Consider the following 72,089-nt stretch of genomic DNA (forward strand, 5'->3'; position numbering starts at 1 on the left):
TCAGTTATAGGTTTATGGTATGTTATAAATCGTTACTTGCTTTTAATAAATTATATCTTATCAGTATACATAGCGCTATAGTGGCCAACCAATCTCAAGAACCACCTCAAACCATTGGCTTGTATATCACAAATGTAAATAATATTGTAGCAAGATGTTCTATATGTAAGCTTTGAATGTCAATAACTCAGCAGCCATCTGCACCAAACAACATAAATATATTTTTTTCCCACATCTGAAGTCTAGTAGAAATTGTTGTAGATGTAAATTTGTGAAGAAAACTGCTGATTCCCTTTTCTACTCCACAAAACTGACAATGCAAAAATACATGTGATCAGTATGCACGCTTACATCAGAACAATATGCAAGAAACTGTCAGCTGTCTCAGTCTCTTGCACTCTTCTTGTCTCTTTTTACAGATACGCTCTTTTGGTAGGCACTGCCCTTCAGCTGTATCAGTTCATCAGTTTCCTGGTTGGCTCTTCTAGGCACTCTGTCTGCTCAACTCGGCCAGCTTAGTTGATTTGCCTACGACTGAGTTGATTTGCCTTCCACTTGGTTGATCCCTTTCTGGCCGCGGATCAACCTTCGATCAAGTCTCCTGATGTACTGAGACGCGGCCCGGCTATAGTGTCGGTCCTAAGATTGGCTAGGCAGCCAGCCCTGGTCTTTGCACTCTGCCATCACACAATTTAGCAAGTTACAAAAATACGATGGTCAACTTGACTTGAAATTTGGTGCTTGTACACAAAACTCAGCTGAAAAACATGGTGTTGAAAAAGTTGATTCCTCTGAAAATGCCCTAAGAAAACCTGTAAGCAATTTGGTGAATAGTTTAGAAAACAACTACCACAGAATTATAAAGTAACTTCCCATATTGCGCATAAGAGCAAGAAAGTGGTACAATACATATGCTATTTCAATCATTAGGATTCCTATTTGAATACCTAAATACTCTAAAATAAACAATAACAAAATTAATTTATTATTTGGAATAAAACTGCAGAGAGAACCACTCAGCGCAAGCTGAATTCTAATTAGGCAAGGCTTAGACAAATTTGGTAAAATAATTTGAGAAGCAAAGACAGCTTTCCTGACAAAGCAATATTGATTGAGTGCATGCTCTGATTTTACCAGTAAAACTAGCAAACAGTTTAGTTGGATTTGGGTGAGATTTAACAATTTTTTGGTATAGCCTATCATTGTATATTCAGAAATTTAAATGTCAAACGACGAACATAAATGTCGTAAGTAGCTTTAATGGAATATGCTTAATGAATGTGGCATAAAACATCTCTAGAGAACTATTATATTACTTATCTATCATAGAACACGTTCAAGCAGCACCATCACCTATTCATATCAATTATTACAATATAAATTTACAAACAAAAGCTTTTTATAATTTTGAGAAAAACGAAAAGAAACTTTAAGAAAGTGTGTTATTAGCTTTATTAATTGTAGTAATAAAATGTACCAAAGTTAATATGTCCAACACTAATAAAAGTTAAGCTGAAGAGAACTGGTGAAAGTGTAGTTATACATACTTTAAGAAATTGGCAGTTTCCATTTACTGTACCATGTGTGCCATATTTTACATTACTGTCAGAAAATTGATTACGAAATGATTAGCGGAAGCTTATTAAAAACAAGCCATTGAAAATTTACAAAAGCTATGCACTCAAACCGAGAGATACGGTGGGGGTAGAATACGGTTTTTTTCAAGTTATGATTGAAATAAAATGTTTTTCTAGACCCTGATTATGGTTTTTTTCCACCTCAGGGTAAGGCAAAAATGGCTAAGTTTATACATTATTAGGCAAAAATCCTCCCCTGGACTTGAGGGTGGTATGAGACACTATCTGTGATTTACAAAAAGCTAACTGAAGAATTGACAGATTGTGGCATAGTTTTTATCTTGGGTGAGTATTTATGCTATTGCGCACATGTTGTGCTTTTTGGTGCTGATACAAAACTTTGGATTCTTAGTTATGGGTCCCAGAGTTTCTAGTGATGGTAAAGGGAGAAGCAAAAATGTTTACAATAGAAACTGATCAGGAAGTTATATAGAAACTCAAAGTATAGTTATTAGTTATTAGAAACAAAAAGTATAGGTATTAAACTTTTTGCAAACGATGTTTTGCGAAGATTTATCATCTGAAACTGTTAGTTTTTATATGAGGACTTACGCTTTTGTATGTTTTTTATGTTTAACGTTGTTGCAATGCCTTTTAGTTTAAATTTGAAACATTGGTGGGTAGCACTCATTGTCTTTAATTTTAGGAAGTTTCTGCTATCGATAACCAAATTTCGAATGATAAAAATTTATTTGTTGGTTGATCTCACATTTTGTCAAGGACCAGTTTCGGTTTGTATTATATTCAAATACATTATGAAATTCTGCATAAGGTTATTTCAGCTTGTCCAAATTGCTTTCATTTCATCCTCACACTTCTAGAAGCATAATAAAATAACTAGCATTCATGAAGTAGAGCCCAGGTGGTTGTTTTTTATTCCGAAAAAAGCTGTTTTGCATTTGGCATCATCTGGTTGCTATAATGCCACCATATACAGGTGCTATTGATCATATCTTGTTGTTTACTAGGTTCCGATAACATATATTGTTAATTTGGGCCATATAGACCAAGTAATACCAGAACATGAGCCAAAACAAAATGTGGTGTTTTCAAATTAAAAAATGCTGCAACGTAGCATTTGGAGCAATGAAAACAGCGGCGGTCAAAGGATTAAGAGGCCCCGGCACATCTCCATTTATACTGTATATGTAAATTTTACAGCTTAAAAAATGTTCCATCTATTGAAATTTATCTGTTTTAAATAATTGCACAACAAAACTTTTATAAAAATTACGATGAAAAGAAATTGCTTGGTGATGTACTAGCCAGCTCAGCAAGTAACATAAAAAAACACTAAACACTTTCATAAACCAAATTACTATCTGTCATTGATCTTTTTTATTATTGGAAAGTGAAAGACGAAAAAAATTGATGTCAAAAAGTTATCAGCACGCAGTAGTAATAATGACATTCAATTTGCCTACAGTAAACTACTTATGAAATTTCGATATAGTAGACGCTCCTATAACGTTACCTATAACTATATAAGTTATATTGCATCCTAACCTTGACCTCTGGATACAAATTGACAATGAATAGGTATAACTGCATTTTATAGTGGAAGGATTTTGTTGTTTTGCATTATTGTAAACGTACAAAACATTTGCTATTAGTTTTACTTTGAAGAATAGATTTTGCTGTTTGGTAAAAATAAGCAAATCGTTAAAAATGAACATCGAAACTATGTAGTCCCAATCAGCTTGTTGCAAAAGTACCACAATCACGGTCTATAAAACTAGTGGAATTGATTATACAAAGGAGAAAAGTCATCGATGCAAACCATTAACACTGCAGTTACAATACAGCCCACCAATTAAAAGAGTTGAATCAAGTTTTTTTTAATACGAAAGGGGTGAGTTTGGATAGATACTGAAATGGACTAGGCAATTTAAATGTATTTTACTGTTCCCTATAACATAAACCTTACTGGAGTGGATTATTTACATTGTAGGAGCGCCCACTGTATATGTTGTTGTGTTAGCAGTGCACTAGTAAGCATGTCACAGTCATGTGGTATTGCAGTGTAAGTATATTGCACACTTTTACTGCTACGAAGTATGCGGTATATTATATGCAATGTGACTATTTTCCGACTCGCATCAAGCAGTATTAGTGTCATGGCGATATTGGCTACTACAAAGTGTACAGTGCTGGATACAGTTTCAGTGTTGCTAGTGGGAATTTCCCAGAGCTAGATACATTAAAACCTTTTGTGTCAAAATGTACACACATGCGGAGCGCATCTTGTGACAATTCATCACCAAATAAGTTTTGGGTTGATTTTGATGCAACCACAAAACAGTTACAAGATGCTAATGCTGCTCAAACTTGAGTATAAATGGACAAACCTGTAGATAATTGAAATGAAGATATAATAGTTTAAATATACAATGCTAATGACAACACAGTACAAATACAGTAGAAATTCCTACAATGTAAATAATTCGCTCTAAGAACGTTTACGTTATAGGTAGAACAGTAAAATACATGTTAATTGCCTAAGCTGTTACAAGATCTTTCCAAATTCACTCTTTTGGCCATAGAAAAAGGACAAACTAGACTTAACTTTTTAATGTGTGGGCGTATCATAACTGTAGTATTATTGGTTTGTATTGCTAAATTTTTTTACTTTTTCTAATCGATTTCACTGGTTTTGTAGACCATGATTGTGGTAACTTTACAATAGGTTAATGGGCAGGGCGCATCACATCTTCAATCATTTACATGTACAATGATTTGCTTATTTTTCCTAAACAGAAAAGTCTATTCGGCAAAGTACAAATAATAAGAAATATTTTATACGCCTACATCACAGCAGAAAAAAATAGTATTACTATAACAATGTGGTGCTACCTGCTGGTTTTTCATCTGTGTCCACGGGTCTAAGTTGACATAAAATATAACCTTCGACGATATTCCAACTCGTGAAATTATGATTGGTGGACCGACGCTGTAATACCTGCACCAAATCGATTGCCTTTGTGTATGTATTATGAACAAATGCACAGCCAATTGTTCTCTGTTTTGTCAACACATCTCATGATCTAGAAGTTGCCGAGCTGACAAACGTAATGTAATGCTACACATGCTTGATTTTTGTCTCGCAAGTGTGGCAAAATGAATTACCATTCAAATCAAATTTGGGAACTCGTCTTACTTGACACTTAATGCTTTATAGATCTTTTTTATGTTGTATAAATATAAAACTTAACAATATTTTTGTAGTTTTTCTGGAATTTATGTTTATTGGAGGTATCTGTAATAGGAGGCTATACTGTACCTAAATTTTATCAATCAAAAAATATATAATAATGGACTCTCCATTCCGAAATGAGCATATTAGAGCGCAAGTTCATGATTAGCTGGACATAGGCTCTGACAATTCAGAATAAATCAGTACAGAAACTTGAAAATCCGGCAGTGCCAGTTAATTGACATTATAACCTTTATACATGTAACTACTCCATACTAACCTTCATACTCTCACAATGGCAGTAGGCCTACACATGCAGTTTCAATTCTTGAAAAAATGGGTTATATTACCAGTATGCATGAATTGCTGGGTTTAGCTAATGTGGCACAGAAGTGAACGTACAGGATAATGGAAAGAGCAATTTGCAGTAGCAATGCAGTTGCCGTAGCAGTAAATGTGTTGGATAGAAGTGTTAGCAAAAGCAGATAGCATAATGGAGAACAGCCTAAACACCAAAGATGTACGCAATATTACAATGAACATGACACCTAATACATTAGAGAACCAGCAATAAAGACAGTCATCAAATACTCATCTGCAAGCAATTTTAAAACTTTCTATAGAAGTAGCCCATGAGAAAAGGGTCATCAATTGATGTTTCAGAAAGCCATGAAAAAAAGAACTCTATCAGGCATGACCATAGAGTTATCTCCCCCTAGAGTGATAACTGTGCATTCAACAACACGAGCGTTTCCGGTGCCATCAAGGAGCGTTTAGGCCACGCCCCTTTTTTGTGCTAGTCACTCGTAGTGATTGACAGAACAATAACATCAGCCGTGAGAATGATCATTAATTTGCACAGTAATTATTGCTCATATTAAAGAGATGATGATTATAGTTTATTACTCTAATATATGCTTATTATTTAAAGCAATTCAATACTTACATGACTTGCAAAGACACTGAATAGACAGTGTTAAGTAGGTGAGTTAATGCAATCAGTTACTCCAATGATATACAGCCCCCCCACATGAGGGGCTGTATATCATTGGTTATTCATAGATAAGATAGATAGTCATACTGGGGTTGTATTACATTGGTGTGATGGGAAGCTAATCGACTGCCATCAACTGAAAGTGTTGACATTGTATGGTGATAGAGTGATTCATTGTCACCTCAGTTCACAAACAGCCCTTGCATGTAATATTAGATTTCAATACATATCGATCAAATACATAGACTAGCTTGAAGCAAAGATGTCCACTAGTTAGTGGACATCTTTGCTTGATGTAAGCAAGCAAAAAGTTTGAAAGTTAGAGTGACAAATGTTGTTATATGTTAGATAAAAATAAATTATACTTAATTATACTAAATTATAATTATTTAAAAATAAAATAGACTTTTTATTACTTTATTTATTAAATAAAGTAATAAAAAAGTAGTTGTGAATTACTTTATTTATTAAATAAAGTAATAAAAATTAGCTATGATTACAATAATTTTTTATTGTAATCATAGCTAAACATTATATTTAGCATTACTTGCTAATTATTTTACATTTAAACACATTTACAGTTTTATTTTTTTCCTAATTTATTTCAACAAAACACTTCTTTCATGATATGAAATTTAAAAGTTGTAGTTGTTTGAAAAAGCTTGAAAACATTTACAGTTGTTTTTATTTTCTCTCTTCTCTTCATTTATTTCAATTACACAAAACACTTTTCATAATATGTAGTTTGAAAGTTAAAGTGGTAAATGTTGTTATATGTTAAATAAAAATAAATTATACTTAATTCTACTAACTATAATTATATAAAAATAAAATAGACTTTTTATTACCTTATTTATTAAATAATTTTCCATTGTAATCATAGCTAAACAGATTATATTTAGCCATTACTTGCTAATTATTTTACATTTAAACACATTTACAGTTTTATTTTTTTCCTAATTTATTTCAACAAAACACTTCTTTCATGATATGAAATTTAAAAGTTGTAGTTGTTTGAAAAAGCTTGCAAACCTTTAGAGTTGTTTTCTTTTTCATCTTAATTCATTTAAACTGCTTAAAAATATTTTCTCATGATATGAAGTTTAAAAGTTAGAATAGTAAATGTTATATAAAAATAAGTTTTCTGTCCAAATACTTTTTTATTACTCGGGCAACACCGGGTAGTACAGCTCATAGTTGATGGCAGTTGATTAGCTTCCCATCACACCAATGTAATACAACCCCAGTATAACTATGTATGTTATCTATGAGTAACTGCTTGCATTACCTTCACTTTCACTCACTATCTATTCAGTGCCTTGACAAGTCATGTAGGTATCAGGGATTATGTGCATGTCACAATTTCCATTTCCATAATTCATTTCCATATTATTTCCATTTCCATAAAAGTTCCATTTCCATAATTCATTTCCATATTAATTCCATTTCCATAATTCATTTCCATATTATTTCCATTTCCATATTATTTCCATTTCCATAATTCATTTCCATATTAATTCCATTTCCATAATTCATTTCCATATTATTTCCATTTCCATATTATTTCCATTTCCATAATTCATTTCCATATTAATTCCATTTCCATAATTCATTTCCATATTATTTCCATTTCCATATTATTTCCATTTCCATAATTCATTTCCATATTAATTCCATTTCCCTACTTCATTCCCATAGTATTTCCAAATCCATATTATTTCCATTTCCATATTATTTCCATTTCCATAAAAGTTCATAATTCATTTCCATATTAATTCCATTTCCATAATTAATTTCCATATTATTTCCATTTCCATAGGATTTCCATAATTCATTTCCATATTATTTCCATTTTCATACTATTTCCATACTTGTAAAATAAAATTTCCATATCCATTTCCCTAAAATTATGGAAATATTTATGTTTATGGAAATGAAAAAGTAAACATTTCCATAATATGTTTAGCAATCCCTGGTAGGTATTGAATTGCTTTAAATAATAAGCATGTATTAAAGTGATAAACTATAATCATCATTTCTTTAATATGAGCATTAATTACTATCTCAGCTGGAATTCATGATCCTTGTTTAACCCTTCTCATGGCTGATGTTATTGATCTAGTCAATCACTACGACTGACTAGCACAAAAAAGAGGCGTGGCCTAAACGCTCCTTGTTGGCACCGGAAACGCTCGTGTAGTTATCACTCTCATAGAGTTATCTCCCCCTAGAGTGATAACTGTGCATTCAACAACACGAGCGTTTCCGGTGCCAACACGGAGCGTTTAGGCCACGCCCCTTTTTTGTGCTAGTCAATCTTAGTGATCGACAGAACAATAGCGTTAGCCATGAGAATGATCATGAATTTCCAATTAAGACAGTAATTATTGCTCATATTAAAGAAATGATGATTATAGTTTATTGCTCTAATATATGCTTATTATTTAAAGCAATTCAATACCTACATGCAATGCAAAGGCACTGAATAGATGGTGTTAAGTAAGTGAGTTAATGCAATCAGTTACTCCAATGATATACAGCCCCCCCACATGAGGGGCTGTATATCATTGGTTATTCATAGATAAGATAGATAGTCATACTGGGGTTGTATTACATTGGTGTGATGGGAAGCTAATCGACTGCCATCAACTGAAAATATTGACATTGTATGGTGATAGAGTGATTCATTGACACCTCAGTTCACAAACAGCCCTTGCATGTAATATTAGATTTCAATACATATCAATCAAATACATAGACTAGCTTGAAGCAAAGATGTCCACTAGTTAGTGGACATCTTTGCTTAATGTAAGCAAGCAAAAAGTTTGAAAGTTAGAGTGGCAAATGTTGTTATATGTTAGATAAAAATAAATTATACTTAATTATACTAAATTATAATTATTTAAAAATAAAATAGACTTTTTATTACTTTATTTATTAAATAAAGCAAGAAAAAAGTAGTTGTGAATTACTTTATTTATTAAATAAAGTAATAAAAATTAGCTATGATTACAATAATTTTTTATTGTAATCATAGCTAAACAGATTATATTTAGCACTACTTGCTAATTATTTTACATTTAAACACATTTGCAGTTTCATTTTTCTTCTTAATTCATTTTAACAAAAAACTTCTTTCATTATATTAAGTTTAAAAGTAGTAGTTGTTTGAAAAAGCTTGAAAACATTTACAGATGTTTTTATTTTCTCTCTTCTCTTCATTTATTTCAATTACACAAAACACTTTTCATAATATGTAGTTTGAAAGTTAAAGTGGTAAATTTTGTTATATGTTAAATAAAAATAAATTATACTTAATTCTACTAACTATAATTTTATAAAAATAAAATTGACTTTTTTATTACCTTATTTATTAAATAATTTTTCATTGTAATCATAGCTAAACAGATTATATTTACCCATTACTTGCTAATTATTTTACATTTCAACTCATTTACAGTTTTATTTTTTTTCCTAATTTATTTCAACAAAACACTTCTTTCATGATCTGAAATTTAAAAGTTGTAGTTGTTTGAAAAAGCTTGCAAACCTTTAGAGTTGTTTTCTTTTTCCTCTTAATTTATTTAAACTGCTTAAAAATATTTTCTCATGATATGAAGTTTAAAAGTTAGAATAGTAAATGTTATACAAAAATAAATTTTCTGTCTAAATACTTTTTTATTACTCGGGCAACACTGGGTAGTACAGCTCATAGTTGATGGCAGTTGATTAGCTTCCCATCACACTAATGTAATACAACCCCAGTATGACTATCTATCTTATCTATGAGTAACTGCTTGCATTACCTTCACTTTCACTCACTATCTATTCAGTGCCTTGGCAAGTCATGTAGGTATCAGGGATTACGTGTATGTCACAATTTCCATTTTCATAATTCATTTCCATATTAATTCTATTTCCCTACTTCATTTCCATAGTATTTCCATTTCCATATTATTTCCATTTCCATAATTCATTTCCATATTATTTCCATTTCCATAAAAGTTCCGTAATTCATTTCCATATTAATTCCATTTCTATAATTCATTTCCATACTATTTCCATTTCCATATTATTTCCATTTCCATAATTCATTTCCATATTAATTCCATTTCCATAATTCATTTCCATATTATTTCCATAACATTACCCTCCTTCATTTCCATATTATTTCCATTTCCATAGCATTTCCATAATTCATTTCCATATTATTTCCATTTTCATACCATTTCCATACTTGTAAAATAAAATTTCCATATCTATTTCCCCTAAAATTATGGAAATATTTATGTTTATGGAAATGAAAAAGTAAACATTTCCATAATATGTTTAGCAATCCCTGGTAGGTATTGAATTGCTTTAAATAATAAGCACATATTAGAGTAATAAACTATAATCATCATTTCTTTAATATGAGCATTAATTACTATCTCAACTGGAAATTCATGATCCTTGTTTAACCCTTCTCATGGCTGATGTTATTGATCTAGTCAATCACTACGACTGACTAGCACAAAAAAGAGGCGTGGCCTAAACGCTCCTTGTTGGCACCGGAAACGCTCGTGTAGTTATCACTCTAGGGGGAGATAACTCTATGATCACTCTAGGGGGAGATAACTCTATGGGCATGACCAAAACAATTGAAGGTAGTTTCATTTCTAATCATTACACTCTCATGATGTACTCAAGACACATCCACTTATCGCTAACCCTCCGCTATGTAAACAACAGAGCCTGAACACCTAAACACCTTCTCACATGCTAACAGAGACATCTATGAAAGAAAACCACTTTAACGACTCAGCATATCTTTTTTCTCAACGGCCTGCTGAGGCTTCCTGTTCCCATGCCTACTGAGGCCCGTTCTTCTGCCTCTGGAGCCTTTTTCTCTCTTCCCTCTGCCTGTGAAGCCTCTATCTTTCCTCTACCTATGGAGTATCATTCTGCATCCTTAGCTAAGCCTTTGCTTCTTCACTACCTGAACAGCCGAGCTATATTTAAGGACTGTCATGGCTTTCACATAAGTGTCATGGCTCGCAGCCTTATGAGACTGAGCAATGAACATGGACAACCGTTCAAAAAAGGGTGTAACTTTTGCTGGCTATTTAAACCTTTTCACATTAATATTATTGTTTAGAATTGTGTTAGTCATGTACTTGAATGGTTTGATTTATGGAATAAAGAGCTAACGTTTACTGGTTAATGTCAGTAATGTTTAAAATAGCTCAAAACCTTCACTAGTGCCTGAACCAGTAATAATCAACTTATTTCACACAAGCTAAGCAAAATTACACAAACTAAATATAGCCAAAATCGAATAAGATGACAAAGAAAATTTAACACCTACATGTTTGTTGTGTGTGCCTGTGGATTAGTTATGCATAACTTGAAATCCCCAAACTACTCATGACAAATGTATACTGCGTATTAAAAAATTGTAACACAATGCAATATTATGGCGTATTGCTTTACATTGATATAATGCAATTCTTAAGGGAGACAACCTTGTTTATCTCATGAAAAACACATAGAAAACTAGATTTGTAACTGTGAATTGTAAATTATTTTATTATTGCCTAATAAAAACGTTTGTATTGCTATTTTATTTTAGAGACGCGTGAATGTAAGCACAAACCTGATAAGTTTGGTGGTGTAGAAAGGGATAAAAAATTTTGATTTGAATTGCCCTCTCCTGAACTCAGTTTATCAAAGTGTTAGAACCTTTTATTCGTGGTAGATTAAATAAAAGTTAGCGTTACCTGTTTAAAGTCAGTTTATCAGCTATATTAAACCATGTATCTGCAAATGTTTACCTAACATCCTCATACCTACTCAAGTTTTCACTACCTATGGCCACCTATCTATCCTCAGAGCTTTTAATTTGTGATCCACGCAACGCCTGCAGACGTTGGACTGATCACGTGAAGCAATACCTAGTTGGGGAAAAACAAAAGCGTTGCCGTTGTTCTTAAACTAGTTTGGGGTGTAACACCAGAATAAAAACCTCTCAACGTTAGGCAATTTGTGGTCTATATAACTAGTGACCATGACCCTGCCGGGCTGACTACCGCGGTCCTTCTGAAGTTCAATTGATAAGACACTCTTGTGTTAGGACATAGATGTTCATTGCTGCTCCGTTAGAAGTATTCGAATGGCGTATTAGCTTGTTTCAGATTACTGCACCGCACCATGACGTTATTCAATGAAATTTTGAATCGTGTCGTTTTGATTTGCTCGTACGTTTTTTCATCATTGACACGATTTCAAGTTTTCATCGGTAAGCGTACACTTTGCTATGATATATGCCACTTGTAAAAAGCTGTTATTCAAGTATGTTATTATTAATTCGACGATTTTTATTTAAATTGGCTTTTTTCTACTCAATTTCAATTGTATTTCAAGAGTAGCTTATGTTTTAGTGAACCATGCTAAGAGGTAAATAATAATAATAGCCTGTTATGAGCAAATTATACGTTTTGTCAGTGAATGTGTTACTGTTATTGCTCAACTCGTCAACGCATGTGACATACGAAATTTATTCCTTTGCTAGAAGTTTTGCAGTAGTTTGATATGATTGTTTTTGTGAGAGTCGCTCGACGAAGTTACAACGACGTAACCTTCATGTTGCCATCCAGTTCCTTGCCACATTAGGTACGACTTTTTATGCTTCAGTCAATCATGCTGCGGTTTGGCTGCCAACGTTTTGGTGCTAAAGAAAGTATATTGCTTAGGTAATTTGGTAGATAAAAATATCTACAACTATTATCTTTGTGGCTGATCCACAAAAATCAAGTAAGTGCCTCGGAGTATTTCGACGTTTTTCCAATTTAATCTCTAACTTATTATTTTACGCACTCTTATTTGATTTCAACAAGACATACCTCTCTTTTCCATATATGTGTTTCACTTTAAATGTAATTACAAAACTGAAAAATTATAAAGAGACATAGACAAGGATAAAATTGGGTAAGAAAAATTGTGACTTTACATTGTCTGAACATAAGCACGGCTGCCTATAAGTTTTTACCATCAATGAAATAATTACCTAATCATCATCACAAAACATGGTCTTGTAACCGTTGTTGTTGAATTTATTTTTAACTAAACTTAGTAAAACTCACAAATCAAATTTTCGTTGGTACTGTTTAAGTAAACCCTACTAGGGTTAGGCAACTTCCAACTCAAAGATGAGCCTGCAACAGGCTTAAGGGCGAGCTGCGAAACAGATTCAAAGGCGAGCCGATGAACAGACTCGAGGACATCGCGATTGATAGACTCAGGGGCAATCCAATAAATAGACTGGAGGGCAAGCCGATAAACAAACTCGATGGCGAGCCGTTAATCAGACTCAGTAGCTAGTTCTGTCATGACAATGGTGGGAACTCTGTGTTGTAATTATTGCCTACTTTTTTGTATTCCACCATGGGAATCTTTCAAGCAATTATCTCCCACTCACATGTTATCTGGTAGCTAGAAGATGGAAATCAGTATTTAGAGGTGTCTGATATGAAAGTTCATCAACTCATATATATAGTTTGTACCACTTTATTACCCTCATTTTATGCAAACAACTATACTTTGATTTACTTTACTCAGAGCTCAGTTAATACACGGTGATACAGGTTAATATACCTACCCTATATGCCTTGAACTGGCGCTTAGAATCAATTGGAAAGTAAGTAAGTAACCTTATAGTACAATCATAATTCTTTACTGCTCAGATTTATGCTAAGGCTAATTATAGCTTTGACTCCTTTGTTCTGAACTATGTAGCAGGAGACATTGAGCTTCTGACAGCTGTGCGTTGTAAATGTCGACTATGTCATACTCTGCAACATCTATGTAACAAAAATCAGAAAAGTTTAGCACTTGTATACTTTAGCACAGGTGTAACTGGAAGGCTTTGAGCTGTTGCATTTGTGGCATTTTTTATAGTAGGTGTGCATAAATTTCATAAAAACAAAGCCTTTAAACTAATGTTCAACTTTTTTGACTTTCAAACTAGTGTAGTAGCAATATGATATTACTAGTTTTAATAAGCAACTGTAACAAAAAACTGACTTCTTCTGCAACAATTTATGTGATGAATTAGGTAAATAGTCGTTGCTCCCAATCATTCTAAAGACGCTAACATTTGTTTTCATGGGGATAATAAGGTGTCCTAAATGATATCTATTTAAATCCCTAGAGCAAAATACAGTAGGCGCTCCTACAGCGTAAATAATCCGTTCCAGTATCATTTACTTTGTAGTGATTTTACACTATAAAAACAAAATACATTTAACTTGCCTCACCAGTTCCAAGATCTTTTCACATTCACCTGTTGGACATACATAATGGAAAAACTTAACCTTTTTAATTTGGAGGCTGTACCGTTACTGCAGTAGTATTGCTTTGCATCAATAGCTTTTTTCTTTTGTGATCCATTTCACTGACTTCATAGACCATGATTGTGGTAATTTTACAATAATTTGAATGGGATCTTTGATGATCCATTTTGAATCGATTGATCAAATCTTCGATGTTTATTTTGAATGATTTCTGTTTTTTTACAAACAGCAAAGTAAAACTATTAACAAGTGTTTTAATGTTTACAATAAAGCAAAACAACAAAATATTTTTATTATAAACGACGGCGCTACCTGTTTGTCATGTAATTGTACCCAGGGTCAAGGTTAGGTTAGAAGAAAACTTTTGACGATACTCCAAAAGTGACATTTAGATTGGTAGGCTGACACTAACACCTGCACCATATGATCACCTTCAAGTATTTGTGAACGCTTCCACTCTGTTTTATCGACACATCTGACAATCCGTCACGCTGAGCTAGACTGTCAAGAAACTTGTATTTGTACAGTAAATATATAACGCTCTGCGCACGCCATTCTTTCTTTCCCAAGTGTGGCAAAATAGAATAACATTTATATTTAATTTGAACACTCGTCCGACTTGATCCTTTACGTCATATGGAATTTTTACGTAGTCTGAAGCAATAACTTCGTACAAGTTCTGTTACATATTAGCTGTGCAGTCAGCTTTCTTTTAGCTTTGCTATAATTGTCTAATAACCCATAGCTATGGGCTTGTTAACTAAGTCAGTTCCTTTATGTGCTTCTTACCTGTTAGCTGTGTTTTCTGTGATACAAGACTTATCGTGATAATACAATACAATAACTACAATACAACAACTGGTGTCAGGAACGAACATTGTGGACTCACAGCCAGCATTTTTCTATTGTCTTGCTATGGATCCTAACATAAAAGCTTTGATCGATGCTATGCAGAAACAGCAACAACAGTTCCAGCAGCAAAACGCTGATCTACAGAAGCAGTTTATCTCCTTGTTTGAAGCTACCAAGAGTGATAGTGCTGCATCAATACCAGTAGCTGTCGCCATACCCAAGTTTGAAGCATACGACAGGGGTAAAGAAAAATGGAACCAGTACCTTCAACGTTTCAATCAGCACTTTAATGTGTATCGGGTGGTAGATGACAGTCAGAAACGAGCATGCTTACTATCTTGGGTAGGAGCTGAGACATACGACTTGTTGTCAAACTTATTTGGCGCAGAGGATATTACAAGCAAGTCATTTACTGAGTTGTCGGAGAAACTTAATGAACACTTTGCAGATACCATACATGTTCAGGCAGCAAGATTTGAATTTTCTCAATGTAAGATGAAGACTGGTCAGTCCTATGTTGATTGGGCTGCAGAACTTCGTGGACTCGCACGGCACTGTGCTTTCACGTGCAAAAGCACAGGCTGTGGCACTAGTTATGTTGATAAACAAATTCGTGACATAATCATTAAAGAGACGCCACATGCTGATGTACGTCGCCAGTGTCTACTTGATGCTGATCCCTCTCTTAATGATGTTCTTAAGAAGGCTGCAGCATTCATCAAGACAACGGAGACCGATAAAATTCTCAAGGGGGAGACAACTTCTCCAGCTATTGAAGACACAGTAAACAAAATGTCAGGTCAGTACAAGCAAAGATCACGCCGAGGTCAACAAACCATTGGAAAGCAACAAGCTAATGCACAGAACACAGGTATGTTGAAGTCTTGCCCTAGCTGTTACATTAAACATGACAGAAAAAATTGTCCCTGCAGAGCATTTGTCTGCAGGAAATGTGAGGTCAAAGGTCACATTGAGGCTGTCTGTATGGCTAAGACAGCAGCACAAAGTCAGACAGAACAGTCTGCTAGGACAGTTGAAAACTCTGTGGTAAGTGTGGTCACTGATGCAAGTGAACCTTATCATTCAGTACATGCAGTTTCAGATAATCTTTTCCAACGAGTCAATAGAAAGGTTTGGATCAAAACTGTTGTCAATGGTCATGATGCAATGTTTCAATGGGACACAGGGGCTACTTGCTCTATAGTTGATTTGCAAGGCTACCAAAGTCTTGGATCACCCCCCCCCCCTCTTACCTGTCAGTACCCATCTCAAAGCGTATGGGCAGAGTGAGTTACAGATTAAAGGACAATGTTCAGTTAGTGTGAAGGTAGGAGATGTGGAAAAACAAAATCTCAAACTTCTTGTTGTAAACAAGAAGATTCTAGATGGTCTAGATTGGAGTGACAAATTCGGTCTCTCGCAGCAGGGGCTAGCTATATTGACACATGGTAGTTGTGATGTTACCTGTACTGTCACAGGAAGTAACCCTATTGGATTTAGGGACAAAATCGCTGCACTCTCCTCTAAGTACTCTGATGTCTTTAATACAGGTCTTGGCCGATGTAAAAAGGTAAAAGTACCAGTACGCTTGAAACCAGGAAGCACACCAAGCTTTTCTAAACCTCGTGTAGTGCCATTCTCTAGACGCCAAGCTGTAAAAGAAGAGCTAGAGCGATTAGTTGAAGCTGGTGTTTTGGAACATGTGGACTTTAGCGATTATGCTGCTCCAATAGTAGCTGTTTCCAAACCAAATGGAAGCGTGCGTATATGTGGTGATTTCAAGATGTTGAACCAACAAATATCAATTGATCAACACCCATTACCAAGCCTTGAAGAGTTGCTAGAGAAGTTGAGAGGCGGGGTACACTTTTCCAAGATAGACTTGGCAGATGCCTACTTGCAACTAGAGTTAGATGATAATGCAAAGACGTTGTGTGTCATCAACACTCAATGTAGTTTGTTTCGCTACAACAGGATGTGTTTCGGATTGGCATCAAGCCCTGCACAGTTTCAGCGATGCATGGACTCAATGATTGCTGACTTACCTGGAGTTGCAGCATACTTGGATGATCTGATTGTCACTGGTAGCAGTGAGAGTGAGCACTGGTCTAATCTCGACAAACTCTTAGCTAGACTACATGAGTATGGGCTCCGCATACAGAGAGAGAAATGCGAGTTCTTTAAGAATGCTGTTGAATACCTAGGTCACATAATAGACAAGAACGGCAAGACTCCCTCGAATTCTGCAATAGAGGCTATTGAACAGCTTCCACGACCACAGAACTTACAACAGCTACAGGCGTTTTTGGGCAAAATCAACTACTATGGCTCATACATTGCTGACCTGTCTAGCAAAGCAGCCCCCCTCTACAAGTTTCTTCGTGAAAATGGCGAGTTTGACTGGACTGACGAGTGTGACAAGGCCTTCCATGTTCTTAAAGAAAGTGTCATCAAGGCTACCAAACTTACCCATTTTGACCAGAGTAAGCCGCTGGTTCTAGCAACAAACGCATCTAACTATGGAATTTGGGCAGTACTCCTACAAGAGGAAAATGGAGCTGAAAGACCACTAGCACATGCATCAAAGACATTGAGCGTGCACCAAAAGAATTACTCACAGATAGAGAAAGAAGCGCTTACTATCATCTATGGAGTGACTAAGTTTAGACAGTATCTATATGGGAGACGTTTTACACTCATTACTGATCATAAACCCCTGGTTGCCATGTTTTCACCAGAAAAGAATATCCCCGTTTTAACAGCTCAGCGACTGCAGAGATGGGCCCTCACACTGATGGCTTATCAGTATGACATCAGGTACAAACCTACAGCACGGCAATGCAGATGGCTTGTCCAGGTACCTATAGGGGCAGACCCGAAGTTTGACCATGATGAAAAGAAGGAAAGCATTGAGGTCACACACACTATACAAGAGCTCGATCATGGTCCCCTTAACGATGAGGCTGTTAAACAAGAAACCATGAAAGACACGTCACTACAGATAGTGAAAGAGTGGATACTGAATGGCCTTTGGCCCAATAAGCTTACAGCTAGCTATGAACATTTGCGGCCATATTGGAATATGAGGGAGTCTCTTTTTGTTCATGGGGAGGCTGTGCTTTTGCAACGTGGTGACACTACTAGAGTTGTCATTCCACAGGCTCTGAAGAGTAAAGTGTTAGACTTGCTGCATACATCACACTGGGGTGTAGAAAGAGTAAAACAGCTTGCTCGTCGATACGCATGGTGGCCTAGCATCAATGCAGACATAGAACAGCTAATCAAAGCTTGTGAACCTTGCCGAATCTGTGCTAATGACCCAGCCAAGACTTACCAAAGTTGGCCGTCCACCCAACTACCATGGGAACGAATTCATTTGGATTATGCAGGACCTTTTAAAGGTCAGATGTGGTTGGTTTGTGTAGATGCACATTCCCGATATCCGTACGTTGCTATGCTAGATGTAGGAAAAACTACTTCTAAGGACACAATTGGCGTGCTACGACAGATCTTTGTACATGAAGGTCTTCCTCGGACTATTGTTACGGATAACGGCCCACAATTCGTGTCAAATGAATTTGACCAGTTCTGCACCATGCATGGCATTAAACATATAACATCTCCCGCATTCCATCCTGCATCGAATGGAGAAGCGGAGAGATTTGTCCAGACTCTTAAGCAATCTGTAGAGAAGAATTGTACAGGAGGGGAGAAAATCAAGACTGCCCTACAACTGTTTTTAACCACTTACAGATGTTTGCCTCATCCCTCTTTGAACAGGTCAAGCATCTTCTACATCATCACGGTATGAAGTAGACTCTTTGGTTTATGCAAGGAACTATAGCTCTGGACCTAAGTGGATACCTGGAACGATAATTAACAAGCTGGGTAACATACTGTATGCTGTGCGAACAGACCGTGGTGTATGGAGACGACATGCCAATCAGCTACAAGCTAGACTTCAAGTTAATTATCTGGGTTCAGTACATTATCTGGAATTCATCTTGTATGATGTACACGGTATAAGAGTGTCTAGTGTAGTATGGCACAGTTGTCATACTCTTCCTAGGGCATTAAGTTTTGTCTTCAGGAGGTCGGACACTCAGCCATAACTACAATAACAATACTTTACACTTGTTGTTGGCCTGTGTTCCTGTTCACACGCAATTGTAACGAATGATTATAAACGGTATCAACATGAATGCAACAAAAACAACTAAGAAAAAAATTTAGTAGATGACAGCACAACGCAAGATATTACTGTGAACAAGTACAAACTAGTACCAATAGTTGTTGATACAGTTAAAGAAGTAGATTTATCATTCTTTCTCTGAATAGAAACATTTCCTGTGATTATGCCAGTTTATGTACACAAATTATACTTATTAAAGTTGTATACCCCATAACCATTTTAACTAAATGTATATACTTTGCAGCTGTCATACAAGTTACAACAAAATTATTGGCATTGTAAACAGTGTATACTAACTACATGGAAATATGCATATTCAAAAAATAATTTTTGGCTGTAGTTACCTATAGCATAGAGTGACACACTCTGAATACCGGTTTAAAGTAGTGCCGACAAACATTCTGCAGAACTACCTTTTTTAGCTTGATAAAATAAAGTTTTGCCCATGTTTGATGCATCATTTAAGGGAAATACCTGTGCAGGCACTTGACAAAGTTTGCGAATCTACTGAGATGAAAAAAGTGTGGTACAAAGAAAAGGAAAATCTTCAAAAGTTTGTACTAGCATTTGAATGCTAACTCAAGGTTCATAGAGACAAATTGCTACTTGCAAGTTGTATCATTTTTACAATTTTATTTCTTATGTCACATAGGTTACAAAAAAGCACACTTTGGTATTGCGGACTACTATGAGCATAAAGGAATTCCTCAATCACACATAATTCATAATGAGAAAAGATCGGTGGCCATGTTGGACTATGACAACTTTCGTCCCGATGATATTATCCTTTTTACCTATATCAAGTCAGGTGCGTAGCAATCTTTTAACAACCTTCTTAAATTTTTTAGTGTACACTAGCTGCATTACCCGTCTACAAGAACAGATTCACGTGCAGCATAAGGTTTATTGAGAGTTTTCTTTCATACTGTAAAACAACTCCGAATATGCAGTCTACTGAAACTGTTGTCCTGATTAGAGAATGCATGCACATATACATGTCAATGTTGGGGAGAACAATGGAAATCTGCAATGTGTCTTACAGCTAGATGCGTGTAAAATCTAGTAAATATTCTAGATTCATGTGTCTAGATTCATGCATCCGTTCACCCTCGTCTATATTTGCAGTTGATGATCGAGCACTTCTGCCGCTGAGCCCCCGCCTCGGCTGACCAGTCTTTACCTGCCTCGCAGTTGACAATCGCGTTCTTGCACTCGCTTCGCACTCGCAATCAATCGCCTTGCAATCAATCGGCCCGCCTCGCAATCAATCGCCTTGCACTCTCCTCGCAATCAATCGCCTTGCAATCACCTTCCAATCATTCGCACTCGCAGTCAGTCGCCTCGCACTCGCCTTGCAATCAATCACCTTGCACTCGCCTTGCAATCAATCACCTTGCACTCGCAACCAATCGTCTTGCAACCAATCGCCTCGCAATCAATCGCCCAGCACTCTTCTCGCAATCAATCGCCTCGCAATCACCTCCCACTCGCCTTGCAATCACCTCCCACTCGCCTCGCAATCAATCGCCTTGCACTCGCAGTCAGTCGCCTTGCAATCAATCACCTTGTACTCGCAACCAATCGCCTAGCACTCAATCGCCTCGCACTCGCCAACTCATTCATCCGGAAAGCCGTGCCTGAAGACTCTCGCTGTACTCGGGGCGAAAAAGGTCTCACGCGCATCCCCGAGTGACGCCACGGCCCCAAGCCTAGCTGTGCTACCCGGCGTTGCCCGGGTAGTAAAAAAAGTCTTTGCACAGAAAATTGATTTGTATTTAACATATAACAACATTTGCCATTCTAACTTTCACACTACATATCATGAGAAAGTGTTTTGTGTAGTTGAAATAAAGAGAAAATAAAAACAACTGTAAAGTTTATCAAACTTTGTCAAACAACTGTAACTTTCAAACTTCATATCATGAGAAAAATGTTTCGTGCAGGTCAAATAAATTTTAAGAATAAGACGACTATAAAATGGTTTACATGTAACAGTGAAATAATTAGCAAGTAATTGCTAAATTGAGTCTGTTTTGCTACAATTACAATATGAGATGATTCGGTAATGATACAATTAATACGAACTGAGAAAACAAAATAAAATTTGTGAATATGTTGAATTAATAATAACAGTTCTTGCATAGAAGTGTGTTTATAAAAAGTTACTGTTTCACCAACAGCTATCCATCAAAACTCTGAATACGACGATACCGGTACGACGATATGTTATGTAAAAATAGAATATTGTAGTTTCTTTGTCTGATTGGAGGTGAGAGAATCTAGATGTTATTCTCGCTCGAGATAATACAATTGTCCGCGTGAAAAGTAGTGACCTTAACAGCGATTTAGCAATTAAACCTTAAGAAAAGCCAGAAATTGGGGTTCACAAAAACGGCATCGCGTTTCATAGAGTTAATAAAATTTGATCGCCAAATTCTAATATCAAGAGAGTTTATTGTCGATATCGTTTTGCCGAAAACAAATTAGCCCTAATACGTCGAGGACAAAAAAGCATCGCGTGTCATGAAGCTAAAAGAAGGCCATCGAGTTGAAATTATTACGTCATTTTTGTGTGAAAATGGCAAACGATGAATAGGTTATGTATAGAGGCGTGTACTAACCGGAGATTCCCGTTAATGCGCCCTAGATACCTAGTAGCGGGTAATAGTTCGAAAAGTACGGTACTCTATAAGGCGGACAATCATTCACACACACAGACAACGATTGCCGTTTATATAGTAGATTTACGGTGATTTGCAAAAGTTTGAGATCACTCGGTAAATTTGAAGAAGTTTTCTTAAAATGGATTGTACTAGCTTCTCGTCTCAGTTAATCTCATCAGTCGGTCTTGATATCTTGTCAGTGGCTCCCTAGGTCTGTTCTTTATCTTCAAGTCTAAATACTACTGCTTTGCTCAACTTTGAATCAGTTATGCTGCGAATCCTAATTCGGGAAACAGGGTGAAAATGGGTAGGAAACAGGCCTTGGCACTGACTACTAGAAACCAGATACTGGTTTTATGGCAAGAAGGGTATATTGAAAGAAAATTGGCACACATGTTTGAATGTAGCTAAACAGCAGTGCACCAAGCAATCACTAGGTTTGCTGCGACATGCACCTACGATGACTGGATAAGGTCAGGTGGACCAAGGGCAATCACCTGTAGAGATGAATCCTTAAGCAGACGAACAGCTGTTCGTTCACCAGCAAGGTAAATCAAGAAAATGAGAGCAGTATTGCTACCAACAAGAGTTGCTGACAGGAAGCACAATTTTTAGAAGATTATACAAGGAATTCAGACTAAAGTCGAGAAAACCTGCATTCAAACCTTGTTTTACCCCAGCAATGAAAACTGATAGACTGGCTTTTTGCCAAGTCTCTTAGTCACTGGACCATTCAAGAGTCAAAAGTGTTATTGTCCGATGAGTCCACTTCGTTGCAGTTTAATTCGCACAATTGACACATTTCTTGACATGTCCATCAATGGGGCTGCAGGCTTTTACATTTTTAGAGAAAAAATGCCACAATGAACAGTAAACAATACTCGAGACCTCTTGACGGCAAGCTAACTTTACATATGGTGGTACATAAATCGACTGTTTTCATGCACAATGGAGTGTCTTGCCACCGATCGAAGAAGGATATATATTATCTGAAGCAGACGGAGATCGGGGTCCTTCCTTGGCCAGGCAACAAGCCAGGCAACTTAAGGACAAAGTTGCAAAAAAGCAGCCTCCAAATTTTGAAGATCTGGATTAAGCGAGTAGAACATTGTAGTTAACTGTGATGATGGCTGACTATTGCAGAAAACTTGTTGAGAAGATGCCAAAAGAGACTGAAAGCTGTGATGGAAAACAAGCGAGAGCATACAAAATATTGCCATTAGCAGCAGTTGGAGTAAATGTTGTTTAGTATAGACTATGTAGCCTATCCTCTAATCCGAATCATATCATGAGTGATAAATTTAAAAAAACTGTGTTGCTACAAAAACTTTCATTTAAAAAAATCAAGCGGGTTCTTAAACTTGCAAATGACTGTACCCTCAAAAACTTCAAATTACTTACACAGAATCATTTTACACTTTTGTCTTGTATAACTAGCTGTGTATATGTTTGACACATGTTATATGTAGAACCACCTTTTTTCATAATTTGATTATTTGTTGTTTAAAACATGCTTTCTTGAAAACAGTTACTATGTTTATTGATTTATTTGACAACGTTTGCTACATTAAAGCGATGCGTTAAGTTAATACTGAAACGACAGATTTCTCTGCATATTGCCTATTTAATAAAAAGTCAACTCTCGTTTTTCAAAGTTTAGTTTAAAATATTTTAGAATAAGATTCAAATTAGCAAAAAGTTATCTGCTTCATTTTTCATGTTACTGCGAAGCAAGTCAGAAGTCATTTTTAATTCGGTACATTCGAAATGAAGTAGTATTAATGATCAATCCATCAAACTGCTTCCCACAATTGCTGGAAGTGTTGTATGAGCAGTTAATAGATAGGAAGGATCACTAAACATATGCTTCAAATAATTATAAGTTTGTTGCTCTAGATCAGGGAAGCATATACAACTTTACAGGGAAGATTCATATTTCCAAGTGTCTCCATATAAAGGTTTTGTGAAAATTGCACTTATTTCATTTGTTTGACAGGCACCCATTTCACCAGAGATGTCATAACATCCATATACAAGGAGAAAGGAATTCAAGTCTCCTCATGCTTTTTTGAGTTGAATGTGCCAACTTTTCTTACCCCTTCAGATAAAACTAGTAAGTCTGGAAGCCACTTCATGCATCCCCTTTTCTTTTGCCACCTTTCATTTCGGTCGCCTTGTCACAATCCATGTTCTATAGAGTTGACAACACCAGATTTCTTCTATTTTAGATGAAGCTAGTCATTGAGAAATTCACTACCGGTTTTTTCAAAATGAGTGATTTTTGGAACATCGTTTCAGATGTATTCAAAAAGTTGAAACAAGCATCCAAAGTTTTGCCTGCATTCACTAATGAAGCGAGTTATTTGCATAACCAATGTGTTGCTGACGCGTCAGCACCGCGTTATCGAAATGAACATGTTGGTCGACGTCGTGAAGGATAAAGGTGACCAATTTATGATTGACTGAAATAGTGTATCTTATTATATCATCTCAATTTTATTCATTTTCACTACACACTAGTTGCATCCAGTAAAAATTATGCAATTAGCATGCATCGGTTTGCGTACATTTTTCTGTAGTTCCATTATGCCATGAACTTAGTCTTTTTGCCCATTTTCATCGTTGATGTGTAGTGCTTTTTTAAACTAAATATAGCAGTGTAGCTAGCTGCACAAATCTTATTGCTATCACCATCGTTGATGACTCATGTTACAATAAAGAAGCAGAGAATCCCTGCCATTGACGTTAATTCCCTCTGTTATTGGAATTGTAAGGCAAACATGGCGTATAGGGGGATATGGGAGCTTATAGTAATTATCTAAGACAAACACCCCCAGTAAAAACATCAAAATTTTATATATGGGTCTATCCATAAATAAATGGACTTTTTGGCAAAATTTCAAAACAGTAATTTCATTAAAACAATGCTTCACATATGAAGTATACATACTAAACCCCAAAATATAAAATAATTGTGGGGGTAGTGCTCCTCTATCGTGTTTTAATAGTTTGCTAAAGTTAGTGTATATGCACAAAATACTTTATAGTCATAATGGCAAGATAGAGATGCTTGTATACGATGTACATATTACTCTGAACACAAATATCTAGTTGTAATGGATTTCACTATGGCTTTGCTGCCTGTTAATGCATAAATTAGTGTTGTGTGCACTGATCTATTGGTATGGGGCTCTTTTATAAGTTGGCATGTTTTGAGTAACAATGGTGACAGGGAACATCAATAAGTTTCTATAACACTTGTATTAATAGTTCAAAATTAGTAGTAATTTGTTTTCAACGCTAACTTTATACGCTGTACCTCTAACTAATTTCAGTTTTGCTCCAAGTTGCACATGTTTCCGAAATTTGCGTCCTCGCTGTTACACTGTCACCATTGTTACACCCCTCACCTCATATAATTATAGGATTAATTTGAGTGAATTTTACATTTAACAGTAATTTGTGGTGTTGTTGATGTTCTTATGTACGAGTTACTCATTATATTGTAAATTTAAACCATTGTGGGAACTTAACAAGCTTCTTCTAGCAAGTTAGCAAATGGTTGCTACCTTACAAATGTATTACTAAGACTTGCGACTCCGATGCTGCAAATGGTTCAAAATTAATAAAATCTACTCATGGGAGTAACTTGTAACAAGTGCTTGAAACAGAATATTGTTAGGTGGAAAATCTGCTGGTCATTTCTGTTTTCAACATGGGTGAGACAACACTGCAGATCAGATGCGTAAATATCGTAATAAAATACGTCATGTTCCAAACAATAGACTCAATATTTGACTGCCCAAGCTAGTCAAAATCAAAAGAGTTGAACAAAAGGAAGAGCTCAACTTATAGAAGATCAATTGGAGGAAACTAGAAAAAGCAAGAATTAGAGTTTAGCAATACAGAGATCGGGAAAAAACTTTTGGAAGTAAAATTACCAGGTATGTACATTCATTTTTTTTCGTCAAAAAACTTAATGCCTTACTAAATCTGCGTACATTATGAATGTTTTAAGTTAATGTTTCAATTATTTTGTAAAAAAAGTTATTTAAGTTTAAATTCATTTTTTGTAGCAACCACTTCCCAATTTGACAACCCACAATCTGAAGATAAAGCTGTAAAAAGATTGATCGAGCACTTTTAAACAGCCCAAGCAAAGGTTGCCAGGCCATCCATAAACTAGCAATGACAGTTGGACTATCATTGTCGGAAGATGGCAACAGAGATGGGAAAAGATAAAATAAAACAAAGAAATAAACAAGTAAAAGTGTGCCATTCGAACGTTTTAACTTTTTACTTTTGATCCTGATGATCATGCAATTAGTGATCCAGAAAGTGAGCGCAATCCCGAACCCATGAAACAACTAGCAAGCACATTGAAAGAACGTGATTTTGTGCTAACATTGCTGCCTGAAAAAGAAAACTTCTAGGCATTATGTAGGAGTGGTAAAAAATGTAAATGCCCTCGAAGCTGAAGTGCAGTTTTTTTTTAAAAGAGAAGCCAAAAAACACTTTGGTTGTTAATACAAAAGATATATCATGGGTAGAATTTCATCACATAGCCAAGTCACTGTCTTGTCCTACTTTTTCTAAAAGAGGTCAGTAATGTTTTACAAAAGATTTAGAGCATGCAGAATTATCTAAAACATTTTGTTAGTACATTCTCACAATTACATGATCAATATTCATTTTTTCATCTTACGTTATTTAAGCTTAATCATGTTTGTCATGTATTATTACTATTATATTATTATACTTTGAAACCAATAAAAAACATTTCAAGTTAAGGCTTGCCTATATATATATATATTGTAATCACTAGCTTTAATACCATTATTGATCTCATTGCAGTGAACTTAAATACTCATAAGTTTACAGGATATAAGAAGCGTAACGATGGTGACAATCGAATGTAACAGCGGTGACATGTTTACGAGCATGTAGTTCACCACTACCATCTAATATCTGTATAAATTTTAGTGCATATGTCAACAAGCTTCTTTAAAATAAGACAAACAAGTTTATATAATTGTGCTTCCCACCAAACAGAAAGTTTTAAGGATAAGCGACTAGCTCTTCAAAATGCATATTTCTCTGATGTAACGCGAGTGACACACTAACTAAAAGATTTCTCAGTAAAAATTAACGTTAGTGTTACATATTATACATCATTCGAAAGAGCTTGTTGAGCTCTAAGAGAATATCTGATTTAAAATCATCTTAAATGCAATACCAATATTTTATAATTAAATTTCTGCTCTAATTGTAACAATGGTGATTATGGATAGACCCATATACATTAAAGAGTAGTAACAAAGTAGCATATTAACCTTAGTAACTAACTACAGTTACCTAATTAGTAGTTACAGTACGATCTGCCATAAAAGTACCATTACTATGTACAGACATACTGTTTGGAGTTTTTACTTTCGAGACAGATGTATAACAAACTGAATATAACTCAGATGATTTTAGTTTACTAATAACAAACAGAAAGCTAAGTTTTATTGTGTTTTATTAAACTAAAGTTATGTCATTGGCCTAATTAATCAATCATTTTACGAAACACAAAGAATTCTGAACTGAGAGAGTATCATATCTCTTTCAGGTGTTGTGGGAGGGATTTTGGCAAATAGCATACCGACATCTTCGTGACTCTGACATATGCAGCGCACTGACTGCCAAATTTGAATTTCGAAAGACATTGTTGTGGGTGTCATATGACGAGGAATATGCCGTAACGAGGGGCCGGAAAAACTTTGTGTTCCACACTGTAAGATGAAAAAAAAATGTAAGGCAGGGACGTCTCAACTCGGGGTTCATTGTATTTTGGCAAATCCCGCAAGATTGACACGGTCGTCATGCGACTGAGGCTACTTCTCAGTGATCAATGTGGTTGCCAATGCCATGCATTATTTAGTGGCATCAGTTTGTGTAGCCGCGCAGCAAATATGCACTGCAAAAATTCAACTGCGCCGCCAATGCAAATTGCTTGCATTGGCGGTGCAGTTTCTAGGTGTCTGTAGCCAAGTCTTACTCTTCTGTTATTAGCTAGTTCATATTACCTTCTCTCCTTGTGTGTCGTTAGGTTCTATTCTTACGGTTTTAGTAGACTGTTTCAACTGCTTGCAGTTTATGTCTTCGGTTTCAACATATTTATAAACCTTTCAACTCTCTAATTTAACATGCGGAGGTCAAATAGCACATCAACTGTCTAATTAAACACAGTGTGTCATTTTCACAGGTAATTCATAAACTTGCGAACCACACAAAAGTATAATTTATTCTTAATGATAATCTCAGTTGCCATTATTGTTAATTTCTGTGGGCCCAGCGCCTTGACTAGCTGCAGTGCTACTGCGCATGTGGGCCTCATTTAGCCTTAACGAGTAGGAACTAAGCTTTCATTTATTTTGTTTAGTTCGATCAATATTACAACTATATTTTCATTTATTTACATGTAATGTTATATTTCTACTAATTGATGAAATGAATTACAAGTATTAAAAAAATTATGCACAAATTTTCAACTCAGCAATTGTTAATGCAATGAGATTGCATTCACTCTAACCAAATATTATGTTCAATAAAAAACTTACATTATGTAAATTTGTAGATGGTAAGTTGCTCAGTCACCCATTCACTGTAAATAATACAAAAAAGTTAACTATTAAAATTATTTAGATGTTGACTCTATTTGAAAATATTTCCAACTAAATCATTTCTACGAAAATTATTTTAGCTCAAACTGAATTATCCTCTTCGAAAACCTGTGTTAATGTTCTTAGTTCGTAAAAAATGGGAAAAAATATTTATCTAAAATTTGTTTGACTAGTTTCTTGGTTCCTTAGAAAACGTACTATCCAAAGTTTAAGGCTGGTTATCGCACGGAAGCCTTTGGCATATTTGTCAGTTCACATTGAAATGCATTACTAATTTCCAATGAAGTTATTATTGGTTTTTTGATTGGGTTTCAGCAAAAAAAAGCTTTATTCAGCAACTGGATCAGCTAAACTTCATTGGTTTTAATGTTCTCATCTAAGTTTTTCTACAGCCACCTGGAGCAGTCACAAAGCAGTTCAAAATTTTGAGTGAAGTCATATACGTCACATATGACTTCACTCAAAATTTTGAACTGTTGGCAAACATCAAAAATGATTAACTAATTCACAAAACATTTTCAATTTTTTTAGTTCATCTAATTTATTACCACTTCTCTTCATTTTCCCCCTTTTTTCATTTATTCCTGATCTTCCCATTGTACTGGGAAAAAGTATTTTTCTCGTCTAACTTGCCAACCCTAATATGTTATACCGAGAGGGTCAAGTCTGCTCAACTGCGCTAAGGTACTAGATATTGCCTGTTCTTTTTCTGTTGGTTGAAACGAAATAGGAGGCAGGTCTTAGTTTTCTTGCGAACAAAGAGCTTGTAGTTGTTCCAGATATATTCACATTTCATTCACGACGCTTCACTTTAAATTTTGTCATGTGTGCACTAAACTGTTCATGGATGCTCTTATGAAAAGCTCTACTTTTTCTGAATAAATCGGTAACATTGGTTTTTCTTTTAGTTAAAGCAACTGGTCCCTTGGCTCACTTAGACCGAGCACCTAGTCCAAGGATATTTACTACCCACCTAAGCTGGGACCTCTTGCCTCCCAAAGTACGAGACTGCAAAGTGAAGGTTCGTCTTATTAATCACTGACTGTATACGCACTGCAGCTCACCTTGTACTAGCAGAGTGTAACGAGAAGGGTGTACTAGCAGAGTGTACTAGCAGAGTGTACTAGCGGCCTCGTACAAGTACAACCGCTCAAAGGTAATGAGCAGTTTTACCCTTTGTGCTCTCATTGGTTTTCCTAGCTGTTGTAAGGTTTTATTGGTCAGTTTAGATTAAAACTACTAATGAGGATCTACGAGAAATAGTTTCAGTGTTATCAATCAGTCATATTGAAATTTTCTACTGAAGTTTCCAAATCTGTTTATTTGATCATGATTTATTACAGTAGGCTACAGACTTCCATTACACAGCCCCGAACTATACTCTATGACATTAAAATAATATTCTTATGTTCACATTATTTTATGAGTACCTTATAGCAAGCTCTTGTTTTCCTTTCTGTATTTTCACCCCTCCAGCTGCAAGATTCTCTTTTGAAACTTCAATTGTCCACTTGCAATATTTCCACTGTGTAGGCAATAATAAATAGTATGATATTTGATGAACTCATTGTATTATATACCGGGAAGCAATGAGTGACATACAATATCAGTAGCAGCAGAAGGTTGCACACCCATGATATAGGCGAGGATGGGGCATGTTGCAACAATAAATGCATTTTTGGTTTGACGTTTTCCTAAAATATTGGAATATAATGCAGATCATCAAAAAGGATGCATAAATATGTTTTGCATATATCTATTCCAAATGCCAATTCTGCTGGTGGTATACTTTTGAAAATATCATTAATTGCATAATTGGTGTCTCAATGCCCCCGGGGTACGTTGAGATCAACGTAAATTTCAGCAATAATCTTTTTCAAAATAAAAATTTGGCGATTGGTGTACTGATTACGAAAAAATAACAATTTTTATTTGATTTTCTCAGTTTTTATTAATTGTATCATTACCAAATCATCTGTTTTATAGTTGACATACTTGCTATTTATTTCACATCTGCTATTATTTGTTCTCTTAATTTATTTCCTTTGCTCAGAGGACTTTTCCAGCTACACTACATTTCCCTTGATTCTGATTATTTAAATTTCAAATGTGTGACTATAACGGCACAATTTCAAACTTCAATTTTTAATTTCTCCAGAGGGCATTCACTAGAAGTTGCAAAACTAAATTTGGTTCACACAGAAACCCTTGAGTAGGATTTGTCTCTGCATTCTCACTCCATTCAGTCAGACAAAGTACCTTCATGCGCTTCACGGATGTGTTTAATTTCGATTTCTCATTTTTACGTTTCTACCTGTTTTGAAAAGAACCAGTATCGTCATTTTCAAAGTTTTAATGAACAACTTTTGTTGTAGCCTAACTGATGTAATAATACTAATTTTTATTATCAATTCAACGTATTCAGGATATTTATTTTGTTTTCTTGGTCTGTATCAGTTGTATCAGGATCAAATCATTTTTCATTGTAATCATTGTAGCTAAATAGATTATCTAGACATCACTTCCTAATTATCTGACATTCAAACACCCTTACAGTTATTTTATTTTTTATTTTAATTTGTGTTTTCTTCTAATTTATTTTACTTGAACAAAATGCTTTATTCATATGAAGTTTAAAAGTTAGAAAGGTAAATGTTGTAATAGCCTATATGTTAGATAAAAATACATTTTTGTGCAGACTTTTTTATTACTCGAGCAATGCCGGCCAGTCAACTAGTGCTGATCTAAAGATCAAACTTTTCTTCCTATATGTTAGGATTTGCAGTCATGATATAATATTGTCAAGAAATTTAGGGGTTCGTCGTGATAATTAACTTTTAGCTATGTCATCGAGGTTTGTATCGAACCGCAGCTTCAATGCTATTCAAGCTGCTCCCCTCTATAAGAATAGATGGGCAAGTTGAGACATGTTGCAACCTGCCCCTTTATTGTCATCATTAAAACATGTCGCAACTTGCCCTATACTATGGCGCCTTACAGCGCCTCGCATTGCGTGTTCGCAACTCGAGTTGCTGTTCAAAGAACTCGGCCTGGGTTTTTGATGAACTCGAGTTGTGTTACGTAAAACTAACCCGGGTTTGTAAAAAAGCAAAGTGAGTAATTGGGGTGTCTCATTTACAGAACTGCATTTGCGCATATTATATAAAATTTAATAATTGATTAATAATAATTTAAATTTAGATTATATGTATTGGCGATATTTGCGCATATGTATTTATATAAATATAAAGAGACAAAAACAATTGTTGAATGTAAAAAGCAAACTAAAAACAATCTATGTGGGGGCCGAGCCACTTCTTTTTCAAATGAAAAAAAAGAATTCTCTTTCTAGAACCTGACAGGAAACTGAATGAATACCGACAATGAACAAACATAGAAATTATGTCAATGACGTTTAAGGATGCACCAAAAAAATTCTATATAAAAAATATAGCTAGAGAAAATGAAATGATAAGTTGTTTATAGTGTGGCGCCTTACAGTGCTTCGCGTTCCATGTTCTCAAGCCGAGTTGAAAAGAACTCGGCCTGGATTTTTGATGAACTTGAGTTGTACAACTCGAGTTATATTTACCAACTTGAGTTTGTAAATATAACTCGAGTTGTACAAATCGAGTTGCAAACTTCGGACACTATAATTTGCCATTAGCTCTAGTTTTACAGTACATACATGCATAGTTTAATTTCTATTAGCTAACGGGTGCCTATTGATGTACCATTGTTAATCTAACCAGATTCACGGTTATGCTACCGTAATACCAATATATTGCACCTTACTTTTACAAACTCGCGTTTCGTGTTCACAACTCGAGTTGTGAACACGGTACGCGAGGCACTGTAAGGCGCCATACCATACCCTTTGTGTTTTAAAGTGCTCCAAATGACTCTGAGTAACCAAAATGTTCATCCCAAATCAGGATAATGTAACATCATGAAGTTGATGGGTGCATTGGGAAGAGAACATGTCTATAGCTGCCTACACTGACTTTTGTTAACAGGGGATGACATACAAAGATGAAATGGGATTCTCTAAATTTCTATATAAAAATAAAAGGGCAAAAAAATTACCAATAAATTTTACAAAATCATAGCTCACTTGAATTGCTGTTCTTTTCATTTCATGCACTCAAGATATATCATAAGATGACCTAGAAAGCTCTTTAGTTAGTGGGGTAAAAATTCAAAATGATGTAAACAAGCAAGAAATTTTTGGTTTGTTTCAATGTGTCCTACTCTTTCCTAATATGTGTGTATACCGTAACTGCGGCTGGATCTCCGCTGTCAATGCTCATGGAGCTTCATCATACTATCTCTACAGCTCGCCTCATTATTCCTTCCATCTTGCATTAGACTAGATGCTAAAACATGCGACTCAGTCTTACCCCTACTCAAATCTGTCCAAATCTAACAACACCTGCAGGTTGCTTTAGCTAGAATAAACAAGACTCGTTTTGCTCTAAGTATGATGTTATTTGACTGAATTTAACACTATATCCTGCTGTCTTTTTGAATGTCTAGAAGTGATAACTTAAGTATGTCATAGTATGTGAATGTATGTCATAAAATATACATTACTATATATATATGTTGTATGCATACAGTAGTTCAATCGCTAGTTATCAGGCAGTCCTGCCAAGTACGAGTTGTGCTTTTTTATCAACCATTTTAGTTACAGGATTTTAATAAACAATTTTACAAAGTGTTGCTATGAGTGGTCTGTATTATCAATTTATATATTGTTATTTGTGTTATCACTGAATAAGACGTTTCATAAGAACTAAGAAGACTTTTCTTAGGTTGGTAACACAAGCAATTATGCTAGTCATCAGCTTATGCTCGAAGTAATTTAGGTAAAGCCTTAACTGCTGCTGCCAAACTTGAAAACTGGAAAATTTGAGACTTGTTAGGGTAAATGTTTTGCTAAAATGTTTTCTCTAGAGTCATTGTGACTTTCATTAAGAGGATTACATGTTTTTTTATAGTAAGTTCATTACTTTTTAATTGATGTGAGTAGAAACTTCAATGTTTTTGCCCTACATTTGTTTTTAGTGGGTTATAATTTCAGTCAGTTTCAGCAACTGCTTTCTTTTAGCCTTGACCAAAACTTTTGGCTACAAATTTAAATGCTATCAAAATTGCTGCTATACGATGCATATTGAATATTTAGGAAAAATGGCAGTTTGGGCAATACAAGAATAGTTTGAGCATTTTAGAGCTAGACACAGAAATGAGTTACCAACAGTGTCTAGAGTTTTCGAGTATCATCTACATTTAGCTGCAACTGGAAGCTGTTTGTAGTGAGGGCTTCACATGAGTGAGGGCTGCCTTTTATCTTTCGGCCTGATTGTAAGGGAGTCTAGATGAATAGAGAGCCGACCATCTAGGCTACTGTTGAGAGTTGAAGAAAACTTTTTATTCGTTTCTATGAGTGAAGCTGGGTTTACACCACCCCATTTTATGCCGATTATTTGGATTATTTGCCCACTGACTAAGAATCGCTTCGTGTTGAGAAATCGAAGGAGCCCGAGACCGGTTTTGGCCGGTGAGCACTTTTATTAGACTGTTACCGATCGGTGGACGATTCAAGTCCGATTTTCAATTTGAGCAGCCAATGAAATCACCCATCAGAGTGAATATCACATTGTCATTAAAGGTGAACGCCACATTTATTTTCACAATGTTTTGTCATAGGCTTGTAACACGAGTAATAATTATGTTGCTAGCATCCTGAAGGTTACTATCAACATAATTATTGCTCCCGTTTAATTATCATAGTAATGGCATAATCATTAAAAAGTCTGCTTCAGGAAAAAATGGCCCGGTACCTCCCATAAAATGGTTCAGAGATCGGCCACAAAAATTTGGTTTGCAAATTGGCAGTGTAGACGCGCTTTAGTATTTGCAGTAGTATCAAGCTGTAACTTTGCAGGTAAGGACCAACGGTCGATTAAATACTGTAAAACTCTAATTATTTGTGCGATTATCATTAGCGACTACTCATTTTGTTGTTGATATTACTTGTTTGGCCTTTTGGCACAATTTTACCGTGTTTAGTCACAGCTGTTTATATTAGATCACGGCTTATTCGGCTGTTTCTTTGACAAGTAATCTACCAAAATTTTAGCTTATTGTCATTTTCAACTAAAAATATTAATTTAAACTGAAACAAGTCTTTCGCTAGTTTTACTTCCTTTGTCAAGCATTTCTGCAATAATTTGTAAAGGGTTTATTTTATCAACACTGTTTCCTTTCTGGTATGAGTCAGCTGTTTAACTTTTCTTTCACAGTGTTTTGGTACTTTAACAGGTGGTGCACTGCAGCAGGAACCCAAAGGATGTTGTTTGCAGCATGTTTGAATTTCTAAGGAGACCAGGAGTTCTTCTCTCCTACATTTCCTTTGATCAATTTCTAGACTGGTTTACTCAAGGCAATGGTAAGGTATTAGTGGTTCATAAATTCAAACAATGAGAAAAGTTTTGCTAGTCAAATCAGTTTAGTTTGTATCGGACTTAGCTTTTTTAGTTCTATTGAGTGAGGCTCGACAATATAATATATACAATATATAATATATATATAACAATATAATATAGCAATGAGTGAGGATCGACAATATAATTTGATAATGAAAATGCATCTTTAGTCAGATGGTCAGTCATATCCTCATCTGATCTTAGAAAATCAAGTACCTCAAATAGTGTAGATAAGATGAGTGTACCCTCGCCGATAATCCGTCAGTTTTGGTATAAATTCTTGATTGGTCAATAAATGTTGACAAACCTTAATTCTCAACCTAAACATGTTTCAAAAATTTAAAAAAGTTGTAAAAACTGTGCTTGAGACTTTTTTGACCTGAAAACGATTGTTCAGTTGCGACAACTAGTCAGTGGGGATCAAGTGCGATTATTTGTTCTCACTCAGTACTAGCTAGCTTTCACTAGCAATCGATGTGAGTAACTAATATATATTTGTGTGTGTGTAATGGCACTCAACAGTGACATTGACATTTTTGTCAATGGGTTCATTTTTGAAGCAAATTGTCTGTCACAACAATCAGCCCAAAATTAATAACAGATTTTCAGCTAGTGTACACGTGGCTTTAGGGACGCTTTCAGGTTCCCTAGCCATACCTAGACGAGTGTGTGTGCCATGCATGATGAAACATCGAAAACACATCGAGCTGGCTATGTAATACATGCTCATTTAGTTTTACACATGTCTATACTATTGGATTTATCCACTAAATACTGATTCCACAAGTTTAATTTTTATTTTGATGTGTCATGACTCATGAGCAAATATAATACAACATGTTAGTCCACACTAGAAATGTTTGGTCTAAGGCAAGAGTTTCATTATCACTTCCTTTAAACATTAATTATTTTATGAAGTTCTCACACCGCAATGTTTAATGATGCGTCGCCACACCTGCAATCATCGAGTGTCACCAGACCTAATCGTTGGTCGCATACCCTTACATGTCAAAACTATAATAGTTTTCCTAAATTTTAAAGTGGTACGTCATTGGTGTCTGACGGCTTCGATTCTACTCCACCGGGTCATTTTCACAATCAATCCAAACACACCTAAGGAGACTTGTAATGGTGATGCCAGCCAGTCACTTTGTTTTCATGATGCGCAAATTTGTGCCAATTTGGAAGTTAATAGCATCATAGAAACGGCATAAATCTGCAATCTAAGCTAGTTTTGCGATTCGCAAAACTTAGTCGAATCCATCATGCTTGCGAATAATGGAAACGGCACTTGTGAATGATGCGCTAGAGGTGGAACGAGACAGGTTTTTTAAGTTCGAGACGAGACTCGAGACACTGTCTTGTAAAAATTTGAGACTCGAGACACGAGACAGTAAAATAATGAGCATTTGGTGATGATTTCACTACACAAGTACTAGCTACTTGGTATATATAAAATTAATAAAACTATTTTTAAATTGAATTTTCACCTGGTGTAAACGATTTAAATACAACATTTTAATAGTGATATGCATGTAGTTTTTGTAAACAAAGTGACACAAACAGCTCTAAAATACCGAAGTTATATATTCTAAGAATTTTGAGCTTGATTGATCATAATTATTATAAACATATTGCTTTGTACATGTATATTTTTACCATCTATTGAATAGTTCTTACTTTTTAATGTAATGAAACCGATAGCTGTCGCTCTACAAAGAAATACCGCAACTAAAAGAACACACGATAACACTTTCATTCTTATCGTTTCATTAATGTTAAGTGTTGTTTGTGTATTAACTGTAGTATGTGAATTATATTTAAATTGTACTCATGAAATTATATTAATTACTGTATACATGTATATTCTTATATTGAGCTAACAAAACGTCATTGTTAACCGAACACGGACTATGGTCGACACGGCCTTTCGTTCGTTTCTCCGTGTCCGGGCAAGTTTTACCCGCGATTGGTAGTATATACGTAAAAGAGGCCCGAATTTTATGAAGGACAGTTGGTGTTTAGACACGATACGATAAAATACAGACATTTTACCCGCAAAAGTCTTATTTATTAAATTGGATTATCCGAAGAGTAATTAGATACGACCCGGTATCTGTTTTAAGGACACAGAACCGAACTAAAATATAACAGGGCCGTTGTCCGGACTACATGATTAGACTCAGTGGCCAACATAATCAATAGCAACAGGTAGTAACGGACCGGGTATAACTTTAAAGGCAGTTGCCCGCAATCCATTGCAATATATGGAGTTGTTGCTACCGCAAGAAGCCATGTTTTAACAACCGTGCGCAGGCGCTTTAGTTCTATTTCCTGTCTCGAGTTTGGCAATAGTTAAGTCGAGACCGAGACGAGACAGGTCGATACTCGAGATGTCTCGTGTATCGTTCCACCTCTATGATGCGCATCAAAATACTGCGCCAGTTATTCAAGTTAAACATTTTCAATACTCCGTCTTCCTTTCTCAATTGAGTTTCACGTGTTTGCGTCGCTAACTATTAACTTATAGCGTACAATTCCTTACCTTTTTTCAATCCGCATCATGCGAATATCGTATCGTATACCTACATCATGCGAATATCGTATCGTATACCTACATCATGCGAATATCGTATCGTATACCTACATCATGCGAATATCGTATCGTATACCTACATCATGCGAATATCGTATCGTATACCTACATCATGCGAATATCGTATCGTATACCTACATCATGCGAATATCGTATCGTATACCTACATCATGCGAATATCGTATCGTATACCTACATCATGCGAATATCGTATCGTATACCTACATCATGCGAATATCGTATCGTATACCTACATCATGCGAATATCGTATCGTATACCTACATCATGCGAATATCGTATCGTATACCTACATCATGCGAATATCGTATCGTATACCTACATCATGCGAATATCGTATCGTATACCTACATCATGCGAATATCGTATCGTATACCTACATCATGCGAATATCGTATCGTATACCTACATCATGCGAATATCGTATCGTATACCTACATCATGCGAATATCGTATCGTATACCTACATCATGCGAATATCGTATCGTATACCTACATCATGCGAATATCGTATCGTATACCTACATCATGCGAATATCGTATCGTATACCTACATCATGCGAATATCGTATCGTATACCTACATCATGCGAATATCGTATCGTATACCTACATCATGCGAATATCGTATCGTATACCTACATCATGCGAATATCGTATCGTATACCTACATCATGCGAATATCGTATCGTATACCTACATCATGCGAATATCGTATCGTATACCTACATCATGCGAATATCGTATCGTATACCTACATCATGCGAATATCGTATCGTATACCTACATCATGCGAATATCGTATCGTATACCTACATCATGCGAATATCGTATCGTATACCTACATCATGCGAATATCGTATCGTATACCTACATCATGCGAATATCGTATCGTATACCTACATCATGCGAATATCGTATCGTATACCTACATCATGCGAATATCGTATCGTATACCTACATCATGCGAATATCGTATCGTATACCTACATCATGCGAATATCGTATCGTATACCTACATCATGCGAATATCGTATCGTATACCTACATCATGCGAATATCGTATCGTATACCTACATCATGCGAATATCGTATCGTATACCTACATCATGCGAATATCGTATCGTATACCTACATCATGCGAATATCGTATCGTATACCTACATCATGCGAATATCGTATCGTATACCTACATCATGCGAATATCGTATCGTATACCTACATCATGCGAATATCGTATCGTATACCTACATCATGCGAATATCGTATCGTATACCTACATCATGCGAATATCGTATCGTATACCTACATCATGCGAATATCGTATCGTATACCTACATCATGCGAATATCGTATCGTATACCTACATCATGCGAATATCGTATCGTATACCTACATCATGCGAATATCGTATCGTATACCTACATCATGCGAATATCGTATCGTATACCTACATCATGCGAATATCGTATCGTATACCTACATCATGCGAATATCGTATCGTATACCTACATCATGCGAATATCGTATCGTATACCTACATCATGCGAATATCGTATCGTATACCTACATCATGCGAATATCGTATCGTATACCTACATCATGCGAATATCGTATCGTATACCTACATCATGCGAATATCGTATCGTATACCTACATCATGCGAATATCGTATCGTATACCTACATCATGCGAATATCGTATCGTATACCTACATCATGCGAATATCGTATCGTATACCTACATCATGCGAATATCGTATCGTATACCTACATCATGCGAATATCGTATCGTATACCTACATCATGCGAATATCGTATCGTATACCTACATCATGCGAATATCGTATCGTATACCTACATCATGCGAATATCGTATCGTATACCTACATCATGCGAATATCGTATCGTATACCTACATCATGCGAATATCGTATCGTATACCTACATCATGCGAATATCGTATCGTATACCTACATCATGCGAATATCGTATCGTATACCTACATCATGCGAATATCGTATCGTATACCTACATCATGCGAATATCGTATCGTATACCTACATCATGCGAATATCGTATCGTATACCTACATCATGCGAATATCGTATCGTATACCTACATCATGCGAATATCGTATCGTATACCTACATCATGCGAATATCGTATCGTATACCTACATCATGCGAATGTCCATATAAACACTTAAACGCAACTTGCGCACAACTCCAAATGTGCATGATGTGCTTCATGCGCATTATAGAAACATTATAGAAACATTATAGAAACATTATAGAAACATTATAGAAACATAGTGATTATGGAAACATAGTGAAAGTCAATGTTATGAGAATCCCCTTTCTCTGTGTCACTACCGATCCGTAGTTTGCTAATCATTAGTGGCGTCAGCACATTCACTGAGTTTGACCATCACAGAATGACCTGTTGATGCACTTTTGATTCCTTGGCTCAGACATGGCATTCAATTGTCTTTGCTGTCATACCTTTGTGATACTGCATGGTAACATCACCTCCGATACGTCAAACAGGTGTCTTGAACATCATACGCATGTGGTACCGTGTGATTACATTGCTTTGGTACCTTGAGTAATTTTTAGCACTGTGCTTTATCAAAATTTAATTGTTTATTCCAGAAGCATTTCAATTATGGACTTTATAGAATAACAATCGCAATGCATATGTAATGCTTAGCCAAATTATTAGCTTGTAATATACAGCAACCAAATGTCACCTTGTAATCATTATATGTGAATCAACCCCATGGAGACAGGATGTTGTCATCCACTTGGGAAGGATTGCTGTTAAGTAGATCAGTTAAGAGATTCTGCAGTTTTTCCCAACGGCTCTGTCTACTGAATTATTAATTTTCTCACAAGTTTTGCTTCATTAATTCAGTTATGACTCATTGCCTTCAAATCGTATGAACATATACTTCCTTATGATATCGAGGGAGGAGAAACATCTGCAAAATAATCAACTGAAATACGCAGTTATCACTAATTATTATTACTTTGTTAATTTAGCTATTATGGCAGGTAGCTTCATAACAAATACCTTGAGAACTGTAGGTTTATAAAAAGTAATTTTTCTCCCAAAATGCCATAAATATGTGTATACAAATTGCTTAAACTTACAACACCGAGAAATAAATGAGCACAATTATTTAGTTAGAATGGTAAATATTGTACATGTCGACTAAAAATAAATGTTTTGTGCAAAAGCTTTTTTCATTACCCGTGCAACACCTGGGGTTCGGTAGTAGGTTAATAAAATAGAATTTTTTGTGCTAAAGTGGCACATACCTAGTTGTAAATAAGTTTCGTTATTGGTTAAAACCAGTCCTGGCTAGAAGTTATATTTTCATTTTCGGTAGTCTTTGCTTCAAGTCCATCATTGATTTTAGCTCAAAACCATCTACTCATCATCCACTTTCATTGTTAGTTGTACTAGTTGACACCTTTTTGCTGCTTGTTATGCGGTATCTTCTGATTTTGTTCTATGTCACTATCATTCATTACAAAAATACACACCTGCGTGATTTTTCAATGTAATGATAGGTCTGCATTCAAGTTGTCTTTCCTTTTTCTTCATAGTTCTGCATGAACACCTGCAGTACTGTAACTGTTTTACCATTAATATTTGTAGTGCTGTATGGGAGCTATTTTGATTTTGTGCGCAGCTGGTACCCGCATCGGAACAATAGTAATGTCCTCCATATTCAGTATGAAGGCATGAAGAAGGTGAGATAACTCTCAAGTGAGATTTATGCACTCGCATTATTAAAATAAAGCATTGTTTCGCTCATCTAAAATTGAATATATCAACAGTTTAGCACAAACAGCAGTTCCTATAATTCTTTTTTATGGCATAGGGATGAATTTTCAGTTTTAATTTGCACACACTTTTAGTAGCTTGTTGATATCTTTTCTACATTGATCTAATTAATTTATTATTTTTAGATTTGACACCATACTGTTGCTAGAGGCAGCTCTTTACAAGAATTTTCGTGGTCAACTCGAAGCTAACATATTATATGCAAATCCACTACGTGTGATATATTATAGTAATGCCAACTGAGCTACATTTAGTACGTTCTATTCCCACATTTCTGTACCTAACTTCCTGTATATTTGTCAGTCGTATCGAAAGTGTTGATGAACAAATTTTGAGAGCAGCTACATATTTTTTCAGGATCTTGAGTTGAGTGTCCGAAGACTTGCCAAGTTCATTGATATAGAGTTGAGCCAGGAACAAATCGATAGGGTCGTCTATGACAATACTTTCAAGAACAAAAAGAAGGAAAAGGGCGACTATCATGCAATGTATAGAAGAGGTGAGAAAATTCTAGCAATGAATTAAAAAATGAAACGAGTGGTCTTCGCATACAGTTAGGTTACTAGTAATAATTATAGAACTAGCAGGTAGATCATTTTTGGTGGATTCATATCGTTGCTTGGTAAAATGTTGAAGGCAGTCTACACTATGTTCTCGCATGATAACACGCCTTCTCGTTGTTATTTACACTTGCAGTTTCTAAGTAATTCTCTCCTCACCTTTGATAAACCCAACTTGACACCCTCACAAGATTGTCAATGTAATCAATCAGTGCTATCCTTATGCGCTTTTGTTGTAAATTGCTTATTTGTGGATTGAACTATTCATAAATATTTATTTTTGCTGTAATACTCTACAATCATAAATCGTTAATTGTCAAATTATAAATTGTAAATCGGCTGTTACATAGTGGTTGTTCCAAACCAATTGTGATGTTGTCTCCATGTGAGACGACTTAATAATATTGTATGTTTTGGTTAAATATTTAAAATTCAGTTTGTTATTAGTTATCTGCCCATTAAATATGGTGCAGTGCTCCTGATGGCTAACTGCCCTGATAGCCAAGCAACTTAGTTGCAAGAGAGCATTTTGGTTTTTAGTCAAATGGGCACTGTAGTAATAAAATACTGTGTTTGCATTTGCATAAAATCGAAAAGCGATAGCAACCTTTAAATTAATGACTAGAGGAATGAAACAGATAATTTGCTACTTTTTTTATCAATGAACTACAGTAGAGGCACCTATAACGTAAATTCCAGATAACGTAAACAAATTTATGAGAAGTTTTCGTTTCATACTACATAAAAATCCATATGACGTAAAGTGTCAAGTCGGGCGAGTTTTATAATGTGATTTTACTGTTAGTTCATTTCGTCGTACTGGCGGAAGAAAAACTGCCGGGCATAGAGCGTTATATATAACTTTCGCGATATTCTAGTTTGTCGTAATAGATGGTTAAATGTGTCAGCAAAAAGGAGAATAGGATACCTGCGCAATTGTTCATAAATACAAAGGCGATCAATGGGTGCAAGTGTTACAGCGTCGGTCTACCAATCTGAATGTCACGAGTTGGAGTATCGCCAAAGGTTTTCTTATATCCTAACCTTGACCCTTTGGATACAGATAGACGACGGCCAGGTAAAGCCGCTTTTTATAATAAAAATATTTGTTGTTTTGCCTTATTGTACACGTAGAAAATATTTGTTATTAGTCATACATTGCAGAATAGACTTTGCTGTTTAGAAAAAAAAGAAAATCATTGTAAATGAATGTTGAAAATGTGAAGTCTCCATCAACTTGTAAAATTATCGCAATCATGGTCCATATAACCACTGAGGTTGGTCATAAAAAGGAGAGAATATTCCTATTGTATAGACAAAGGGGTGAGTTTGAAAAGATCTTGGAACGGACTAGGTAATTTAGTTGTATTTTATTGTTCTTATAACGTAAATTCCCTATAACGTAAACGGTCCCGGAACGGATTGTTTATGTTGTAGGAGCACCTGCTGCAGTTGCCATGTTACAAATTCTTTCCATTTACTCATCACAATGAAAACCCAAACAATGTATTACCTCATGTTTCTATTAATAAGAGGGGCATTTGTTAGGATTAGAAGGAAATTTGACCACATTGTTATATTGCGATCTGTAATTGTGTTTTATAACATTCAAAAGTTTTCTTTAAAAGCTTTTTTCAAACCTCACACATTACGTACAGAATTAACAATCAAGTTTGCAAGTTTATCAATGTAAGATGCGCTGAGTTGTCATGAAGACTGGTTTAAAACAAATCAGTTATATCAGTGCTTTATATTCAATACACAAAGAAAATAGAACTATGAAAAACAGGGTGTCAAAAGCATGTCCTGCAATAAAAAAACACTTGGTTGTGGCTCCCACAATGTGATGTCATAATTATCATGTAGCCTTAGGTCATCGATCTCTTTCGCTGCCATTGAGGCTGCGCTTTTCTGTGACAATCGGTGCTCTTAAACCCAGTGAGCGCTAATAATAAACTAGGATTCTAGATAATCAACAATGCCCGGGGATCGTGCTAACGTCTGACCAATACAAACTAGCGCTGGGCACGGGTAGTAATGCTCGTTGAACTCGCGGGTTTATCTTCTCTCGAGTATCGGGTAATAGAGATTTCGGGTATTCCAGTCCTTCGGGTTCGGGTTTGGGTTTTGACTTTCGAGTTCGGGTTTTGGTACACGGATCCGTCGGGTAGTGTTAACAAAAACTCGGTTTATTGCACCCTGCGCTCTTAGTCTGGGGCCACAGGGCATTTCTGTGTCATTTTTGCTAAGGAGGCACGACAATGGGGTTTAACGAGTCTTTAATTTAATAGATAGAATGAAACATATCATACCTTATTTACCATACCTACTAGAAATATTGTAGTCAAGCAGTGATTACTTGTCATTAAAAGGTGAGAAGAAATACTTACATCAAATTTTATTTGCGCAATTAGCCAAATCGGCTTTGTAAACAAATCTATGCCTTTTTTAATATGGCGCGTGTTCGCTATCACCGATAACACATAGGTTCTTAGTCTGTTTCCGCTATCGCCTTGTTAGAAACTGCCATCAGCGTTGATAGTAGCAGTGAAAATTTAATAACTCTGTTTAAATTGATTACCACAGCTAGCTATTATGGATTACATAATTCATTATAACCAAGTTTTACTAAGCCAACAAGCCTTACGGAAAAAGCCGATAATGTAAAGGTTTCTATGAGATTTGGAGCACCATCTACAAAAATTCAGAGGTCCATAGAACATGCTTAAGTATTAAGCTACCATAGACCCTACCTTCTGCCACCTGTTGACACGAAAATGCCCTGTGGCCCCAGACTATCTTGACTGTTTAACAATCCGTCTGTTAACGCTACGAGTACGAATGTCAGTCGATAAAAACTGTGAAAAATGATAAATAAATTGAAAAGAAATATAATTGCTTTGTAAATTTGAAGATATATCTGTTTAGAAAATTTAAACATAAAATCCATATCAACAAACCCGATACTCGAAAAACCCGTAGGCAAAGAAATACCCGAGCCTAGCACTACTAGCTACCCGATGCTCGAAAAACCCGAACAGAAGGGGCGGGTCTAAACCCGTTGACCAAGAAGTACTCGTGCCCAGCACTAATACAAACCCATATTCTGGGTTAATAGATTTCAGGTGATTGTTAGAGTTTGCTTTTTTCATCGTTTCGTTCATTTTAAACATCTATAAGGATTGCATTCCTATCGCTTTCCATGTTGCTTTCTAAATATGATTATGCTTCAACAAATATACTGTCGTTGATAAAGGTAATGGAATCACATCAATTAAATTGTGACCTGCAGTGATGTGGCCCTAGGACTATATGTAAATTGCACTCTCACAGATACTGCAATGCTTGAAATTAATTAGCCTCAGTCATGCCCCTCAACATCACAATAAAAAGAGAGGGCGAGTGCATAATATCATCGGAAAAACATAGTATGGTGCTTGGAATCTGAGCTATTTATTATAAAAATAATCTGTATATGGAGTGCTAATGACACTGATTCCTTTGTCATATTCATTGGTTCTCTGGAGTTTTCCTACCTTCGCCTGCCACTAGCGTCATTATCGTAGTTGATAAATAAGTAGTAAGATCACACAACACCGAATATGAAAATTGCGCCGTTATAATTTGCGAGCCTATACCATTGAACATTTCTGTGGTAGAGCTCTGAGGGAATCCTATAAACACCAACCAATGTCTGTCTCGCCATGTCAAACAATGGCTCATTTGAAAGCCAAGATATTGAAGGACCTGAATAAGCTGAAACAGTACTGATATAATTGATGTGCTTTGAGCAAAACACTCTATACTTTCCTTAACACTTTGTGATTGTATTGTTTATTAGTTTATCTGAAAAACCCAGTTAGCAATGCTTATTTTATCAAGCTACTTGTTGAAATTGTAATTGAATCTCACGAAATACAAAAGTGAGCCTGCCAGCTCGTTTTCTGATCCGCCTCTGAAATAACTTAGAGCAGTATCTTCCAGCAATGCGCAGTGTTTTGCAATCTGCCAGTGTGAGCAGATTGCAAAACAATGATGACAGATGGTATCTGCTTTGAACTAAATGATCTTATGACTCTTTTGATGGTTATCTGCATGATGGTTAGAGAGGTATTGGCATTGTAATATAGGGCCCGTTTCAAAATGAGTTAAACATCTTCACTTGCAAGCTTTTCAGTTCTGCAACTTGGAATCAGACTAGACCACAACTATTAGCGAAAATCATAAAATGGAAGATATTTTTCACTTCATAAACTATTCATCAAACTAGGCAAGACCTGAAGGGGTTGTCCAATGTTTATCCAAATAATCTGTACCTTAACAGATAATCTATTGCTCTTGCATGCGTATTGCTTGGCCGACTGTATTATGAGTGAGAGTAAGTTTTGAATTTTATAAATGCTTTAGACATCATTTTTGTCATCGACGTTGTGCAACCTTTGTACATGCATACCAAATTTATTTAAGTTGCACATTATGCACAGCGTTTTCTACTGATTTTCGATGAAAACTTAAGGGTGTTCGTGATGCATTAGCCAAGCGGGTAGTCCCGTAACGCACTGTAGTCCGAGTTACTGAGGAAGACTTGCTAAGGACGGCTTGCCTAACATAGCTGATGATTTTTGTGCAGACTGTTTGATAACTTACCTGGTCAAAGTTTGTATGATAAACAAGATGCCTCAAAACTGTTGTTTCACAATTTGTAAAGCAACCAAATTACTGCCTTTGCGACTTAATTAATTAGAGGTAAAACCTATCAAGGTTTTGATGGCTGCATGGTATTCTAAAATGTTCTCAAAAGGCTGAAGATTAGGGAAGCCAAAATCTTAAACGCTTCAATGATAAGTAAAAAACAATTATTACTCAATTTGGAGTTATTTTTTATTCATAATTGTTTTATTGTCTCAAAATTATAAGTATACAATATCCATGCTCAATAATTAAGGATTCATTATAGACATCTGTATGCCAACCAAAATGAGGTCTCTCAGTTTGACGTTATGAAGTTTGAACACAGACAAAACCAATTGAGCAAAATGTTAACAAAATTTGTCGTCCACAATTTTTATCCAAAAGGGAGTGCGTTATACGCATATGGGTATATCCAAAATAAAAGTTTTTCGGAAAATTATTTAAAATATCATAAAAAATATTTTCTTACATCTTGAAAGTACTCAGATCACATCTATCAAAATCTTCTCTGATGGATCTGCAGTACAATTTAAAAACAACTACTTGTTCTTTTATTTCGGCTGATATGAAGAGAGTTACGGCCTAGCCCATTTAGAATGGAATTTATTTGCCACCTCCCACAGCAAAGGGTCAGTTGATGGTTTAGGGGTGCCTTAAAAAGAAGTGTTAAACAGAAAATCTCAAGGAGAAAAACAACAGAATGTTTCAGCAATCAGCAGCAAAATTAATTATTTTGACAGCTGGTGAAGTTTCTGGTAATCACATGTTTTCAGACTAACAGGACCCAGCTAGTACACCCTATTAACTCTGTAAACAAAACATTCATTAGTCATCGTCGTGTAATTAAAAATATTCCATGGGAACATTTTAACTTCGCCATAGATACTAATATAGATACTAATGTGCATTTAATTAGTAATCTGGAAGGTAAGTTCAATTCAAAACCCATCAAAAAACTAGCAAGTACACTGAATGAAGGCGATTTTGGGCTAACATTGTAGTCTGGAAAAAAACTTCTATCATTATGTAGGAGTGTTAAAGTATGTGGACGCCCTTGAACCTGAGGTGTAGTTGTTCAAAAGGGTTGAGCCAAAAAAACACCTCCGTTGTTAATACAAAAAATAAAGCATGGGTGGAGTTTAATCACATAACCAAGTCACTGTTTTGCCTTACTTTCTCTAATGAACGTCATTACTGTTTTAGAGAAAATTTAAAGTATGCAGAATGACCTAAAACATTTTGTTAGTAAATTCTAACAATTACGTGATCAATATTCATTGTTTTTATCTTATGTTAAGTCGTATCATGTTTGTCACATCTTTATTATCACTACAACTATTTTATATTTTTATTTTATACTTGCTAAACAATGAAAAGCATTTCAAGTTAATGACTGTCAATATATATTGCACTTATTAGCCTCAATACCGTTATTGGTCTCATTGCAGTGAATGTGTTTTCAAATTTACAAAATAAAAGAAGCATAACAAAGGTGACAATCGGATGTAACGGCGATAACATGTTTCCAAGATTGCAGTTCGCAACTTCCATCAAATATCTGTATAACCTTCAGTGCGCATGTTAGCAAGCTTATTTAAGATTTAATCAAATTAGTTTTTATTGATTTTCTTCCCACCCAATCAGAATTTGAAGGATAAGCAGCCAGCTCTTCAAAATGCACATTTCTCTGAAGTAACACAAAGTTTCTCTGAGTTACACATTTACTAGATATTGTCTCAGTAAAAGTTACTTTAGCTTTACTCATGTTTCTCAAAGTTTGTAGTCTGTTTCTGTCGTCTGTCCTTCGGTATGTCCGGCTGTAGCTATTAAGATCTTAGAATTAAAATTTTGGTCTTGATGAATTTGCGCTCACAGAGATTGCGACCACAGGTTTTTTTTAACCTTGAGCTCTAGCACTGAGCTACGCAAGGCATATTGATCACGGACGTTATATATCTTATAGCATGTGTACGTGCTAAATGACGTATTATTTGAAACTTTATGAATTCTATTAACTCTATGAAACACCATGCTTTTTTGCTTTTTCGTGAACTTCTATTTCGAAGTTTTTGTAAGGTTCAATTGCTAAATCGCGGGAAGGTTAATACTTTTCATGCGGACGATCGCATTTTCTCGAGTAGGAATTGCCTTTACATTTTCTCATCGTTGGGTCACACAAAGACAGTTTGATATCCTATTTTTACATTTGTGCCAGTATCGAGACGTACCAGTATCGAGACTTTACCAGTATTGAGAGGTACTGGTATCATTGTATTCAGAGTTTTGATGGATGTCTTCTGGTGGAACAGTAACCTTTTTTATACACACACTTCTATGCAAGAATTGTTATTATTAATTCAACATATTCAGAATTTTTATTTTGTTTTCTCAGTTCGTATTAATTGTATCATTACCGATTCATCTTTTATTGTAATAGCAAAACTGACTTAATTTTGCTATTGCTTATTTTTAGTTGAATTTAATTTAGCTAATTGTTTCACATTCAAATCCTTTTATAGTCAGTCGTTTTATTTTTTTATTGATTTGATATCCACGAAGCATTTTCCTCATGATATGAAGTTTGAAAGCTACAGTTGTTTGACAGTGTTTGAAAACCTTTACAGTTTCTATTTTCTCTTAATTTATTTCAACTACACAAAACACTTTTCTCATGATATGTAGTTTGAAAGTTAGAATGGCTAATGTTGGTATATGTTAAATACAAATCAATTTTCTGTCCAAAGACTTTTTTATTACCCGGGCAACGCCGAGTAGTATAGCTAGCCTAAATTATTATACATAATTTGAAACATTACAGCTAGTAATCTTTCAAATTATGTATAATACTACATAATTTGAAAGATCTCGTTGAAAAATATCTGATTTCAAACCATATTAAATGCAACACCAATATTTTATTAAATTTTTCTTTCAACTTTAACAATGTGGATTATGAATATATTGATGAACGGTATATTATATTTCACCTTTTTTATATTTCAATCGTGCATAGTTGACAGTCACATTGCATTTGCAGGACAGAGTGGAGCATGGAGAAATGATTTAAGCGAGGAGCAGATTCAGAGAATGGACCGGTGGATAGAACGAGAAATGAAAGGTCTGGATGAGTTCCATCTTTTATTTGACTAGCAATGTCTTATTCCGTGTTAATAACATTCATTCCTTCTTACCAGGACTTCTTATTAGTTTTTGGGTTTTTCTCAAATCCAACTGCTTTCAGATTCAAGACCAAGATGAACTTTATAATAAACACTTTTTAGTAAAGTCAAGTAATTTATAAAAGGATCAATATCAACATTCCGTTAAAATGCACTGGTTTCAGAAAATCGAGCATTTTACATTCAAATCACACGACCTCACGCTAAAAAATTCTAAGTCTGTGATTCTTCTATGTAGGTTGGCAAACGTTTCCTCCAATTTTTATCGTTGAAGCTACACATACTTATGACTTAGAAGTTATCTTCTATCTGCTGCATCAGCAATAAACGATTGCAGCAGTAATTAAAAACATTAAAACATTCCTAGCAAGTACCAATCATGCGTCTTTTAGACGGCAAGTCAGATTTCATATAAATCTATTCGTAAATTTTTCAAGCCTCGAGATGCTTGTGTTCACCCAAAGCCAATGAGTAGCTTTGTCACTCAGTTTTCACACCGCAGTGAGTGCTCTAAACATCACAAATACTCGCTAATTTCTTTTTCTACTCCTATGATGCGTACATGAATGTACTACAACAGCTATATACATGTATGGTCAGCACTCCCATACTGTCTATGTGCAGGATATGTAAATTAATCCTATTATTCAACTACTCATTCAAAGGAAATTCCTCTTTGCTTGAAAATGTAGCAATATTTTACTTTTGTTGAATATTAATACATTTTTCTTCCTTGTACATTCACCAACTATGTCACATCGTTGTGTTGTGATAAACTGGCATATATGATGAGTCAGAGCCACGGGATCAGTAGATAAGATTGCTCAACTGGAGAAGGGTGTGCATAGGAAACCATTTGTCTTTTCGGTTTGCTTATAAGAAATAATGTAACTATTTGCTGGGAAAAAATAGTTGAAGAAAGCAATTTCATGTATGTAAAAAACATTTGGGAATTACTTTTGCATTGTCCCATTTTGCATATTGAATCTGGAAGCAGTTGAAATCAAATTTGCCAAATCGGAGTGCATGTCTGTTCTATAATTTATATAAATAATTGGCATGTCACATTGTTGATTTTTAATCTATTAGTTGACATATATTGGGACAGCTATATTTTGTAATTAATCTTTTGCATATTGCTCATTTTTATAGATGGTTAATTTGAAGCACTTTGCTTCACAGAAAGTTTGCTCACTTGTCGATAATTGTCACTGTGCCCATGATCTAGTCATGTTAACTCAATGGTATAATTGTTCTATAATAGAGAAATTCCATCTATGGTTTCAGTTATTTTTTACTTTTTACAACTCCGTCAGTTGCATTAATCATCAGTGAATGTCTCAAACGCTTGCAAACAAAATCAGTCTCCTATTGATCATTGAGTTTCCATTAGAAAAAGTACTCAATGATGCAGTCGAGTTATGGTATGTCTAACTACGTTGAATTGGCCTACACATTTTTTGTGCAGGATCACAAGTTCATTAACCAAGTTCTAGGCGTATCAGTTGGAGAACTGTAGTACATCTATGGGACTTCCCTCGATGCTCTGGGCGGTTTCCATACATCAATTAACTGGGTGTTTAACATACCTACATCTCAAGGACATTTGTTGAGTGTGTTGAAGTTATCTGCTTGTTGCATGCAACATTTTTAACTAATGCTTTCAAGACACATTCGCTTTGGCAAGTGAAGTACTCAAGTTTTATGGCGGAGGCTCCTAGCAATTGGCAGTTGAATGCTTTGGTAACAATGGAAGGGCAGAAATTGTGTTTCTACCAAGGGATCTAATTCATCATTGTAATGTACGAGGAGACAACCTGCTCAATCTTTGTAAGAATTACTTGAAAGATTTTATTAAATCTTGTTATTTAAATACTGCTCTGGTTATGCTTGTTATTAGCTCGAGTTCAGCTGTTGAGTAGCACTGAGTTCAGCTTAGGCTCACTTGGGAATTTTAAAATCTGAAGTTTATAAAGCAGGCTTGCTACACTATCAGAGAATATGGTCTATTTTTACTCATCAGTTCCTAAGGTTGTGGAATTGTTTTTTCAAGGTTATGCGCAACAATGCTTCAAATGCCACTAACATTTTCAAATGTAATAAATATGTTTGAACAAAAACTTACATTTGAACCTCCAACGTGCGATCGCCTCAGCATACTAATTTTCCAACAAATATTGGTAATTTTTAGTGTATGATGTACAGCATACAACATTCGAAATTTCTTGAAGAAATAGCACATTTTACGTGCAAGTGAAAAGATTAGTTTAAATAAAAAATTGGTACTAAAACTACCACTTCCTGCGCACACTTTCCTTTGGGCTGTTACAACTTGAAGTAAAAATAAAAACGCTTGTCGATTGCTTATTACTTTAGTAGTTCATTTTCACTAATTATTTAGTTTATCACATGAAGTTTATTATACAGTTTCGTATGATAAATTTGTTTTAGTGTTATGTGTAATTATCAGTGCGATTTATTATAGAGTTGTCATTGGTTTTGGACAGTGGATTGCATTGTCCAATTTTCATGTATTTTGTAGGAATATGTGTTTCAGCATATTGCAGTTTTAACCAACTTATCAGATTTCGTAATGAATAAATTTTCTTTTGTAAAGATGTAGATGTCTAATCGAGGAAAACTCTTTAGACCATTTTTTTTCAAAATAGCATCTGTGAAAACTTCATAGCTGACTGCCAAAGATCCTTTCCTTCCATTCAATATTTCGTAAAATAAAATCATCAGGTTGGCGAGCAAAGTATCGATTAAAAATAGCAATTAGAGCTAATAGGAGACAATAGCATTCCAATAAATGTTCTACATGTCCATAAATAGGAGAACCTCACTACAGCACACTAATAGAAACTTTTCATACTCTTGTATTTTCTGTTCATAATTTAGGCTACAAATTGACTCATCAAACCCTTACAACCTGAAAAGCTAATGGACTGTTCGGGGTACAAAAGAAGTATTTGATAAACATCATATATGTATGAAAAGTTATCAATGATCAATGATTCAGCATGCATTATTGAACAATGAACAGAACCCTGTTTTAACAAAAAGTGTTGCAAGCTCTTGCGCTAATAGCAGGAGTTCAGATAATTCTAGTAAACTAAAAGGAATGTTCAAACTACTCTGTCAAATCTTTCTGACTAAGTTCTTCCATTTGGACGCTGCTAATTGGTCGAGATGATGTCATTTCGGGGCTAGAAATCGTTGCTATATGTGAAGCAGCTTCCCTTCTCATAGGGCATCTTAGTTGTCTCAAGTCACTCTGCAAGATGATTATAACAAAATGTCTTACGCTTTCCAATCAGCCCATGTAGTAGCCAAGTCATTCAATGAGCTTACACTTAGTTCACATTGAGCACAGTTCAGATACAAAAGTGCATGTGAGCTTAGACGTGAAAACATGGTATAGACAAAAATACTTGTGTCAGTTAAATTTGTTGTCCAACTTGACTAGAGTGACTCGTGATTCGCTATGTTTCCATGACGGGCAAGATTCGCAAATCTGAGCCAATATTCAAGTTAACAGCATCATGGAAACGGCATAAATCTGCAAGCTAAGCGAGTTTTGCAATTTGCAAAACTTTATCGCACTTATTATGTTTGCAAATCATGAAAACAGCACTTGCGAATGATGCGCATTAAAATACCACTTTTGCTAAATTAGTTTTTAACATTTTCAATACTTTCATCATTCTTTCTCGATCGAGTTTTACGCATTTGCGCTGCTAATACGCGCGTCGCTATTTATTCCTTACAATATTCCTAACAATTCCTTAACTTTTTTCAACAAGGCGCCGGAGTCAATCCGTATCATGCAAATGTCCATTGAACCGCTTAATTTGCACGGTGACACAACTCCAAATTCGCATGATACTGCATCTTGGAAACATAGTTTCCATGATGTTTAGAGTTTTTTTCAAGATAGTCATTCCTGTGTTAGATTTGTTTTCCTGGCATCTGCTCCGTGATGTTGATTGCCTCGCTGATGCTATCATTAACCTGTTCACATTGTCTATGAATTATCACTCAGAGGATAACCCTATGCTACCATACCCTATTGGGCTTTATGGATGAGAGATTTTCGTGCCGATCATATACAATCCAAAGATACATGCGGAGAATCATCATAAATTAAAGGCCTGGCTAAACATGCCAAAGAAATGCATCATTTGGGTGGCTAATCCATTGTTGATGTTTTAGAAATGTGCAGTTTCGTTAACCAATGTGTTGGTCTGTGTTGAAACTGACTCAATTTAAATAAGCTGAGTGGGCTGACTATAGCAATATCGATTCAATTTTGTTTGTTTCTAATCTAACAAGTGCGTGTAGGATTGCGTTTTAATGACGATGACAATAGTGCTTCACACAAGCAACTATTTACACACGGGAAAGAATGTTATTTGGTGGCAGCTATAAGACAGCTACTATAGCAAATTAAAATGTTTCATAAACATTCAAATAACTCTTTTAATAATAAAGTATTTTAAAATTGTTTTTTCATAGACTAATGTACTTCATAAACTTACATTATTTAACACCTAGCTATTTCCATTTCTAACGTCAAGGTTTTTTTTTTATCAATTTCTAGCAGCTAATTTCTACAATATGCGCTGGCAATGCATTTCTCTGTGTGTATTTACGCCTTTATGGATGCCTGTGTGACTAAATGATTGTTCCTACTTCTTGCACACCCCCATTTAACAATAGATATTTTAGAGTGTTTTTAGAAAGCATATAGTGTGCACCCCTTTGAAGCATGCCCAGCAAATACACAAGTAGGCCTACTCATACATCATATGTAAGTAATCAGCGTCATGACATCTACATGTTAGTTTACTTGCATGTTTAAACCATAACTGTCACGTACAACTTTTATCGTATTTTCTAGGTAAATCAGCCACGCTGATTCCGATTTTGTACTCAAAATAAAGATTGGTCCACTAACCTTCAAAGTCTTTTAGGTTTTTTTAAAGCGTTTCAATATCCATTTTGAAAACAACGCAATCGCCATTACAAGCTCCGCCCATAAATATGTGACGAAACCTAGCTTTTTCAGGAACGGAAGTTAGGAATGTTTAGTCCGATTTAGAATAATGGAGATGGGTGTCTTAAAACCCATTATTATTCAAATTCAGCCTGTAAAGTAATCTCAGTCTTTTATGAAAGGTACATGTATATAAACTATTTAAAATTGCTCGTAGCTTGTTACATGATGTTTAAATAGGCTGAACGCCGAGAAAAATGAGCTCAAAAAGTGTGGTTTTATCACAAGCTAGCATTGTTATCGCGTTTTTTTAAATATCCAATGTTAAATAACTTATCTACCTTTCAGAAAAGACTGAGATTATTTTTAAGGCTGAATTTAGATATTAATGGATTTTAAAACACCCATCTCTATTATTCTAAATCGGTCTAAACATCCCTACGTAACTTCTGTTCTTAAAAAGCTAGGTTACGTCACGTATTTATGGGCGGAGCTTGTTGTGTCGATTGTGTTGTTTTCGAGACCGATATTAAAACGCTGTAGAAAAGCCTTCATTACTCTGAAAGTTGGTGGACTAATCTTTATTTTGAGTACAAAATCAGAATCAGCGTGGCTGATTTACCTAGAAAATACAATAAAAGTTGTACGTGAGAGTTATGGTTTAAAGGAAAAGAAGCAGCGAACAAGTCTACACTTGCTAGAAAATTGCTGCAGGGCAGACAACTTTTGTTTAACCAGGTGCTGTTTCCTGTTTTCTCATATCTATGCAGCCGACTATCGACTTGACCAATGGAAAAACCTAAGGATTAAGCAATCCTATTCAAAAGCTGCGGACAACAGAAGACAACAATATTACCTTTTGTTTGATAACTGTGGCTTTTGAAGATTTCTGGTTAAGATAGCTCAGCATTTACCATGGAAACCAATCTTACCAGTGATATAATATGGTATGTTGTTATTTTACCTAGTTATTCGGCAACACATCGCTAAGGAATTTTTACTCTTTGCTCTGTCTGCCAATACGAACACGAGCGTATCATCATGGTAATAGCTCAAACCGACAGAAAATTTTAATAATAGTAAAAATTTAGTTTTGTTTTCATCAAACTCGTCTAATTATTACAAAAAATAGCATTTGCAAATTTTTCTATTTTAGCTGCAGCAAAAATATAGACTCCACTCATGCGTATGTTGTGAGTTAGATTTCATAACGATACACAAGGACAACCAATACTTACCCTAAAGTCCTTGCAGAATATGTAATATATAAGTGGTGTGGCGAAGCAGTTAGTTAAGACGAGGTAATACAGTATCTCGGCCTTAAGAGATAGTCTGTCTTCCACAACTTTCCTGTGATAGAGAGTTAAGAAGATGAAGTGAGGTGCCCAAATAACTACCGCAAACATTCCACTTGTGGCCAGCATAAGCATAACCTACAATTCAATAGTCTCCTGCTATAATAAACTTCATGACAATTAGAGAAATTGGCACATATGTCATATGAGCTTTATAACATTACCATATGAGGTTGATAATGTTTGAAATACTTTCAGATTTTTTGATGTCGGCCATTTTTGGGTGCACACGAAAAGGTATTTATTGTTGGTATCTATTGGTGAGGAATCCGTTTGGCTCATTCACTCATGAAATACCACTCACAAATATTGTCACTCGCCAAATAGAAGTATCTCTGTCATACTGAGACCTATCTGTTAGCAAAGCTTGAAAACATCAATTTAAAACGCTCTAATCTTGCGCTGACAAGAATGTTTGTATCCATTGCTGACAGCGTCCACAAGACTCTGGTATCATGTATCAGCATGTGCTTTCATTGCTTCAAAAACTATCCAAATTCTTGTTAAACAGAAAAGGGTATGTTACTGGAATCTAGATGCCATAATCATACCCTGTACACATACCTCATGTTGGTGAAGAATCTAAAAGAACCTTTAACAACAGGCTGATACCGGTTTTCTAAATTTCATTATAATTTCATAAGCCAAATTGTACAGTCAAACCTGGACCTAAGATCAACATCGATATTGGATTTTTTAAATACATGGTTCAAGGTTATAGTTAGAAAATTTTTAACTGAAATTTGGTTAGTCTAAAATTTGATTAAAATCTCTTACTACAATTTGCGTGTCAAAGGTTTTAGGTATTTTAGGTAAAATTTTTATGACATGCCATTATTTTAACTCAATTCTTATTGTCATAAAGCGTTTAGTTAAAACTTTTATGACATGTGACGCAATTTCCTACATATAGCATTGCAAATTTCTCAATAATTGCAATTTTAAGTGAGCTTCAAAAAGCTTCCGAAAAATTGTTAAAAATTAGTTTTAGGAACTATATAAATTGACTTGGTTTAAACTGTGTGCAGCGTAAGTTAGAGGAACTTGCCCCACATACCTCTATCACTCACTTTACCACTGAATTTACACATTGGCAAGCCCACACATCGGATTAGGGATTTCTAAAAAAGATAGCTTTAGACGCCTTGTTTACTGATTATTATGTTATGACTTTATTTTGCACACAATATTTAGATTTTTACGTTTGTTTCTTACAATAGTTTTATATCATGCATTTGTTTTAATACTATATGTAATTACCTGTTTATTTGTTGCTGTATTTGCCTTTTGGACAAGTTAGACAAAACAAGAATGTGTTCTTATCAGAATAGTTGCTACAACAAATTGTGATTTCAGCCCCAGTAGTTGTCATCAAACTAAATTAGCTTCATATTATTATACTTGACAGTATTTTTATCACAACTTCAAAGCCCACTAGAAAGTTTAAAATTTTGTAGCAGCTTTTTGGCAACAAAACTAGAAAATATTAAAAAATCAGTTTGTCTGGGAATCAAGCTATTACCTAGCGCCTTTACTTTGAGTATTATTCATAGTTTAGTCTCTGCAACTAATTAATATGTTTCTAGACAATTCCAGGTTTTTTGTAACTTCTTAGAAGTTTATTTAAAATAACAGCATAAAGAGGCATAAATTTACTTACGCACTTGTTCATTGGTCGGTAGATTGACAAGTGTCCATCACCTATTCTCTTACGTGACCTCATTCTTATCGCTATAAACACGTACGCAACATGAATCACGATTGATGGAATAAATACGGTTGTTCCAAAAAGTATTGACGCAGTGGTTGCTCGTGGAACGTAAAAGTCTGCATAGCAAAAGAACTTTCCGGGCATGCGAGGATTCGGATAGACTTCAGTGATGTAAAGGTATGTGATCTGAAAAATGAGAGCGACGATCCATATTGTCATATGTACTGTTACTACCTTTCTCCTTGTGTAGTTGGCCATTCGAAATGGAAAATATACCGCAACAAGTCTCTCTAAGGCTATTACCATGTGACAGAGCAGACTCGCGTAAAACACTGTTCCACCTAGATATTTTATTATCTTACACAGTGGGACATTATCTGAAAATGGCATTGTAACGAATTCTTTGACAGAGTTTCCTAATGGCACAACGATAGCGGAAAGGAGATCGGCTACAGCCAAGTTTATTAGCTGAATTCTCATTTTCTTTCCAAAATTCTTCCCTTTGGCAACTGTAACAATAGTGGCGATATTGAAAAGTAATCCTAGTATACCTATAGTTCCATGTACACTTGGAGTTATCTTGTTTGTTTCAACTGTGTTGAAAGAAATTGTTTCTGTTACAACTCGAGATTGATTCGTTATATCGCTAAGGTTCATCCTTTCTTTCACTGGGAACTGTTAATGTTTTGCTGAACACGCGACTAAATCATAATACATGACTCCTTCTTTATGGTTGGCTGAGCATACCTAAAACAGAAATCATTATAAATGAGGCTTCTTCCGCATATGTGGTTAATTTGAAAAGTGGTGGTAAACCATGTTGGATAATTGCCAGTATCCAAACGGTGTGGCCATATGGCTATAGGCTATGTATAGGTAACCTATAAATCAAACGCTCACAATTTGTATAAGTTAGTTGACATATTATGGTAATTCCTCGCTCTAGCAAACCAATGAATTTTTCTAGCTCGCTCGTTTCAGTACAATTGGTTAAATGATCTTAGGAAAATTTATCTGTTATGATGCAGGTGAAAATTTTTATCTGATTATATAATAAATTCTCAATATTTTGGTATGGGTGTAACTGATGATCTTAACACAGCCTGTTGCAGTCGGTCATTGGTCACCACAAACCAATCAATAAAATAGTATTTAATGAATACGGTAGACCAGACAAACCAGAGCTATCATGTGGGTATAGTTTTAAAATCAAAAAGGTTTGAGTGAAAAGATTTCTAAATTTTCTGTCCGATAGACAAAAATTAGACACAAGGACAAATTAAATTTGAAACGTCTTCACCCGTTGAATTGTTTCCTTTTCGTCTCTGCATATTTTTTTTTCTTTGCAATTTTTAGATTATATATTTGCTATTTTTGTAGGTTAAAGGCCTGCACTGTAATCTCTAGGTGAGGCTTGATAAAATCTACAGAAACACTGATGAATTCCCTCATTGTGCTTTTTGCTAGGGAACACTATCAGTGGACAATTACCATAGCTACACATATTCATCGTATATATATACTGTATATATATATTATATATATATTATATATATATATTTCTCAAAGTTTGTCGTCGTTGTTTATGTCCAGCTATAGCTAATAAAATCTTGGAATTGAAGGTCTGTAATTTGATGGATTTGTAATCGGAGCCTCCCGTTCACCAGTCTGACACCTTACTAAGCATGCCACACAAGCTTGATAGATTCACTAGGTCGATAAATGTCGCTGTATAGGAGCAAATAGGTTATTGCTTTTGATCACAACCCAAATTCTTAGCATAACGTCACCGAGAGGAGTAGCTCATGTTAGTAAGCTTACTCAAATTATCCATTGGCAGTGTGGCAGGCTAATAGCAAGTTGCAGGCAGCTATCATTACCTCTCATTGTTTATAAGCTGATTTTTAATATCTGGGCAACGCCGGGTAGCACAGCTGGTATACATATATGTACACACATGAACATGTGTATATGAGCTTGATTGGATAAAATTTTAATTGATAAGAATTTTGTACAGATGTGTTCAGAAAAAAACTTTATAAAATGAATTGAATTTGAGCATTTTTTCTAAAACACAGTGTGATATATATAGAAAAAAATATAAAGTCAAATCATTAAATTTAAAAAAGTTTGGATGTTTATATAACCTGGCATTTAATGTATGCAGTTTAAGATTGTTTCTTTGAAACATAATTTTTTATAAGGTGCAGCTGCTCTGTAGTAAATTCAGGAAATAGTTTGTAAATATATGTATTCTAAAAAGACTCACGGCTTTGAAATAATACTTTTGGTATATAGTATCGGATATTTTAAGAAGGCCCAAAGCTTTTCTTACTAGTTTTGAAGTACAACTCTCAGTAGCATTACTAGCTGTAAACATTTGCTCGATTTTGCTAATGTGATATGATAGATTTTCTAGTTCTGGAAAAAAGTTTTATATCAAATTTGTATTTAATAAATTTAACAAACTTTAAATATTATCCATCAAATAAGCCATTGCTGAATGTAAAGCAAATGCTGGCCATATCGCCACTGATGATACCGTGGTCTAATTGTTCATCCAAAGTAAACAGTTTATTATGAAATGCAAACCACTAACTGCAAATGTGCAACCAGTGATCAGGTCTTTTCTCTTTTGTTCTGAAGGCCCAGATTTGTATCGCATGTTACTACCCTAGGACACTTATGTATTCACCTCATCTAACTTTTGCGTTTTCGCGGAGTCATCCTCTCGCGAAAATTTCATGTGCGAAACTAAACTATCATAACGAACGAGTGAAAACGCGAAATTAAATAGCTTTGTTCATTGATAGTCCAAGAAACAAATGGCAGCAAGCGATCAAATTGCATTAGCAATCTCACCCACACCATTCTACCTGCAGTTCACAATTACAAACTAGTCCCGAATTGAAATTTTTTTCTTATCCGTGAACTAAACCTGAGGAATCTAATTATGTTTGTTCCATTGCATTTATTTTCACATCGCTATATTTTCGCACTCATCAGAGCTGCGAAATTAATTTGCAGTGAAATTTTACTCTGTATGCTACTCACGAAACTAAATACTAGCGAAATATAAGTGTCCTAGGGTAGTCTCAGAAGACCTTGCAGCTACTATCAATCATTTCTCTGCGGATAGCTTTGATATTACATTGCAAGCTGGCTAGGTAAGTAATGGCATAAAATCTACTGCAAGATGACACTCACTTACATGAAGCCATAAGATAATGAAATCTAGTATATTTTTGCTGTGAAAGAAAAAATATAACCATAAAAAATCTAGCTTGTAAACATGTCTAAAATACTGGATGCTTAGTTGTATTTTAGCCTAATACTAGAATGCTTCATGCATGTCAGAAAGAGTGGTCAAGCTTCATTTGAGTTTCAAAAGATAAAGCTTTAAACAATGGAGCAAGTTTAATATATACCGTAAAACTTTTATTTGAGCGCCATGGCGCTCTATTTTTCAATTCTTCCCTAAGAGGGGCCTTTTATTAGAGGTGACGTTAATAAAGAATGGAAGTGTATTTTTCAAACTCCTTGTCAGAGTGTTCAGAAGATAACTTTAAACCTTTTATGGGCAAATCGAATGTCGCCTATATTTTGTAGCCTCCTTAGAGTGGTGCTACATTAACCTTTTGTCAATGCATAGAATTTGCTAACTTACCTCCACAGTGTCATAGATTTTTAAATATGCTCGAGGAAGCTGATACATGTATTTTCTATTTAATATTTGTCTCTTGCAATTAACCTATGATGATTTTATAGCCTGTGTTGCAATTTGTTGGAGTTTTCCGAGTCTTTTTTATTTAATCTTAAATTTGAAGGCATATTTCCATTTTATTACTAAATTTAGCACAGTTGCATGAAAGCTCATTGCACTTATCTATGTTTGCTAAAGTTTTCAGCCAAAACTAGTTTTTATGTGCAATAGAACAGGAGTTATGAGTGTCGATCCATTGTGAGCTGAGTTCAGATTACTGTAATCATGCTATACCAAATAATATGCCATAAATCTGCAAATTTATAAGTTTTATAATAATAATCTATCGCATGCTACAAATAAACATTTAAGAACAAGTGAAATAAGCAAACCATAATTATAATACACACATTAACGGGTATTAACATTTTAAAAAAAGTATTACCATTTTTAAAACAAAAATATTAGTATCATGTGCTCAGCCAGTTGCGTGCAGATTGTTGCTTCTTTGTGGAACCATTTCATGTTATTCTGGCTGTTCAATACCTTCCACAGTGTTTTCATGTCTTCAGACCTCAACTCTTTTCCTGCACATTTGAACTAGTCGATATTAACAGCCAATCAATTCTTTAGCACAGCAAAGCTTTGTGATGTCATTTTGAGTAGAAACTTTTAGCGTAAATGAAAGGAAACCACGTGTAATCAAAATAGCCTCGACATTTCAGCCTCAAAATACGTAGTAGCATATTTTCTATCGTAAATACAAAACCATTTTCCCACATACATCGAAATATCAAGACCGCATTAAAAAAGGAACTACTATAATTGCTGATGCAATTACTAAATATTTCTGTAGTGCCGCAATCAAGGTTTTTAAGGAAAAAATATTATGAAAAAGCCTAAATACTTTGAGTTGAAAAGCGGACTTTGGAACGGACAAAAACGGCAAACTAATTAATTGCTATTGGTGTAATGCGTTCAATACTAGTGTAGTTTTATGGACGCTTTTTTACTGATCACTTGTTATTATGGATTTACAAAAATTAAGAACATCAAATAGAAGTGGCATTCAATTAAAGGGTAGCGGTCTATTTTTCCACCCTTCTCTTATAGTGCCACTGAAGTAAAGGTGGCGTTTTAATACAGGTTTTACAGTAGCTGCAGTAAAGTCTGCTGATGCATATGCTGATCAAAGACCATGCCTGAATATACATGTGATCTGTTCTATGCCTACACACCGAGGCGCATATGTTATAGGTTATTAAAAACAAGCACTGTTGCTCACTATCTGTATAAGACATAATCATGCTCTAAAACTTTAAATTCTAAAAGTACACACAAAGAAATATAATAATAAAGTTTAAGGATCCTTTAGAAGAATACTAAGACCACCACGATTCACTTGTAATGAAAAGCTATTTTTACTGAATTATTGTATAAAGTGAACTCACAAGATTTTCTTTGTGGATACTCTTTATTTTCCTCTATCAACCCTCCATTGCTCAAATGCATTTAGTTGGTTTTGAATGATGTTCTATATTTATAGCTTGGTTCTCATCATGTGCTCATATCATCAGTGCATCCAATCAGAACATGACGTGGCTTTATTTTTCAACCTTTCTTTCGATATTTGACATTTTGTCACACAGCCCAAAAATATGCTAATACAAAAAGACAAATAGACTTTACTCGTAGAGCACTAGGCGTTCCTTTAGATTTTTCAAGGTAGCGTCTCATTACTCATCTCTTCATAATCACAGTGTATTTCCTTGTTTGCTTGCTCACTTCTGAAAGCTTATTATTTATAGCGACTCTGGCATATAACAAGAAAGAGCATACTCATTATTTTTTGGTAGAAACGGTTTGGTAAAAATAGAACAAAAGAATTATTAATAGCCAGCTCGTTGATTGGTTGTCTAGTTACTTAAAAAGCATGGCGATAAATGAAGTGGTAGCCTGTTTTGACAAACTGTTGTTGTTTTGCGGAGTTATCCCCGTCGAGCGGAGCGAGCAAAGCAACAGCTTGTAACAATACCCACTGCACCTGATGCATCAGCTGCACTAAAAAGAAGTTCTATTCCGTCTATGCGACTTGAATGCAATGTTATTTCAGTCGCTCCACTGGTAATCATAACGGATTTAACTCAAAATTTTATGTCGAAAAAATAAGATAAAAACATCTAATTAAAGAACCCTCTTTGCGGTAAACTTTAGTAGAACGTTTGTCAAGACAGGGTAATAAAGTGGTAGCGGGTAGCGTTTGGCTCAGATAACTCCGGTTTCTTATCATTTTGGTACTAATTTATATAATAAAATTATCGTACCAAATGATTGCAACTGGCCAACTTATTGGTAACCTCAGCGTGGCCAAGAATGATGGCTTCAAGTTTCATGTGATGGGACTTTTATTGCCTTCCTTTGTTTCATAAAATATACGCAGATAATTGATAAAACTGAAAGATAATTTAAAGTAGAAGTTTTCAAAATTATGCAAAATATCAATCGTATAATCATCACAAGTAAATAAATCGTAGAGTAGAGTAAATGCCTATTAACCTCAATTCTGCATGTCTCACCAACTTCACCGATAAACATATTTCAAAAAGTTTTACCCAGAGCTGTAGTAGCAGGTGTTTTTAGCTAGCCTGACTCAATTGCAACTGGCCAAGTGTTGAGAGATACTTGAAATGTTCCAAGCTTCATAAAACTAAAAAAAAAACCTTGACAGAAAATATTATCTTTGTTCACTCTACCAACAACTTTCACTTACGAACAAAGCCAGGGACAAATATGCCCCACACTACAAATCACAAAACAAGCACAGCAGGGTCTTTTTTTAGATATGTTGAGCTCTATATTAGTGAGGGAAAATAGCTTATAATAGACTATATATAAGTGTCAAGTTATGTGTTATCTCCGTCCAAGCAAGAAAATGTTAACAATACATCGCAACTTGATTTATTTTTTACTAATCCATTTAATTTGCTTACTATTATCACCTTGATTTGAATTTATTTTCATTGCTAATAGTTTGCTACCTACTCAAAAAAGGCAAACTTAACCTGCTATATATTGTCAAATTCATAAAAAAGACATCTTAACCAGCTCAGATGAACTAGAGCTCCTATTTTAAATGCTACTTACTGTTTATAACTATGATATTAGTCTGTTGACATGACATGATAATAGCCGCCCAGTTCCCTAAAGCTTAACCACTTTTACACCATCCAGTTTGTACCCTAGTAAAAGCAAAAATCTACCATCAGTTCAATTACTCTGATATCATATTTTCACAGTGTATCTTGATCATTTCATCAACCGGGACTTCCTCTGCAAATTGAAAACTGTACAAAACTCGAGCAGTTCCCATGCCTTTATTAGGTTTTGCACTAGTTATTGATTTAATAATATTTGCATCATAATGGTGTAGCTGAACTCACGTTCACCAATTTTCTTATGTTTACAAACTTACCAAAGCGCCACAAACAAATCCAACGCTAACCAAGCTGGTCAATAAAATAAGAGTGGTTTAAAATGATGTCAATTTAAAAGTCTTTGCTTGTGTTGAAATCAATCTAAACAAGCTTTTCACCTATCACTGGAATTGTCTATGGAGAACATTACTTGCGCAGCAATCATGTCCGTACGTCACATCATTATGTTTGTTCTCTAAAGGTGCTTTTGGATTCTCTACACATTGATCGCATAGAAGTGAGTCATATTACCATGGCATCCGGGTTGTAGAAGAATTACTGTAGTTTTTGTGATATTGCAATTGTAGAAGAATTACAGTAGTTTTTGTGAGTATGCTTATGAATGCTGTCACATCAGTGATAAGCACCTGCTGAGGACTAGATACCATTTCTATTTCATTTACTTTGAGATCATTAGCTAATCTATACTTTCATTTCAGCGTAAATAACATATCATTAAAACAGAGAGCACAAGATATCCGCAAGTTTAGTGATATGAATAGGCCTAAACAACTGCATATCGCACACCAACGTTTGCTAACAGATAACTTTGTAGCTCACACATGTCAGAATCCAAAGCAACTTTAATGACTGAAAAACGTCAAGCAAAGTAAGAAGCATTGTGAAATGTTAGTACTAGTGTCAACTGTGTTACAACTGTAAGATGTTGTTATTGACACTTACATAAAGGTAAAACTAGGTGAATACCCGGCTTTGCTCAGGTAATAAAAAATATTGCTCTGAAAATTAATGTTATTGAACACATACAACATTTAGTATTTAACCTTCATATGAAGTTGTTTATTTATAGATTTGAATATTTGTAGCCATGCCGTTACCGCACCACCTAGGAGGTGAATGGTTGCAGGTTCTTTTCTTTGGAGGCACTAGATTTGTGTAATTTTTCAAAATACATGTATTTAACAGATCAGTTTAAAATAAAAACTATAACTGAATATAGATTTGTTATAATGTCAATTGTGCTATGATGTTGTATATTTGTTTAGTGCTTGCTCTAACCAACTTCCTTTAGAAAGACTATTTAAAATGTTTTTTCTATTGTTTTTGAGCTAATGAGCATGTATTGAAAGTTGAACAACTTTTTTTTAGTATGTTCCAAGTTTTGTTTAAAAAATAATCTTAATAATAAAAATAATGGTTCGTTAACCAATCATAGCAAAGTGCCCAGTAAAAACACCAAACACTCCTGGTATGCATGAATTTGCTGACATTCACCTCTTGCATCAGCCATAGCATCTACCCTCGAGCATTCTTTCATGGAGTTACTTGATATTTTTTCTTTTTGCTTCAATGCAAACAGCTGCTATACTAGTAACCTGTATCATTCAACACTCATTTCAAAGCGATTAACTCGGATGTCGACTAACCATATGTAGAGTTTTCTCAATAAAGTACCTACAGTTTATTCACTTTGCTTCCTAAAGAAGTTTTGTGCAACTATTGATGTCGCTGACTGCAGTCAATACCTAGAACAAGGCGCTTTGTAGTGCATCATGTAGAATTACCACAGCATTTGGAAACTAGCTATATAGCCAATCTCTATAAGGGAATTCTTGGAAGCCCAGTCGCTGATTTTTGTCTAGCTCAAAAATTATGACTAAAACATTACCTTTAGTAATATTTTGGCAACAAGGTTGAGAGAAAGAGCCAAAATATGACAAGGTTACAACACTGCGCAGGCTATTGGATTTTTCAAGAGCTTGCTTTGCATATTTTGAAACAATTGCCAACAGTTTTCAAGCCAATAGTATTGATGCTCCACTTCCTTTACGCATCATCGATTCTGTGAAATATTGACATAGGATTAGAAAAAAGCGCTTATAACTTGCTGATTTCCTCATTAGCCTTGGTCAAAAAGCTCCTTCCTAGATTTGTCATCTCAGGATGCAGTAGATTATACACAACAAACCAATTGCTAGTAATAGTAATGATACAACTGTACACTATATAAATTATTTAAACAGACTAGAATGTTGCGAAAAAGCAGTGTTAAGTTTGAGCAAATAATTTTTTCAAGGAGTAGATTTTGTTATGAACTAAACTGACTCTACAAACTTCTAAAATCCCCTGAATTGTTTAAAAGAGATGGTTCTAAAATCTCTAATGAGGCAATCTTATTATTCAAATATTTGGTTACCCGACACCCTCCATTGCAGATAAACAAATTATTTTAATAGAACTCAGACTTGAGTGGACACATAATGTCATGCCTGTTTGAACAGAGTATGAGTGTCACATATCCTTTTAAAGGTCACATTAGAAACTTGCTTTTAAGGTGTTGACCAGTCTACCTTAAAAGTATTCAATTGTTGCTTAAATCAAATATGACTTGACAACCATACACTTTAGATAATAATGGTCAGTTGCACATGCTTCATAGGGGGTGTTGATTCTTTTTGCTTTTTGCCGCTTTCTAAATTTAAATAATAAATTGTTGAAGTAATATTCCCATTGTTTACATCTAAAGAATGTTAAAACTGGCTGTAAATATCCAGTCAATTTATTGGCTAAATATCTACAGCCAACTTTAACACTGTCCAGTGACAGAAATTTATTACAAAGATGAGTGCAGAACATTTCAAATTATTAATATCATAAAATAGCCAAGCAGGCCTTAGTTTAGACAAACACTGTAATACAGTGGTAAAGAGAATGATTAGATATATGTCTGGGCTTAAAACAGCATGCTTAATCGTGTTTTTGATGTTTAGCTCTCTATCAATTAAAAAAAACAGTGACAACACATCTGACAAAGAGCTCACTAGGCCAAGGTTGCTTTGTTAGGAATCTGTAAAAATTTTAGTGCTTTAAAAGGGAGCACAACTCCATTTGTTTACAGAGAAAGCATTTGAAAGTCAAGTACTTGTTCTACTACTACTAGTTTTTTCGTAACTTGGTCATTCTTACTTGGTTTTCAATAAAGAAATATCTGTTATTAGTCTGATGTCAATCCTATGCAAGACCTATCAATTTTCTATTACGAAATGTAATAAACCTGTAAAGTCTAATACAGTGAAACACGGATAACTCAAACTTCAAGGGACCGAGCAAAAGTGTTCGAGTTATTAGAGCGTTCAAGTTATCAGGACAGTCATAAGTGCACATATTTATCAGTAGATACATGTACATATACAAACTATATATCAATCAAAAGCATAGATTGCTTATTGCAAGTTAAAGGGTCTCTCGTGTGAAGTTTTAAATATTTTTAATCAGAAAGTATAGATATTTTTTTATCACTTGAGATTTGTTTGTTGCTTTAGGTGATGTGACTGCCAGGACGTTCTCAGATTGAAATTGCCAAAACTTGATCGCGGTTAAAACGCTCAGAAAAAATACATACGTATTTTTCTATCAAGCGTTTTAACCAAGATCAATTTTGCAGTAAGTCAGTTATTACAAAACTGCTTTACTATTAAAAACCCATTATCAATTTAGCCGATATTACTTTAAAGTTATCCAAATTTTACCTCGCTTTTCTTGCATTCGGAAGGCTTATCGCTAAGCGGATGTTTGGTAAAATTTGATTTTTGCAAACCTTTAGAAAAGTCGTTCATGAAAATATTTGCCGATGTTGGTAATAATGAGGCCTAAGAACTACTAAAAGTCGATGTTTATCTCTATGGCTTGGAATAAAGTGATATTCTAAAGCGATAGTAACAACCGTTTCGGTAGCCGTTTGGCAAAAAACTGTTCGAGTTACGGAGTTTCGGTCCAGTTATCTAAAGCCATTTATCATTGCGTGGGAACGGACCAAGCAAATCCATTCGAGTTAACCATGTGTTTGATATATCCGAGGGCGGTTTATCCAAGTTTCACTGTATATGGATAGCAACAAATCTAAAACTTGAGTTGAAGATTACTGGATTACTATAAAAACCAAAGGTTGAAATATCTTACTTCTATTGTGCATCCTTTTAAATTTTTGATTTGAGAATAAGATTTTCTATGGCACACTTGGTTACTCAAAGATTGCAATAGTAATCTCATATCTATTATTCCATTTTAGTGCAAATCTTCTGATTTGAATCATTCACTGCCAATTGTAGTGATGTGTGATGGTAAACAGAAGGTTTTCAGGTAAATCTTCTGTTGACCATTAAGCTTCATTTTCAGATGAATTTCATAAAGATCATAAATGAATACAGCTCACTGCTGGACATCGCGAGGTGAACTTGAATTCATCTTTAGGTCCTACTTTCACCTCATTCTCTTCTTCCTCAACTATATTATTGAAGATCACATAACTAGAGTTTATATGTAAAAAATAATGAATATAATGACATAACACTCATCAGGAATTTAAGACATCACTGCAAATATTTGTTACTGAGCAACCCCAAAGCCAAATGTTAAGATTCAGTGTGGCTGATTCTTGTTGAGTTGTGACTAGAGATTGAGAGATACTATTATCAGAATATCATAAACCTGCATTATTTACATTGTTTATCTGACCATATTAATTAATTAGCTGTCTAATTGGGCAATTCAACTGCTCAAATGGCTTTCCTTGCATTGCATAGTACATCAGCACAATTTTTGGAAAATATGTAAGGATTGTTCAAGGCATTGGATGAACAGCGCTTGACTAACAATATTTTCTATGTAGTATTTGCAATTCATCTACATTAAAAAAATTCCACTTTGTCATTGTGTGTGCGTCGCGCATGCGTGCGAATGCGTGAGAGTGAGTGAGTGAGTGTGTGCGAGTGCGTGTGTATGCGTTTTTACACTTTTTGGCCACTTTCACCCAACGTCACATGCATATATTCCGCGGCTTTTGTCAGGCTCCTACATGTAAAATATTTGGGTTCAAAGTTTTATACGGTTCTGAAAGATCATTATCTTACACACCCACCTGCAAGCTATTTGATTTAAAAGAAGCGCAATCTCAGACATATTGGGCTTACTGCAAGTATTCAATAAATGAGACAAATCCTTCCTTTTCATTTTTGTCAGATGTTTTTAATTATATTCTCTCTTAATACCCTTTGGTCCTTTTGCATGAAACTTTTTTTTACTACCAACAATCGAAGAGACTACAGTAATCATGTGTAAAATGTTATGTTTGGGGTTTTGTCAAAATCAATGTTACCAATTTTAATGAAAGTGTTTTCAATTGTTTGCACCATTCCTGCTTTTTAATTTTTGGCGTTCAGGCAATCATGGCTTCACCAGATGCTCATTTTATATGAGCCATATTAGACGTGGTTAGCATTCTACATGATAATCTGGCTCCCCAATTTAGCTTATTTAGAGTTTTTAGCAATTTTGGCTAATTAAATAACAGAACTAAATAAAGTGAGAAGTAACTAAAGTTATAACTTCTTTTAGATATTTGGTGTTTAAAATACTCAGATCGTAACTCCGATCTACCTGAAGATCCACAACACCTGATACCAGACACCAACACAGAGTCAATCCACATTATAGAACAGTGTTATATAAAAGAGCCTTTTCTTTCACTACCCACAATTCCCTTTGGTTTTTTTGTTTTCCTCGTATGGTCTAATTTGTTTTAAACGGCATTTCATGGTCATAATAAGTTTTTATATGTTTATCTACTGTGTAGTGTGTTTGACTATTATACATATTTGTATGCGGTAAAAAGATATATTTTATTCTACTATGATACAATTACTTTGCTGGAGATAAACTTGTACAATAGGTAAATAAACTTTTTAACATTCTCAGCTTAGCATTTAAAAGGTGTGATTCAGAGCTTTAGAAAAATTACAATCAAAAGTTTTTTTTATAAATCTATAGATTTTATTCAACCAAACTTGTAAAAACTAATTTTGCGACTCAAGAAAATAGGCTCGCTGCAAAAATTTGGTTTAAAACGAGTCATTTACTAACTTCCTGAATAGACACAGTCAATATATATATATATATATATATATATATATATATATATATATATATATATATATATATATATATATATATATATACAGTGAAACTCGGATAACTCAAACTTCAAGGGACCGAGCAAAAGTGTTCGAATTATCAGAGTGTTCAAGTTATCAGAGCACTGTCACAAGTCCATGTATTTACTTATTTATTAGTAGATACATGAACATATACAAACTATAATATAAATCAAAAGCACAAATGGCTTGTTTCAAATTAAATGCTTCTAATGTAAAGTTTAAAACGTTTTTATCAAAAAGTATAGAGATTTTTCTATCACTTGAGATTGGTTTGTTGTTTGAGGTGATGTTATTGCCAGGACGTTTTTAGATTGACATTGGCAAAACTTGATCGTTGCTGAAATGCTCAAAGAAAAGACATCTTTTTCTTTTGAGCGTTTTACCCACGATCAATTTTGCCGATCGTTCTTGAAGTTTATGCAAAGATTACCTTACTTTACCTGGGATTCGTTAAGAGCAACACTCCGAGGCAGTTCAATTAAAAGTTTCACGAGGTTTTACGGTACATTGTATATCACTCACGCTTTTTGAATGGATACTTATTGAATGTACACACGTATTTTGTGTTTAGGTCAAACGATGAATAGTTTTTTTTAGCTAAGACAAAGTATACGTTTGATTTCAACAATTTTTAAGACGTTTTAAACATTCAACATTCCGACGTTAATTCAGCACGGAATCAACGTCGGAAAACTATTCATCACGGGCTAGCCGGGTCACGCACTCAGTGATTTTCGCCACGCAAATACAAAACAAAAACAACATGCTGTTTTTGTTTTGTATGTGCGTGGCGAAAATCCTTGCGCCCGTGACCCGGCTAGCCCGTGGTATTCATCGTATGGCAGTATAAATCAAATTTCACCAAACCTTTAGAACAGTCGTTGACAAAAATATTTTGCCGATGGAGGTAATAACGACGCTTATGAATTACGAAAAGTTGAGGTTTACCTCTATGGCTTGGAATAAAGTGATTTTCTAAAG

At 35.0% G+C, this 72,089-nt stretch overlaps 1 protein-coding gene across 1 annotated transcript; it reads left to right on the forward strand.

Moving 5' to 3' along the window:
- The first annotated feature begins 11,969 nt into the window (after positions 1–11,969).
- Positions 11,970–51,199, forward strand: LOC137387610 (amine sulfotransferase-like). Its single transcript, XM_068074078.1, has 8 exons — positions 11,970–12,101; positions 19,851–20,006; positions 23,858–23,974; positions 29,435–29,547; positions 34,851–34,977; positions 41,294–41,388; positions 41,840–41,981; positions 49,772–51,199. The coding sequence occupies exons 1-8, from the start codon at positions 12,014–12,016 to the stop codon at positions 49,882–49,884; spliced, it is 951 nt and encodes a 316-aa protein (XP_067930179.1). The 5' UTR covers positions 11,970–12,013; the 3' UTR covers positions 49,885–51,199.
- The last annotated feature ends 20,890 nt before the right edge of the window (positions 51,200–72,089 follow it).

This window comes from Watersipora subatra, chromosome 2 (genome assembly GCF_963576615.1).
Source record: "Watersipora subatra chromosome 2, tzWatSuba1.1, whole genome shotgun sequence".
NCBI classification, from domain to species: Eukaryota; Metazoa; Bryozoa; class Gymnolaemata; order Cheilostomatida; family Watersiporidae; genus Watersipora; species Watersipora subatra.

Coding starts and splice junctions, on each gene's coding strand:
- LOC137387610 (XM_068074078.1), top strand. CDS start 12,014: ATGACGTTATTCAATGAAATTTTGAATCGTGTCGTTTTGATTTGCTCG. Junction 41,389..41,839: donor AGTATGAAGGCATGAAGAAG/GTGAGATAACTC, acceptor ATATTTTTTCAG/GATCTTGAGTTGAGTGTCCG. Junction 41,982..49,771: donor TCATGCAATGTATAGAAGAG/GTGAGAAAATTC, acceptor TTGCATTTGCAG/GACAGAGTGGAGCATGGAGA.